This window comes from Magnolia sinica, chromosome 12 (genome assembly GCF_029962835.1).
Source record: "Magnolia sinica isolate HGM2019 chromosome 12, MsV1, whole genome shotgun sequence".
Classification (NCBI taxonomy): Eukaryota; Viridiplantae; Streptophyta; class Magnoliopsida; order Magnoliales; family Magnoliaceae; genus Magnolia; species Magnolia sinica.
Genome location: NC_080584.1, coordinates 63,273,192 through 63,345,280, shown reverse-complemented (window position 1 = coordinate 63,345,280; position 72,089 = coordinate 63,273,192). Strand labels below are relative to the sequence as shown.

The 72,089-nt window shown below is 40.0% G+C and overlaps 3 protein-coding genes across 5 annotated transcripts; all 3 read right to left on the bottom strand.

Moving 5' to 3' along the window:
* Nucleotides 1–9,799: 9,799 nt before the first annotated feature.
* LOC131220151 (uncharacterized) lies at nt 9,800–12,562 on the bottom strand. Its single transcript, XM_058215120.1, has 5 exons — nt 12,103–12,562; nt 11,750–12,056; nt 11,430–11,525; nt 10,749–11,188; nt 9,800–9,918 (listed from the first exon to the last, which is right to left on the bottom strand). The coding sequence occupies exons 1-5, from the start codon at nt 12,560–12,562 to the stop codon at nt 9,800–9,802; spliced, it is 1,422 nt and encodes a 473-aa protein (XP_058071103.1).
* Nucleotides 12,563–18,725: 6,163 nt separating this feature from the next.
* On the bottom strand, nt 18,726–23,397 carry LOC131220150 (receptor-like protein 15). Its single transcript, XM_058215118.1, has 3 exons — nt 23,342–23,397; nt 21,792–21,991; nt 18,726–20,101 (listed from the first exon to the last, which is right to left on the bottom strand). Exons 1-3 carry the CDS (start codon nt 23,395–23,397, stop codon nt 18,867–18,869), a joined length of 1,491 nt encoding a protein of 496 aa, XP_058071101.1. The 3' UTR covers nt 18,726–18,866.
* A 1,594-nt stretch (nt 23,398–24,991) lies between these two features.
* LOC131221511 (receptor-like protein 15) lies at nt 24,992–46,046 on the bottom strand. Of its 3 annotated transcripts, XM_058216800.1 has the most exons (5): nt 45,194–46,046; nt 38,744–38,830; nt 38,483–38,551; nt 38,268–38,342; nt 24,992–27,353 (listed from the first exon to the last, which is right to left on the bottom strand). In XM_058216800.1, the coding sequence occupies exons 1-5, from the start codon at nt 45,546–45,548 to the stop codon at nt 25,078–25,080; spliced, it is 2,862 nt and encodes a 953-aa protein (XP_058072783.1). In that variant the 5' UTR covers nt 45,549–46,046; the 3' UTR covers nt 24,992–25,077. The 3 variants fall into 3 exon arrangements, with proteins under 3 accessions (XP_058072783.1, XP_058072782.1, XP_058072786.1); XM_058216799.1 differs by having other exon boundaries at nt 38,483–38,830; nt 45,194–46,044; XM_058216803.1 differs by lacking the exon at nt 45,194–46,046 and adding an exon at nt 44,580–44,693 and having other exon boundaries at nt 38,483–38,830.
* Nucleotides 46,047–72,089: the final 26,043 nt, after the last annotated feature.

Below are 72,089 nucleotides of genomic sequence, written 5' to 3'. Positions count from 1 at the left end.
GTGTGGAGTGTACTAGACCCTGATAATGATCCCAGAGAGGAACCGTACTGATATGTGAACTTATTGAGTAGGAATTGCATATTCATTCATTCATTCATTCACTATCCACTCGGGCTGGTGGTGCGCAACTATTTGTTACGTGTACCTTCGCATGGCCAGGATTTCGGTTGGGCGCGCGACTAACCTGAGATCAAGAGTTTACTACATTGAGTCTGACTATACAAATTAAGTATGAGACTGGTTTGGATAGAAGTCCCTCGTGATGGACCCCATAGCCTGTGATACTACGTACTGTCATCCTGACCTCACACTCCAGCTTGGTCATTTCATTCGCATCGCATATTGCATCCGCAGACATATGACATTTTGAGTTGTTATGTTTTCTGTACTTATATGGCCTAGACGGACTTAACAGGAATTACATATTGCATTGTACCCTCGGCATTTGGTATTTAGCTCTATATGACTCATCATTTACGTAGCTGATCTGTATTGCGTACTCTGATATTGTATAACTTATGGACTTGTCAGTATTTTCGCTTACTCTGTTATTGTATAATTCATGATCTTGCCAATATTTCTGATATTGTATTGCATTGAATACTTGGCACTTATCTTGTGCATACACTTTCACCACCCTCTAAGATTTCTATAAGCTTATGCACGATAGATGCGTGTAGGTGGCGTTAGGTCACAGTAGTGTTGAGCTTGGAACATGCGGCGGTTTTCAAGAGCTTTGATTATATATATATATATATATATATATATATATATATATATATATATATAATATTTCCCTTTTAGCACTATATTTAAATGTTTATAGTAGTGGATATATGATGATGATGTTGCCTTCGTGATTTGGGTAAACTTGTGGTTATGCTTCTTACGAGATAAATGTACGTTGGAAAATCCTCCTTGTAGGATCTCAGGATCGGAACCTGGCATTTGGGCACTGGGAGCCGAGAATGGGGTACTACGAAGACTGTCGGCACCGGATTCGACGATCGGGATTCCTGTGAATCCGATTTCTGAGTTTAGAGCGTGACAAAGACTGTCTTTTGGACACTAAAGGATGAGCAGAAAGGGACAAAGATACTTGTATAGTTTGCTCTAATAGAATTTTTACCATTACGGAAAAAGGCTTTTATTTGGGCAAGCTCTTCAGAGGTGAATTGGGGAGTCTGTTCTGTTGGTATCTTGATTTTATCCTGATGTATCTCGGCACTGATTTGATGTGCAACAGGTTTTCTGCTTCGATTTGGTGGTTGAACATCTTTGCCATGGAGCTTGTGACCAATCTGGAATCCATTCAAGTAGTAACAACAATCCACAGTGTGAGTTGTGCCCTCACAATAAGAACATAACAGAGATTTTCTAGTGCCTTGTGACTTGGAATGAGAGGATGACCACTGTCTGTGTTGTCGTTGAGCATCAGATTGTGATTCCTTAGAGTTGTCATAGGTTTTGATACTCATAGCATGAATGAGATCAGTACCCTTGGCTTCAGTAAGTCCTTGCTACTTTTCTTCTTCACATAGAAGTGAATATGCCTTTTTGGCAGTTGGTAGAGGGTACATTAACATGATTTGCCCTTGCACAACAAAGTACGTCTCATTCAATTCCATAAGGAATTGTCCCAGCCGAATCCTTTCTTCTTTTTCTTTTAGATCTTTTTGTCTTCCACAAGTACATGTGATTGAAGGACTACAAGTAGTTAGCTTATCCCACAACATTTTCATCTTTGTATAGTAAGAAAAAATTGATTCTTAATTTTGTTTCGATTCAACAATAGTTCGTTGAGTTTGATAATGATGAGAAAAATCACCTTGAGAGAATCGTTCTTGAAGATCTGTCCAAATCTCTGAAAGCGTTTCAGTATAGAGTACGCTATTTGTAAGCTCCTGACTTAGAGAGTTAAATATCCAGGAAAGCACCATATCACTACAGCGCTGCCATAAAGCGTATTTTGGATCTTTTTCATCTGGGGTGGAAATTGTTCCTTTGATGAACCCCAGTTTGTTTTTAGCACTGAGACTTACCAGCATAGATCTCTTCCACATATATAGCATAATTGGTTCCATCTACGACTTTTGGAACAAGAATCATGCCAGGATGATCAAAAGGATGGAGAAAAAAAGGATCTACGAAATCAATCGCAGACGTAAACATAGCGTGATCAAAGTAGGCGAAAATGATTTACAAAGGCAACAAGATCATTGGCTCTCTGATACCATGAGAAAAATAAGTTTACAGAAAAATCTGTATTTTTGTCTGTGTGTATTTGTCAGTCAAAATGGACTGCTATATATAAGCTTACAAGAGTAAATTAAGATCCTAAATTGCAAAAAAATAAAATAAAGATCTAACTAATTCCCGTAATTGAAGGGATTATAAATCTCCTAAATATATACATGAAAGAATATCCCTTAATTTAAGCTAACGTAATCTCAGCACCTTTTGTCCGAACCACATATCCATGTCATGGCGCAGATGATTTCTTAAACATGGGCCATGGTTTGGTGAGTCAAACCATGACTTGATGAGGGGAATTGGCCCAAAATCTTTAAAATTATAAGATAATATACTTTCAATCAATGGTTCACATGTAGATGGTCAAGAGATGATCCATTTTTTTAATCAATCAAATTTAGTTGATGTGCTCTCACATATTAATTGAAAGGAAAATAGCTCAATGATTTTAAGTACTGAAGTATTCCCACATGGGAGATGTTTGAAGTGCCTGTTTTCCATGGTGTTTCTGTATCTAAAGCGTAATTTATTTATTTATTATTTTTTAATACACATACGCACACACCACCACACATGCCGTAGTGGGATTTCACCACCTATGGGTACTCGAACACTTAACCCGGTGTTGAAACTCCCGAGAGTCTATCACTGGAGTAAGAGAAAGGACCCTATCTAAAGCATAATTGTTATGTCCTTGTGCCACAGGCATGCACACTGATTCATCTATCCTTAATAACGTATGAGTAGGATAATCTCTAGCTAATGGAGATGGGTGAGCTCATGTGCCTTTCTCTGCAAGCAAGAAGGATTATCCTAAAAATCCCCAAAATGAGCCAATCCTACCACTCGAGGGCCTGGAAAAGTTGGTATATTCTGCAGAAAAAATGACAAAGATAGTAAGGATGGGCTGGGTCATCTAATCTAGGAGGCTGGCTGGCTTCATTCAGTCCATCATCCATTTTATGCCTTGACAAATTCATTCTGTTTATCAATCCATCTTCCAATTTGTTCAAAGGTTGCTAACATGAATTTGGAAAGTGGGTCATGAATGATGGGACCCAGCGGAAGGGTTGGTGGCTAATGATGGGACCCACCAATAAACAGCCAAGCACTGATGGACCTAAAACTTAGTATATGTGAAATCCATTCCATCAACCAGGTATATATGGAAAATTAGCCTAGCTATTAAAAACTCGTACCATTGGCCACAGTCGTAGGAACAATGTAAACCTACTCTCAGACCAATAAGTTCACATGGTGTACTGGCTTGATGAGTTTTGTATCTTCTCTTCATCATGGTAAGTTACACCTGATTAATAGGTTTGGTGAAAATACACACTCGGGTGGCCCCACACACAACCCTATGGTTGGCATCGCATCCTCATTGTTCCATGTGGTGTGTTTGGGAAACGGATTGGCTACTCCCCCCCGCAGCCAGCCAATGACTGGTGGTTGGTGCTCTGTGAGCCCCACCATGATTTATGTGTTTCATCCATGCTGTCCATATAATCTTCCAGATCATTTTACAGCATGAGACCAAAAATGAGGTATATACCAATCTCAAGTGGACCACATTACAGTAAACAGTGTTGAATGAGTGTAGACCATTAAAAATATTTTGGGGGCCATACAAGTTTTGGATCAAGCTGATTTTTGTTTTTTCCCTTCATCTGGGCCTGTAATCGACAGATTGGATGTCAAATAAACAGCACATTGGGCCTTGGAAGGATTTTAATGGTGGATATCTAGTCACTATTGTTTTCATGTGGTATGGTCCACCTGAGATTTATATCCCTCTCATTTTTAGCATTAAGCCCAAAAATGATCTGTAAAAATGGATGAACAGAATGGATGAAACACATACATCATGGTGGGGCCCGCAGAGCACTGACCATCAGCCACCGGGCTGGTGGCAGGGGGAGCGGCCAATCCGTTTCCGTATGTGTGACCCATACAAGTAGTGGATCTAATTATTAATTTTGGCCTGGGTTTAACTGAGGATAGAACCTGATATACAGTGGATTTCACAAATTCAACCTAATGGGCCCCACGGACATGGGTGTTTTAGTCAGTACCCCGCGACAACTGGAGTCAACATCAAGGACTGTACCTCCCACCTTAGACTAGAGTGTTTTTTGCGGACGCGGTTTGGCTAACGACGCTGCTGCCACTGGGCAGGTGGCTTAGTGGTCGGTGCTCTGTGGCCCCATTATTATCTATGTGTTTTATCCACACCTACCATCCATTTTTATACATCATTTTAATACGTTGTAGTATAAATAAGGCAGATCAAAATCTCAGGTGGACCACACCATGGGAAAACAGTAGCGATTGTATGTCTACCATTAAAAACCTCCTAGGCCCACTATAATATTTATCTGACATCCAACCTATATATTAGGTCATACAGATCTGGATGAAGGCAAAAAAACAAATATCGGCTTGATTCAAAACTTTTGTAGCTCCTAGAAGTTTTCAATGGTGATAGTTCAATCAATACTGTGTAGCCCACTTGAGATTTTGATCTACCTCATTTTTTGGTTCATGCCATAAAATTGTCTGGGTGAATGGATGAGACATATCGATCATGTTGGAGCCCACAGCGCACCAACCACTAGCCATTGGCCAGTGGCAGGGTGAGTAGCCAATCCGTTTCCGTTTTATGCACGGCAGCAGATTAAGACCGACCTTCATGATGCATTACATATCCACGCCGTCCATCCTTTTCTACAACCCAGTTTAGTAGACAATCCAAAAGATTATGCATATACGAATCTCAGGTAGACCACACAACAGGAAACAGTGGCGATTTAGTTCCTCACTATTAAAATTTCTAAAGCTAAGGTTTTCATAATGTTTATTTGCAATATAACCTGTTGATAATGTCAAGAAAATCTGATGAAAGTAAAATACAAAGATTAACTTGATCCAAAACTTTTCTAGCCCTCAAAAAGTTTTCAATGGTCGTTCATCACTGTTTCTAGTAGTATGGTCTACCTGAGATTTGTATCTTTTTAAGGTTGGGATCACTCCTAAAATGAAATGCAACAACGTATTCATGCCGTAGATATACAATAAATACATCCAGGTGGCCCCCAAACGGTTAGGATAACACCTACTTTAGAGTTGCCCGGGTAACAGCTAATCTGCTCCTTTATAAAATGGGGCAATATAAAGGATTCCAGTCACTCTGCGGCAAATGAAATCAACGTCAATGACGGGATGCCCCACCAGCCTTTCATAAGGGCGCGGATTAGATTCTACTCCCAATTTTACTTGGATCACACCACACGAAGCTGCGGTGCTAACGATATCCACCCTTGAAATCTTTTTTGGATCCACTCGTATTTATTATTTTCCATCCGACCTGTTGATGTGGTCCTATACCTGTTGATATGGTCCTCGAGCTCAGAGTTGTACGAACGGTTCAAAGGAGATCAAAGTTACATGGGCCCAAATATGATGTATTTATTATATTCCCACTGTTCATCAATTTTTTGAGATCATTTTAATGATTTTCACCATTAAACATTTGTAGGGCCTACCATAACATTTATTTTCCATCTAATCTATTTATAAGAGAAAAAAAGACAAGGATGAAGAGGAAAAACAAATATCATATTGATCTTAAACTTATGTGACCCCAAAAGGGTCTCAATGGTGGAAATTCAATTCCCCACTGCTTTTTGCAGTGTGGTCCACTTGATTTTTAAATGTCTTATTTTTAGGCTCAAGCCTTATGAAGAGCTTGCCAAATGGATGGACAGTTTAGATATAACACATACCTCATGATGGGACCCATGAAATTTGCTGAGGTCAACACACCAGCTAGATCGCTGATGTGTGGTACACCAGCCAATCCGCTTCCATCCCGATGGGGGTTTCTTGTTAGGTTAGCCTAGCTCTCATCATGGCCCACTGCAAAGATACTGTCGGCCAACTCACTATTCATTTTCTCCGTACGAGTGTGATCCACCTAATAAGCCCCAACAACGTAATTTTTAGACCAAAACATGTTCACAGTGGATTCATTTTATCTTTCCCATCCTTTCATTTCACTCTATATTCTCTGTCCTTTTGATGAAAATTGCATTAGAACTTTCCAAAAGGTTAATGATTTATAATTATAAATTGTGTTCAATCACGGATTGTAAAATGGCCGGATCAACAATCCTCTCTCTCCCTCTCTCTCTCTCTATGCTGACAAGGGTACGTAGGAGCAGACCACCTGTAATGTATTGCAATATGGGAAATTAGTTAAAGCTACAAAGAATAAATAGCAGGGATTACCTATTTTTGTATAACAGTATACCGTTGAGATGAGGCAAGGGTGCAAAAACAAGATCACAGGTGCATGGGTCATGTTTCAACCCCACAGATTTATCAAATCCTCGTGTTACAACAAAACACTCCAAGAAAAATAGTCACCGGCTTGAGTGGGTCTAGCATAGTATTAATGTAAAATCTACCCCAACCATCAGGTGAGACACCCCATGTTAGACTCAGGGCCAAAAAATAAGACCCTTCCATGTTTAAGTGGACCACACAATTGACAAGAGTATACATGAAAGCCTTACACTCAAAAAGTACTAAAAAAAAATAGATGGACGCAAGATTTTGATCTGCTTGAATGTTGGTTTCCTAAAAAGAGCTGAGAAAAATAGATGAATGACGTGGATATACAATACATGCATCAACATGGGCCACACGGTCAGGGCCGCACCATATAAGTGACGGTAGGGCGCACTTCATCCGCTTCCTCGAGGTGTCAGTATTCTCGGATTTGCAGCGGTATCATATTCACGTGTAAAAATAAGTGGGCTAAATATGATGTATTTGTTATATCCACACTGTCCATCTATGCTGGCAGATCATTTTATAGCATGGTGCCAAAAATAAGGCAGGTCTATGGCTCAAGTGGACCACATCACATAAAGTAGTGAAGATTGAAAACCTGCCACTGGAAACTTGTTGGGGGCATAGAAGGCTTGGATCAAGCTGATATTTGTGTTTTTCTTTTTTAATGAACAGTTTGGATGGCAAATAAACATAATGATGGGCCTTAGGAAGTTTTTAATTGTGGGTGGTCAATGTCCACTGTTTCCCGTGGTGTGGTGGATATGTAGTAGATACATTCAGGTAGGCCCCACAATCAGGAAAATACTGCTTACGGTCCACTCCCGACTGTTCTCCCGCATGTTCAACTTTTCTCCAAACTAGAGGGAAGCCACCCTTACTTTCTGAAAGGGCCCACCATGATGTATGCGTGGTATCCAGTTGGTCCAATAGATTCATAATCACATGTTAGGCCAGGAGCCAAAATTTTAGGTTGATATTTAATTCAAGTGGGCATACCAATGAAAATAGTTGGGAGAGAGGCTCACCCTTCATTTTTATAGGGCCCAATGTGATAATCATGTGGAATCCACTCCAACCATTGGATATCACACTAAATTAATATTGTCCTGAGATCCAAAACTAGGGCCAATACAGGATTTAAGTGAGTCACACCGAGGGAAACATTATGGAGGGTGACCTTTCTACGCACACTATTTCTTGAGTCTATCATGGGTTGACTTACTTGATGGTTGGTTGAATTTCACATTAATAAAACAGTGGGGCCATCCAAGCTGGCTGAAACTTCCATTTGTCCTAATCCAACTAGATCCCTGTGACTGTGAGTATTTCTCGTGCGCTTATATATATATATATATATATATATATATATATATATATATATATATATATATATATATATATATATATATATATTACACACGAGAAATGGTACTATGCTTCCAGCTATGCAATGCAATGTTACCGTGAGGTCCAGTCTTGTTGCATGAAGGATTTGTAACGTGTAAAAGTAGCGAATAAGGTGGTGTCCTTGGGGTGTGTTGAGGTTAAGGTCTGTGGCCGTACAATTATGTATGTGTTATATCCAAACTGTCCATTCATTTGGGTAGATCATTTTAGGGCATGAGCTAAAAAATGAGACAAAGAAAATTTTCAACTGGACCACACCAAAGAAAGTAGTGGAGAGTAATTGCTATCATTGAAAACTTCTTATAGCTCTCAGAAGTTTTGGATCCAGCTGATATTTTTTTCCCTTCCATCCAAGGCTGTATGACCTTATGAAATGGTTGGATTGCACAAAAAAGAGCATCAAGGTAGGCTCTGGAAAGGTTTTAACATTGGATGTCATCCGCACTACTCTATGTGGTGTGGTCTAAGTGAGCTTTCGATCTGACTAATTTTTAAGTTCATCAACTAAAATGATCTCACCAAATGGATAGACGGTGTGGATATAATACATACATCAGGATGGGCCCACAAAACTTACTGGCTGGAACACAGTCGAAGTTAGTGGTGTTGTGCACACCACACAATCCGCTTCCAGGAAGAAGATACAGAAGGTGGAGTGGATTCTTTGTGGGTGTTACCCTTCCCATGGGGCCCACCTTGATGAATTTTGGTATATCCATGCCGTCCATCCATCTTTCTAGCTCATTTTAGAATGTCATCCCAAAAATTAAGCAATCCAAAACTTACGTGGACTACACATAAGAAAAAAAAAAAGGTGATTGAACTCCTACCATTAAAAGCTTCATATGGCCCACTGTAATGTTTATTTATCATCCAACCTATTGATAATGTCAAAAAGACTTAGTTGGAGGGAAGTTCATATGGCCCACTGTAATGTTTATTTATCATCCAACCTATTGATAATGTCAAAAAGACTTAGTTGGAGGGAAACGGTGAAGAATGAACGTCCCGACCATCCAAATTGTTGGTCCCGTTTTGGATTGATTATATACTAAAATGACACTTATATAGCATTTTTAGCCATCCAATCCATTTTTAGCCATCCAATTAATGGACATGGAATTAGAAGACGGGATTGTTTTGGATATAGTTCAATTTTGGGCCAAGTCTCAACATAATAATACAGTGGATTTCTCACAACCATCACTATGAGTAAACATAGACTTGGCAGTGTGTTTATGTCACTAAGTTTTGTGAGCCCAACATGATGTAAGTGTTATATCCATGCCGCCCATCCATTTTTCAAGATCATTTTCGGGCATGATCCCAAAAATGAGGCAGATCCAAAGCTCAAGTGAACCATAACATAGAAAACGTTGAGGATTTAATGCCTATCACTATTGAGAACTTTTTAGGGGCTTAGAAGTTTTGGATCAACATCATATTTGTTTTGTATAACCTTCATCTACCTTCATCTAGGTCTGTTTGACTTTGTGAACAGTGACAAAAGGTATTTGAGGTGGTGACCATGTTATGGTCCATCTACATAAGGAGATATTACCGCCTGGGACCTACAATAAGGTTTTTTTTCCTTTCTAGAAATGGGGACCATGCCCATGAATCTTTGATAGATATAAAGAGGGATGTACACATTGGATTTTCGGGTGGGCTCCACAAGACAAAAGGGCCTCACCTATCATATCTCCTAACTGACATAAAAGAGAGGAGGAAAACAAAAGACCGAGAAAAGAAAAGGGGAGGAGACAATGAAGGCCAGCCCCTATCCTGCAAAGAAGCTGTAGAAAGACACATTCGCAAAAAAGTCCTGCCTCACCCGATAACCCCTCAGCCCTGCCAACTCCCAAAGAGGCTTAGGCCAGCACCCAACCTGCAGAGAACCTGCAGCAGACACCCTCATATGTCCTTGCCTCAGCCCAAAAAACCCCCCACAGACTCGCCAAACTCCCAGTGAAATTTGAGAGCCTCCAAACGAGGATAAAGAAGACGAAAAGAAAAAAAAAAATAAAATAGAGTTGCAATAACAGAGAAAATAGCTAGAAACCGAAGGAGAAAAACGACCACTTCAGTGGGTGGACTGCCTGATGGATCCAATCCCAACCATGTCCAGGAAAATTAGCACTCGAATCCTGCTAAGGAGGTCAAAGATGTTGCTGAAATATGTAAGGGACAGGCTAGCACTTCCCTGACAGGTGAGACCATCCGCTGGGCCATTGCCTTCTCTCAGAATATGGTGGACACTAACCTGGCAGTCAGCCTTCAACAACTCTATTCTGGCCAGCCAATACCTCCATTTCCAATTATCCTGGGATTTGCCATTCAGAATATTCACTATGATTTGAGAGTCTCGACAAACCATCCCAAACCGCCCTAAGCTATATATGCAATATTATTAGAGCTGACCCCGTAGCTAGCTGAGAAAGCAAATAGGAATTCACCTTTATCACCTCTACAAATGCCACCTCCCCCAGATAGACCCGGATTACCTAAAGCCGACCCATCAACATTTAGGTTACACCATCCTGCTTCTGGGGAGAACCATTTCTTGAGGCAAGGTTTAGGACATGAAGGAGTCGGGGCGTTTATACCCAGGGCCGAGAAAGTGAGATCCCTGAGCATGGATCCCATTCTTGGATGAGGCAGATCTTTGCTCAAGTAATGTAACCACCAAGAAATTTGGAAAATAGTCTTAGCTGGATGGGTCGGGGTACCTTCAAACCTAGCTTCGTTTCTGCTCTTCCATATATCCAACATAATGATACTCAGAAGCAGCCCTTGCAATGTTGCAGTGCACCCGCTAGCCTGATGGGCCTGCCACCAACCCAGCAGTGTTCCTTCCATGGATAGCGTTGTACCAAAGATTGCGCCAAATCTCGGCCAGACTGCTGATGCGAGCTTACCATAGAGGAACAGGTGGGGCAGCGTCTCCTTTGAAGGACAATGGGTCTGCGAATCATTGCAGCAGACACACATGGAGGCGAGAGAAATACCTCTGGACTGGATGTTATAGTCAATGGGGATTGCATTGTGTAGCAATTTCCAGACAAAGGTAGAAATCTTAGGAGGCAACTTGGCGTGCCAGACCCAGTTTACCTTGCTCCGTCTTTGCCCTTCCGCTCTACATAAAACCCATGCTGATTTTACTAAGAATCTGCCAGAAGGTTCCAAGGGCCAGAAGCAGGTGTCAGGGACAGGGGAAGTGCAAAACCCGCCTTCGAAAATGAAATATATCACTTCTTGGGGGAGGAAGGAAAAGACCGCAGATGGGGTGGATGGACCCCTTTGCCCAAGAAAATCACGCACACAGTTGTTTTAGAGGGGACGTGGGATAGGCCTGGTCGCCTTCAACACCAGAGGGCTAAGACCAGACTAGTTATCCGTCCAGATGTTACAGTTTCCCTGTCCCACAAGCCACTGAATGGCGTTGTCCAGGAAAGGGAACAAGGACCTGATGCTCTTCCACATTGGAGATGGATTGGGAGATGCCGCTGAATTCATATCAGCTGGCTCAAGGTCCCGGGCATATTTTTCTTTCATTGGCTTCACCCATTGGCTATCTTCATATCTGTATTTGACCCCCCGGGCTAGCTTAAGGCGTAGGGCCTTCATAACTTCCGTGAGGTCTCTTATATCCAGACCACCTTTGCTCTTGGGCTAGGAAATTTTCTTCCAACTTATCCAGGGGAGATTCTTTTTTCTGTCAACCCAACACCAGAAGAAGCTTGCAAAACTTGTCTGAATCTCTGCAATAACTTGCAACAGGATCTTGGATGCGGCTAAGGTGTGGACCGGGATGCTACCGAAGACGTGGTGAATCAAGATAGTTCTCCCTGCTTGAGAGAGGCATCGTGCCTTCCACCCATTGATGCGCGCATCAATCTTGTTCTGGAGGTCCTTAAAATATGCTTTCTTAATCCTGCAAGTAGACATAGGAATGCCTAGATAGGTGGCCCCCATGCAGGACTTGCAAATTTCCAAGGAGGTCTCGATTGCTCTGATCCTGCAGCTGGTCAGTTTATCTGAACGAATAAAAAAAAGAACTTTTAGCACAATTAATGAGCTGACCTGATGCCGCTTGGAAGGAGGATAGGAACTGCTTTGCGGATTTGATTGATGCTGAGCCACCGTTAAGGAACAAGAGACTATCATCGACATAGAGCAGGTGAGAGATGAGGGGGCAGCCGATTTTGAGTTTGAAGGGAAGGCACAATCCCCTTTCCATAATCAGTCTGAAACCTCTGCTAAAGGCCTCTATTGCCAGGATGAATAGACTAGGAGAAAGCGGGTCTCCCTGGCGAAGGCCTCTATAAGACTTAAAATATCCGATTGTTTCGCCATTTAAGAGAACGGAGAACCAGCTATTTGACCAGCACTTTTCTGCTAGAGCCACCCAGTTGGCGCTAAAATCGAAGTTGCCAAGAACATGCTTAAGAAATCTCCATTCCACCCTGTCATACGCCTTCTCCAAGTCTAATTTCAACACAATGTTCCCTCCCCGAACCTTCCTGTTTAAATCCCTAAACATCTCCTACGCCAGCGCGATGTGTTCAGCGATTGGTCTGTCCTTGATGAAGGCACCCTGCTCAGGAGAAATCAGTTTCGGCAGTAGAAGATTCAACCTGACAGCTATGATCTTGGGAAATATTTAGTAGACACAATTGCAGAGGCTAATCGGACGAAAATCTGAAAAACAGGTCGGGGCAGCTCTCTTTGGGATTAAACAGATGAGGGACGATGAGAAAGCACGGGGCATTTCGCCCCCGTGAAATAGGTGGACTGCAGACCTACAATAAGTTTTTTTGTAAAAACTCTGTTCATTTCATATTCAAGAAGCTTTACAGGCTGATATACAAAATTTCGAGCACCCCCAACCACACCTGGGGGCACCTATCGTAAGAAGAAGAAGAAGAAAACCAAAAAACCCCAAACTTTAGGATCCAAACAGGGCCACACAGGCCACCCAACAATTATCCCCAAACTGCCCCCAAACCAACTTTATCAAGGAAGAGGAGACCCCTCACAATGCATGGAAGACCCTCCCGGGCATGAAATAGGGCCGAATTCTGATTGGCGCTACCCATCTTGGCCATAGCATCCGCCGGCCCATTACCTTTTCTGAAGATGTGCTCAAACTTCACCTGACCTTGGAGACAGATGGCCTTAATCCTACCCAACCAATACTTCCACTTCCAGCCTGGACTAGTCGATCCTGAGAGGAATTCCACCACCAATAGAGAGTCTTTTTTTTTTTTGAAAGAGAAGATTTCATTTCAAACTAGAAGCTGTACATCTTACAGACCTACAATAAGTTGAAGAAGAAGAAGAAGATTGGACTGGTACCAATCCTCTAAAAGATCAACGATAACACTTATGTTGTTGATCTTCCAGATGACATGGAGATCTTGCATACTTTCAATGTTACACACCTAACCGAGTATCATGAATTGAAGCAGAATGAGAACTTAATGTCGAGTTCTTTTGAAGTGGAGGGGAATAATGTAGAGTGGGTCACAAACACTTTCTTGGCAAAGATAGATTAGAAAAGGCCCGATCGGAGGTGGAAGTGATTAGGACCGTCAGAACCCTAAAACAGGCCTATCTTGAAACTAGAATGAGTTATTCGACTATAATATATGATTTTGGGGTAGGAGAAGCTACTTTGACCAACCAACCGTGCTATACCGGGTTGCCCATGCCGGATTTTCATATACCTTATATAATATATAGAGGAGATCAAAATATTCCTCTTAAGAATAGCTCTTAAATCCATAAGAAGAGATAAAAAGTAATATTATTAATGAAAATTCTACTTCAAAAGCCCTTCCATTTACCTTATATAAGCTTATGTCATAAAATTGATACTTTACTAAAATAGTAAAATATAGTGAAAATAGCGATTGATTTGTAAATTGACTCAAACACTTTTCTTTCTCAGGCCATGACACTTACAAAATTGCATCTTTGCGACAATTCTATTTGTCAGATCCATAGAATTTAAAACCTGTGCTGGTACTTCGACTTTAAAGTTGCTTGGTCTACTCTATAAAATTCTTTATACAATGCATGTCCAAGATTATTCTAACAAAATAGGTCTGATCAATGAAACTTGAGCCATCCATTTTGTAGGGTCCATCATCAACTAGTTATGCTTCTAAAAAATCATTTCAACTACAGGATCATAGTCATTCCGTCTGAAGTTTTAGAAAATACATAGTTATATATAAGAAGTCCATCTTTGCGATGCATATGATCATCTTCTTTTACTGTGGTTAATCCATATTGGTTGATGAAGTGAGAACTAAATTTAATGGGCAGACGAGATCAATTGATTGGGTGGTTTGTTTTTGTCCACGTACCGAGGGCTACAGTACCTTATAGTGTTCCTCGTTGCTTCTTGCATGTACCCCAAGCTTTATAATAGCTTCATGGCTGAATTTTCAAACATGGCCGACCTCCGTCTCTTTCAACAGGAAAGAAGGGTCTGCTCATCAGTGTTCTTGTGGGGTCCTGGTTTGGTGATCCAAACCGTTGATTTGATCAACTATTTTTGTCAGATACCAACCTTTTGATCAATGGTTTTTTTTTTTTTTGGGTTAGCTTGTTAGTACACACCCATGTCAGTACACACTCTCGATGTTAGCCACCCCCGCTAGGGATCAATACCAAGACCTCAAGTGTTGAAACGAGGCATCTCCACTCAGTCTGCCAGTTGAGCTATGGATCAATGGTTCATAAAACTAGGGATAAAAAGATGTTTAACATTCAAAGTAACATAACTGAACGATCAAGACTTAAGTATTCCAATATGGAAGATTGATTAGGTGTACCCCTTCCATGTTGAGGCCCATTTCTCACTAATCCAGAACTTACGGGCCCTACCATGAATAAAGGATTAAGGCAAAACTACCACTGGTGAAAAAATTCTAGCTCTTTCCACAGGGTGCCCGAAAAGCAATAAATTGTTAACAAGAAATATAAAAGGGCCTTGATCGAATTTCCGTGGGAAAGATGCCAAAGAGTTGTTGAAGTCAGGATCTTCTAATCTTAAAGATTTTGTGGAGTCTTCAATTCATGCTGTGGCCTATTAAATCGACTGTCTTGATCACTCAGCATGCCTCCGCTTGTCCAAGTTCAAGTAGGGAATAAATATTCTATGGCCAGGGTAAAAACTAAAAAGATGTTGAAAGTCCACTCACCACGTGGGCATCAAACGTGTATTGAATTTGGACCATGGGAAGTGTTCTGACCTTTTCCCACGTAAACATTAGCAAGACTACATGTTACAGCCTCATCGTGTATATGCAATGGCCAAACAAGGAAGAATGTTTCTGTTTTACTTTTGGTCGGTTCCAAATGTGGTGGGGACTGCCTAATGACTAACTTGGACTTCACATGGTGCATGCTGCAGAGCACCTGAAGAGGATCCGGATTCCCTTAAGAAATATTCAGATCAGACATGGCATGTGTGGTTGGGCAATTTGACGAATGATTCTGATCTCACACTAGCAAGCATCTGTGGGAAGCCACGCCATGGGTTGAAATAAACAAAGAAGCGATGGAAACATGGGTTGAAATAAAAGCCACGCCATGCATAAACATGATTATTATTGTCTTACAATAAGAGTTACAGGGAGAAACTGATCTGACTTGAAGGTTATGCACGTGGCCGGGTGAAAACCTTCCGAAGTTTGTCTAAAGCAAAATAGTAGCGGTCTAAAGCAAAATAATAGCATGAATAGATACATGCATCAACGAAATAGAAGTATAGACCTCTCCAATAGCGGTTGATGTAGAGGAGTGCTATGAAAAGCAAGAAAGACATAGTACATGACACCGGAAAGCATGCATAGAAGATTATGTCATGTCCATTATCCTCGTCGCCTGACGTTGTTGGCATTGAAGGTGGTAGCGGAGAAGTGAAGCAACTCTTCAGTGGTGGTCCACAGAGTAGGGGATTGTCTTCGTAGCTGGTTTCTCCAAAGGTGCCAAACTGCCCCTTCATCATGTCCGGTAAGATGCCGGATAGGTTATTGTGAGAGACGTTGAATGCAGATAAGAAGTTAAGCTCAGTTAGTTGAGGGGGATTCTCCCCGCTCAATCTATTGTGAGAAAGGTCGAAGCTCTCAATCTGTTTTAGATTTGAGAAGGTTTCTAGAATTGGTCCACTCAATTGATTGTGGGACAAGTTCAATGCATGAGTAGCGGTTAGATATCCAATTTCAGGTGGGATTTCACTAGTTAACTGGTTCCATGACAGATATACACTGGACATCAAGTAAAGAACGTCACCCTTGTAAGTTTCAGACCTCTTCTTTGTTATGAACTCCACCTCTTCCTCAGCTTTTGTCAAACGTACAATTATATAAGGCACACCAACTTTAATACGGTATCCAGGCAGCTCCATGCCTGTACCGATACTGTCAAACAGTGGAGAGACAACAAAAGTTGAGAAGTCAGTTACTCTTGCCCTCCCGAATGTCATTTTACCAAAGCACGGCGGTATTGGACCAGAAAGATTATTCTGTGAAAGATTTAATATGCTGATGTTCTTTAGTTGACGCCAGTGTTCGAAATATCGGTATCACACAATGTATCGCACCCTTGGGATACAGATACGTATCGGTTATCGCACGGGATATATCGTTTGTATTGCATAGTTTATCGCACTTTTTGGGAAACATGGGGAAACATTGGGAAAATGGTTGAATTTTTTAATGAACTCTGGGGATTGTTAAAAAAGCCCTTAATATACACTTTTAAATCATAAAGTTTCAAAAAAGAAGTGTACATAATAAATTTCCTTTGTATAAGGTCCCAAGCTGTGCACTGTCCGATTGAACTAAGACAACTATATTCAGTATCAACCCCGTTCATCCGTTTTTCCATATCATTTCAGGACATTATCTAAAAAATAAAACAAATCCAATAATTAGGTAGACCATACCATAGGAAACAATGGTGATTGACCATTAGTGGGCCACAAAAGTTTTGGTTCAGGCTAATAAAAGTTTTTTCTCTTCATTCAAACCATAAATTTATCTGGTAAAATGGATGGACGGAGTGGATAAAATACATGAATTATAGTTGGCCCACAAAGTTTACAAAGTACATTGCTCACTAGGGGATCCACTTCCCACCACACTGGGGGTGGGGTGTTGCTACCAAGGTCCTTCGCTCAAAACCTATGTGGGGTCCACTATGATGTTTGTAAGAAATCTACCTCGTCCATTCATTTTTTGAGATCATTTTAGCACTTGAGAGCAAAAATGAGCAGAATCCAAGACTAAAGTGGGCCGCACTAAAGGAAAAGGTGGGTAGGAAAATTCCTACTGTTGAAACCTCCCTGGGTCATAGGGCCCACGATAATGTTTATTTTCTATCCAATCTGTTAATTAGGTCACACAGACTTGACCTGAATGAAGAGGAAAAATAAATATCATATTGATCCAAAACTTCCGTGACCCTCAAAAGGGTTTCAATGATAAACGTTCAATCTACCACTGCTGTTTGCAGTGTGGTCCAGTTGATCTTTGGATCTATCTTATTTTTCGGCTCAAGCCTTACAAAGAGCTCGCCAAATGGACGAACGGCCTGGATATAACACATACCTCATGCTGGGACCCACAGAACTTGGTGACGTCAACACAGTTCGGTGGTGCGTCGTGCGCGCGTACTCGATTACAATAAAAAAAAGGGCGGGATTAGCTGAGTAGCGAGACTTGCTACTGAATTGACGTCACCAAGTTCCATGGGCCCCACCATGATGTATGTTTTGTATCCACACCGTCCATTAATTTGGAGAGAACATTTTATGCCATTAGCCTAAGAATGACTAAGATTCAAAGCTCCAATGGACCCCACCACAGAAAGCAGTAGAGAGAGTGACGCCCACCATTAAAAACTTCTGAGGGCCACAAAAGTTTTCGATTAAGCTGATATATTTTTTCCCCTTTTATAATGCCTTTTTTAACTTATTAACGGGTCAGATCTCAAATAAACATCACGGTGGACCTTAGGAAGGTCTCAACGGTGTATGTCACTTTCTCCACTGTTTTCTGTAGTGGGGTCCATTACAGAATTTTATCTCTCTCGTTATTTGACTCATGTCCTAAAATGATATCTCTAAATGGATGGACCGTGTGGATATAACACATTTATCATGGTGGGACCCACGTAACTTGGTGACATCACTTTAGTAGCGATCTCGCTACTCAACCTGTCAGTAGCTAATCCGCGTCCGAGAAAAAAGGCTTGAACAACCTTTGGTTTTCAAACAGAGAGGGTTACGGAAACCAGAACCCTAAAATATCTCCCAAATCTCATCGGATGTCTTCGGATTTCTCTCCAAAATCGGAGATGTTATTTGCGGTAACCTAGGAATGGCGCTTCAATTCGAATGGCCCACCAAATGGAAGCTTCCGATCATGGCGATCTCTTCTACAGGTACCGAAATCCACCCTCTATTTTTTTTCCCGATTTTTTCGGATGATGACGTCGATGTCCGACAATAATGGAGAGGAAATCGCGTGATATCGTCAAAATATCGTGCGATATCGACGATATATCGGCCGATATCTGGATTTTGAGTTTTTTGGTTATCTTCTGGGGGTTATCGTGATTGTATCGTCTCGCAGGGGTGCGATAACGATAATATCAGCCAATAGTATCGATATTTCGAACACTGGTTGACGCAACTGCGTGGGAATGTGACCTTGCAAATTATTTCCTCTGAGGAGAAGAACCCTTAAATTAGGAAATGCTCCAATCCAATTTGGAATATTACCAGAGATGTTGTTGTGGCTGACATCCAATGTAACAAGGGAGGAAATTTAGGATAAAGCATTTGGCATCAATCCTGTAAGCTCATTTCCTTCCAAATGTAAGAATTTCAGAGATAGATTGAAGCATGAAGGTATGGAACCAAAAATTCTATTTTGGGAAAGGTCCAAAAGCGAAAGACTAGATAGGATGCAATACTCGGCTGGAATAGGACCTTCTAAATAATTTTTTGGCATGGAAAGCCACATTAACTCAGAAAAGTTACCAATCTGTGCAGGAAGACAACCTGATATGTTGTTTTTACCAACATCCAATAACTGTATATGAGGGCTTTTGAATATACCAGCTGAGATCCTCCCGGTGAATTGATTGCCATCCAAATACAGATACTGTAACCAAGTCAAGTTCAAACAAGTCGGAAACACTGGGCCTTGTAATCTATTGTTTGATAGCTTCAAAATTTCTAATCTGATGCAACCCATGGCCAACTGCTCTGGTATTTCTTCTGAGAAATTGTTTCTCGACAAATCTAAAGTAAACAATTCTCTCATGTTACCCATTGACAGAGGAAAGGTACCATGAAGAGCGTTTGCAGACATGTTTAAGTATAATAAATTTGGAAGGCAGAAACCGATGTTTTCAGGAAGTTGTCCGTAGATGTGGTTGCTGGAGATGTCCAGATAATATGCATTGAGGTTGTTAGAATGAGGTGGCAGATGGAATGGGCCAGCTAAGGAGTTGCTTCCTAGGTCAAGCATTTGTAGTCTTTCATTCTTCTCTAACAACCAAGATGGAAACTTTCCCTTGATGTTGTTGTGGGAAAGTTCCAATGCTATCAAGTCATATTGGGTGGAAAGGAAGCTGGGAATGGTACCAGTGAGCTTGTTGATGTTGCAGTTTGATAAGAGGAGGGCTTTCAACTGGAATTTAGGAGTCCAAGGTGTGGATTCAGTTTCAATCTCTAACTGATTGGGGTAAGTTATAACCTCGCGCTCAGGATAGGGATAGTTAGCCTTCAGTACTGAAAGTTCCACAACCTCGAGCTTGGAAAGATTAGCAAATGAGCTAAATGAGAGAGACCCCTCAAAGCGGTTGGAGGAGAGAGAAAGGAACCGGATCATCGTGAGGCTAGAGATGAGAGATGAGGAGATTTGCCCACTGAGTCTATTATAGGAGAGATCAAGTAGTTGGAGGGATGACAAGTTGCTGAGACATGGAGGAAGGCTCCCTTCCAATTCATTTCCTTGAACATCCAGTTCTTGGAGATTCTCAAGATTGTAAAAAGCTGCAAAAATGAAAATGTAATTAACTTGTCACTACAAAATTCAATTGGTCATAGGAGAAATAATCTTGTGCTCTCGATATTGTAATAAGTGTTATAGTGTTCTAATTAAGTACTATGAGTAAGAGCTTGTAGTCCAATTGATCGATCTAAGTTGCCGGTTACATCAATGGAATCTAGCCCATGGAAAAAATTGCACGAATTAGATGATCCGATCAATTTGTAAGTTGACATTCTGTTTTATAGCCATCCATTTCCCCACCCATGGATGAAAGTGATGCTTTAAAACAACAAATGCCTTATGACCAAACCTATGAATGAGATGGCTCACTTGCAACATGGATGGGCTAGAACATCTGAATAGTGTGGTTTTTTTTCATGGTTGCCATGTATTTTGGATCCTCTAGATCGATTAGTTGGACAGTAATTCTAATCATTTTGTTTTACTATAATAAGAAAGCAATATAGATCCATCTGTGAAAACAAGGCACTCTAAATGCTTTGCACCATAGGCCCCGATTGTTTAGTGATACAGACGATTTTATTTCAATAATCTATATTTACAGACAAATGGGCTTGTAGTGCATGTATATGGGGCGGTAAACATTTCACGCCATGGACCTACGGTTTAATGATCCAGTCAATGATCTGATCTACTTACCATCTGATCATGCATGTGGGTCCCACAGTGCACATGGGGCCGTATGAATTTAAATGCATGTGTGGCCCATTATACACTGTGCGAGTGATCCAAAACATTGAACATTTGATCATGGTGGGAATTTCTGGTGGTGTGGCCCACTTGAGTTTTGGATCTGCCTAATTTTGCCCTCATGTCCAAAGATCAGCTGGCCAGATATAATGGCCCACAGTTTTGTCACACGGACGGTGTCATATGAAGTAGGAAAAGGAGTTTCATATTTCTTCGAATTTGGAGGTCAAACCAGAATCTTACGGGGACTTCCAAGATTTATATGGAACCTCTACTTCATTGATCAGGTTATTGTTGATACTGGGACCTCAGGCCAAAATATCAGCCAGATGCACAACTTGGGTGGGCCATTCCACATGGAACAATGGGGATGGGATGACAACCATAAGTTTGTGTACGGGTCAGTATCTTTAATCAAACAGCTTAATAGGTGTAACTCACCAAACCTATGGTCATCACCGAACCTCAAACAAACGTGATGACAGTCCAATGATCCCCTACTACCGCAGATGAAAGAGTATGGAAATGGTAAAGATCCTGTAATTCACAAACTGTCATCACGTTTGTTTGAGGTTCGCCCTGCAAACAACACATTTGCAAACCCTAGCCCTAACACTCCACTATTCCAGACTATTGCAATTGGATTCGATTGTGCATCCAAACTCACTCTCAAATCTCCCCTCAGCGCTTAAATGGCATGCAATTCCAACAAAATAATAATAATAATAATAAGAACATCCAAGAAGAAAAGGGTGATCGCTAGATCGGAATGGATTCAAGTGATTCGCATCTCAAAAGACGCCATCTCCCCTCAGCGCTTAAAATTTCATGCAATTCCAACAAAAGACATAACAAGAACATCGAAAGAAGAAAGGGCCATCGCAAGATCCGAATGGATTCGAGCGATTCGCATCTCAAAACACACCATTTTCAATTAAATGGAAAAGATAAACTACGAAAATAGAAACTGAAATCACTTACCGTTTTCTTCTCTTGAATCCTTCCAAACGATTCCTCCATCCAAAAGACTCAGTTCTCCGTTTGACTTTTCCGCAATTCCCAAAAACGCGAATGACTTTGCTTCTGTTTGCTCAAGAAATCGGTTCCGTCGATCTTCTGGAGAGAGAAATGGAGAAAAACGGATTCTTATAGGGATATTGAAACAGGAGCGCTTCTCAAATCTTCCAGATGTTTACATGAAAAGAAATCCCCCAAAACCCTAGTTTTTCCGAGATCTAACATGAAAATGTGTAGAAATGTGTAGACCTGAGCGTATACAAAAGCGATCTAGGGTTTCGTACCTGTTCTTGGGATGGGATCTGAATTGAGAGAGAGGATTGAAGTGAGAAAATGGAGGAGACAGCAAATGGCCTAGCCGGGAATGAAATTTCCAGATGTGGGGTCCAAATAGTTGTTTATATGTCATCTAATCCAAAAATCAGGTGCGCCACCATTCCGATGAAGAGAAAAACCTAAAATAAATAAATTTAGGTAGGTCACAAAAAATGAAATATAGATTTTAGGCGTGGCTGTACATTGTTCTCAGTGATATGCCCCACCTGAGATCTTGATAGGGTCAGTTCTTTGAATGCACGGTGATCATGATGAGAGTCGCTAGATCCACGGTTTGGATTCCACATACACATTATGGGTGGGCCGGGTTGGAATATATGATATTAACCGTTTGATTCTCAGGCATGTGATCATGCCCCATCTTTTAATAATCAACGTTCAATTTTCATACATTCGAGCTGTGTGGGGCCCACCTTTTTGGTTTGCTTGATCACTGCGTTGCTAGGGGTTACGGTTTTCTACCCTGGGAGGTCTACGTGGCATCCCTCATTTAGGGTGGGACCCTTCGGATTCAAGGGTTTGTATGTTCTGTTGTGCCCCGCTGGAATGAATTGACATCCCATAACATTATTAATTTGCTAGGCTCATTCGGATGCACGGACCGAATATTATTTATAAGTAGACGGCAGAAAATTAAAATATTCCACTGTCCATATCAAATGGTTTTAAGTAGACGGCTGAAAATTAAAATATCCCACTGTCCATATTAAATGGTTTAGATGGTAGGCTTTTTACCTCATTCCCATGCAACTGAGCCTCAATTCCTATGCAACTGAGACTAAAAGCTAAACTTTTAGCCTTTGTTTTTACGCTACTGGAACTAAAAGATAGGCTTTTCACCTCACTTCATATGCAACTAAGGTAAAAAGTAGGCTTCATATCTTTTTGCCTTGATTTCTTTACAACCGAGGCAAAAAAACACATTTAGCCTCTATTATTATAATTGGAGCTAAAAAATTGTGGCTAAAAGTATATTTTCTTATAGTGCTGACTGCTGACTGCCAACAAACATTTCGATGGGCTTGAAAAATAATACCTGCGATAGTTTAGAAATATTTGGGATTGAGCATCCTAACCATTGATTTGGGCGCTCTCGTTTAAATAATACCATTGGATAATTTTTTATTTTTTAACTGCCCAATATGTGTAAAAATATTTTTCCAAATAGTGATTCTGACAATATGGAGCATTCCCTATTCTCCCTATCAAATGAAACGGTTTTGATCACAGCCATGTGTTTCATATGTACAACAATGAAACGATTCTACATATTCAGTTTCTTGGGCTGACACTTTATCATCTCCCTAATAAAATATAACAAGGAGATTCACCGTCTGGCACCTGCCCCTGCATTTAATTACCCCTCCACTATTTTTGACTAGAATTATTTACACACTTGCTTTGCGCTATGCAGCCCACAAGATTGACCTACTTGATGAGTAGACTCGTGACAGTGCCCTTTTATGCCATGTCGAGTTCGAGTTGAGTCAGATTGCCTGAGCCCTCCACTCAAGCCCAATCAGACTAGGGTTCGGGTCTAGGATTTCTAGCCCAAGCCCAACCCAACCAAATTTGTTGGGTTGGGCGGGCCTGTCAGGCTCAGGTTGAGTTCGGCCCAAGTTGCACCCCTAGTCCCCATGACTAGTTTGGCTTGGCCTATGACCACTTGCACATGCCAAATGTAAAAACAAGCTGGAAATTATAAGTGATTTCAGTCTGAGTTAAAATAATAATAATAATAATTAATTAATTAATTCCCATTCTAAGTAAATAACTAAATCATGGATCTAATCTCACCCATGTACATTATGTGCATGACCCAAAAGGCCAAAATCTCATTTCAAGAGGGTTTGGTGAGCTCTTCCAAGGGGCTTTTGCTTCTATCTCACACATTCATATCATCAAACGACTGGAAAGAATTCACATTTAAGTGCCATCATTAAAACATACATGTATAATATAATATGTAATATATACAATATAATATGTATAATGTATTAGAGATATATATGGGCATGGCATGGGCATGGCTAGTGGTAGCCCAAGGTCAGCCCAAAATTTTTTGGGCTTTTATATATTGGCCCAAGTCCATCCCATGGGCCAAAAGGCATACGCACACCTGGGCCAAAAACCTGCCCAACCCAAAAGCCCATGGGACAACAAACATTTGGACAGTGGTGAACGGTACACCTGTGGGGCCATGCATTGGAAATTGGCGGTATGTACACGTGGGAACACGTGTTCTCTATAAAACTAGCCCTTTCGCTCTCTCACATACATGCCGTTCATACATTTTGTCAGCTCATTTAAGGGCATGAGGCTAAAAATGATGCAATTTAGAATATCAGTTGGACCACATGGCTGAACACCCACCTTTAAAAAGTATGCACTTGTCAAATTTTCTGAAAGGAATTCTTACCTTAAAAGGGTCGCTTACCTTTCGTGATGAAAATAATAAACTGGAGATCCGTTGTTGAGGCTCTAATACCACTGATAGTATGTGGAAGTGTGAGCCCTCAAGATTTGATGGTCTATACGATATGGAACCTTCACAAAGCCGAAGATAAATGGCTTAGATCTAGCAGTCCGCCTATCCACTACTAGAGCAGATGGGTCTAATCACCCCTCTATTTTATGGTATAGATGGCCCCGGAACATTTCCGAATTCCCTTAAGAAATATTCAGATCATACATGGCATGTGTGGTTAGGCAATTTGATGAATGATTCTGACTTCACACTAGCTAGCATCTGTGGGAGTCTCCCCTTGTGTGCAACTGCATACTTCAATTCACTTCACGACCAAACAAAGAAGCGATGGAAACATGGGTTGAAATAAAAGTCACGCCATGCATAAACATGATTATTATTGTCTTACAATAAGAGTTACAGGGAGAAACTGATCTGACTTGAAGGTTATGCACGTGGCCGGGTGAAAACCTTCCGAAGGTTGTCTAAAGCAAAATAGTAGCTATCTAAAGCAAAATAATAGCACGAATCAATACATGCATCAACAAAATAGAAGTATAGACCTCTCCAATAGCAGTTGATGTAGAGAAGTGCTATGAAAAGCAAGAACGACATAGTACATGACACCGAAAAGCATGCATAGAAGATTATGTCATTTCCATCATCCTTGTCACCTGCCATTGTTGGCATTGAAGGTGGTAGCGGAGAAGTGGAGAAGCAACTCTTCAGTGGTGGTCCACAGAGTAGGGGATTGCCTTCGTAGCTGGTTTCTCCAAAGGTGCTAAACTGCCCCTTCATCATGTCCGGTAAGACACCGGATAAGTTATTGTATGCCACTGTGAATGTAGATAAGGTGTAGAGCTCAGTTAGTTGAGGAGGAATCTCCCCACTCAATCTATTGTGAGAAAGGTCCAAGCTCTCAATCTGTTTTAGATTTGAGAAGGTTTCTGGAATTGGTCCACTCAATTGATTGTGGGACAAGTTCAATGCATGAGTAGCGGTTAGATATCCAATTTCAGGTGGGATTTCACCTGTTAACTGGTTCCATGACAGATCTACACCGGACATCAAGTAAAGAACATCGCCCTTGTAAGTTTCAGACCTCTTCTTTGTTATGAACTCCACTTCTTCCTCAGATTTTGTCATACGTCCACGTATAAAAGGCACGCTAACTTCAATACGGTATCCAGGCAGCTCAATGTCTAGACCGGCAGTGGCAGACCATGGATAGAAAACAAAAGTAGAGAAGTCAGTTATTCTTGCCCTCCCGAATGTCATATTACCAAAGCAAGGTGGTATTGGACCAGAGAGATTATTGTGTGAAATATCTAATATGCTGACGTTCTTCAGTTGACACAACTGCATGGGAATGTGACCTTGCAAATTATTTCCTCCGAGGAGAAGAAACCTTAAATTTTGAAGTGTACCAATCCAATTTGGAATATTACGAGAGAAGTAGTTGTCGCTGACATCCAATGTAACAAGGGAGGAAATTTTGGATAAAGCAGTTGGCAGCAATCCTGTAAGCTCATTTCCTTGCAAATGTAAGAATTTCAGAGATAGATCGAAGCATGAAGGTATGGGACCAAAAATTCCATTTTGGGAAAGGTCCAAAAAGGAAAGAAGAGAGAGTTTGCAATACTCAGTTGGAATAGGACCTTCCAAATAGTTTCCGGGCATGGAAAGCCACTTCAACTCAGAAAAGTTCCCAATCTGTGCTGGAAGACGACCTGATATGTTGTTTTTACCAACATCCAAAATCCATAGATGCGTGCTTTTGAATAGACCAGCTGAGATCCTCCCGGTGAATCCATTGCCATCCAAATACAGATACTGTAACTGAGTCAAGTTCGAATGAGTTGGTAACACTGGGCCTTGTAATCTATTGTTTGATAGCTTCAAAGTTTCCAATGAGATGCAACCCATGGCCAACTGCTCTGGTATTTCTCCTGAAAAATTGTTTCTCGACAAATCTAAAGAAAACAATTCACTCATGTTACCCATCGACAGAGGAATGCTACCATGAAGAGCATTTATAGACATGTTTAAGTATCTTAAATTTGGAAGGCAGAGACCGATATTTTCAGGAAGTTGTCCGGAGATGTGGTTGCTGGAGACGTCCAGAAATAATGCGGTCAGGTTGTTAGAATGAGGTGGCAGATGGAATGAGCCAGCTAAGGAGTTGCTTCCAACGTCTAGCATTTTAAGTCTTTTATTATTCTCTAACAACCAAGATGGGAAGTTTCCCTTCATGTTGTTGTGGGAAAGGTCCAATGATATCAAGTCATATTGGGTGGAAAGGAAGCTGGGAATGGTACCAGTGAGCTTGTTGATGTTGCAGTTTGATAGGTGGAGGACTTCCAACTGGAATTTTGGAACCCAAGGTGTGGATTCAGTTTCAACCTCTAACTGATTGGGATAAGTTATAACATCGCCATCAACATGTGTACCGTTCAGTACCGAAAGTTCCACAACCTCGAGCTTGGAAAGATTAGCAAATGAGCTAAATGATAGAGACCCCTCAAAGCGGTTGTAAGAGAGAGAAAGGAACCGGATCATTGTGAGGCTAGAGATGAGAGATGAGGAGATTTGCCCACTGAGTCTATTCTCGGAGAGATCAAGTAGTTGGAGGGATGACAAGTTGCTGAGACATGGAGGAAGGCTCCCTTCCAATTCATTTCTTCGAAGATCCAGTTCTTGGAGATTCTCCAGATTGCACAAATCTACAAAAATGAAAATGTAATTAACTTATCACTACAAAATTTAGTTGGTCATAAGAGAAATGATCCTGTGCTCTGAATGTAATAAGAGTTATAGTGTTCTAATTAAGTACTATGGGTAAGAGCTTGTAGTCCAATTGATCGATCTAAGTTGCGGGTTACATCAATGGAATCTTTCATGGGCTACCAAGGAAAAAATTGCACGAATTAGATGATCCGATCAATTTGTAAGATGACCTTCTATTTTATAGCCATCCATTTCCACACCCATGGATGAAAGTGATGCTTTAAAACAACAAGTGTCTCATGACCAAACCTATGAATGAAATGGCTCACTTGCAACATGGATGGGTGTGGTTTTTTTTCATGGTTGCCATGTATTTTGGATCCTCTGGATCGATTAGTTGGATAGTAATTCTAATCATTTAGTTTTACTATAATAACAAAGCAATATAGATCCATCTATGAAAACAAGGCACTGTAAATGCTCCGCACCATAAGCCCCGTTGATTAGTGATCCAGACGATTTTATTTCAATCATCCATATTTAGAGACAAATGGGCTGGTAGTGCATGTATATGGGGCTGTAAACATTTCACGCCATGGACCTACGGTTTAATGATCCAGTCAATGATCTGATCTACTTACCATCTGATCATGCATGTGGGTCCCACAGTGCACATGGCGCCATAGGAATTTAAATGCATGTGTGGCCCATTGTACACTGTGCGACTGATCCAAAACATTGAACATTTGAACATGGTGGGAATTTCTGGTGGTGTGGCCCACTTAAGTTTTGGATCTGCCTAATTTTGCCCTCATGTCCTAAGATCAGCTGGCAAGATATAATGGCCCACAGTTTTGTCACACGGACGGTGTCATATGAAGTAGGAAAAGGAGTTTCGTATTTCTTCGAATTTGGAGGTCAAACCAGAATCTTACGGGGACTTTCAAGATTTATATGGAAACTCTACTTCATTGATCAGGTTATCATTGATGCTAGGACCTCACGCCAAAATATCAGCCAGATGCACAACTTTGGTGGGCCATTCCACATGGAACAATGGGGATGGGCCATTCCACAGGACCTCAGGCCAAAACTCTACTTCATACATTTGTGTATGGGTCAGTATCTTTAATCAAACACCTTAATAGGTGTAACTCACCGGGAAGAAGACACAAAATTCTCTGTGATTCAAAACTCAAGCAGGCATGCAACATCGTCTGTACTTCATAGGTTATAGGAGAAACGGTACATTAACAAATTTTTTTTTTAGGCCTAAAAGAGTTTTGTTTGGAAAAATCTTTTATATACATATGAAAGTTGATTGGCTAGTGTACCACACACCACCGACCTGGTTGGTGTGGGTACGTGTCGTGCGAAGATGAGCGGCGACGGTCCTTAAGCTCTGAGTTTATTTTCCATCTAATCTGTTCATAAGGTCACACAAACCTGGATGAAGAGGGAAAACAAATATCATATTGATCCAAAACTTTCGTAACCCTAGAAGGGTTTAGCTAGTAGATGTTCAATCCCCCACTTATTTTTGTACTGTGGTCTTGATGCAAGGATGAACGTGATGAGGTCGATCACCGTCTTCCTCAAGGATAAGTAGTCCGAACCCATGGAGCTTCTATGGACACCTCGTGGAGACTTCTCGAATCCACGAGGAAAGAAAGCAAGAAAATAGAAATAAATTCTAATAAATTCAAATTTTGATTAATTGTTTTAAATAAACGAGTTCACAACCTTTTAAATAGGGATACGAAGCAATGACAGAGAAATCAGAAGCAAACTATAACTAAAACTCCTTAAAATTCATAACTTAATATAAATAGTATATTTACTTCGATAGTAAGTGTCGTATGTTGCTTAACCACATTATTCTCCTAATTATTCTAAGCATTTTTATAGTTGGACACAACTCCTAAAGCCTAACGGATGAAGAGTTATAATCAAATTCAAACTTACTATAAATAGTAGAAACGGAAATAAACATGAAATTTGACAGTCGATTTGATGGACTCTCACAAATTAGGCGTGGGCATCCAACATAGCCGAGTTGGTTGGCTAAAGTAGCTCGTCCTACCCCAAAATCATATTTGGTACGTCGAGTAACTCATTTCGATTTGTGAGATATGTCTGTTTTAAGGTTCTGGCGGTCTTGATGACTTCTGCCTTTGATTGGGCCTTCCCTGATCCATCTTGGACATGAAAGTGTCCGCGACCCGCTCTACAATAGGTCCACTTGATCTTTGGATATCTCATATTTTTCCGATAAAGCCTTATGATGAGCTCACGAAATGGACTGACGGTTTAGCTATAACACATACATGCTGAGACCCACAGAACTTGTTGACGTCACACAGCAGCCAGATAGGTGGCGTGTGGTACACCAGCCAATCCTCTTCCTTTATATTTAAAGCATGGTCGCCCACACAGAGCTTGTTGTTTTTTTCCCTGAGCGAAGCAGGGGTTACCAACGATTCCAACTGGACACAACTTGTCTCTGAGCCTTCGTAACACAGAGGTAGAAGAATCTCTTTTAACCCCTACTGAGGCCCACCACCATGTTCTTGCTATATCCAAACCGTCCATCCATTTGGTGGGCTCGTCTTAAGGCTTGAGTAGAAAAATAAGACAGATCTAAAGATCAAGTAGACCACAATGCAAAAAACAGTGGGGTTGAATGTCTACCATTGAAATAGAGGATTTGATCCAAACCGTACCCAACCCGATTCGACTCGGTTTCCCTGACCGAGTCGGACTTGGTTCAGGTCAGGCCAGCAGTATGACGAATCGGATCGAGCCATAACTCGGCCCGGATCGAATCAAGCTCCGACGGAGCATTGAAAGTTTGGTACTGAGTCGAGTTGGACCAATCCGGTCGAACTTGATGCCCACCTCTAGTTTTATCCATGCATGCCATCCATTTTGGCAGTTCGTTTTAGGGCATGAGCCCAAAAATGAGATAGATCTAAATCTCAAGTGGACCACATCAGCTCCAAACAGTGGTGATTGAACTCCCACAGTAAAAAACTTCCTCGGGCGACTAATGTTTATTCGATTGCCATCTAACAGGTCACATAAACCTTGACGAAGGAAAGCACAGATATCAGCTTGATTCCAAGCTTCCATGGCACCCCAAGAAGATTTCAACGGTAAGAGTTCAATCCTCCACTTTTTCTGTGGAACGGTCCACTTGAGCTTTGGATCTACATCATAAACTCACGTCCTAAAATGAGCTAGAAAAGTGGATGGACAGAGTGGATAGAACACGTACATTATGGTGGGCCCACAGTGCTTTGACCCTAGTTAGCTGGCTGTTGACCCGCGTATTCGTTTTGGTGATGCAAGGACATTGCGGGACCCTTCTTGGGGGTAAGGACATTGTGAGACCCACTACAGTATATGTGACTTTATTATCACCATCCATCCATTTCGTCTAACTTAATTTGGGCATCAATCTCAAAATTTGAAGGATACCCAGGTCCCAGTGGACCAAACCACTAAAAAACTGAAAAAGTTTTGGATGAAGTTGATATTTACGTTTTACCTTCATCCATGTCTCTGGGACTAATAAACATCACGGTGGGCCCTTGGAAGGTTTCAATGGTGGGCATCACTATCCCCTTGATTTCTATGATGTGGTCCACTTGAACTTTGGATCTACTTGGCTTTAGGGTTCATTACCCAAAAAGATCTTGCAAATTAGATTGATGGCATGGATATAACACATGTATCATGGTGGGCCCACAGAAGTGCCACGTCAATAGGTCGGTTTCTACCAATGAGAGAAATGCCCGGCACACCTAAATCCATAGCTCAACTGGCAGATCGAGTGGAGATACCTGGTTTCAACACTTGAGGTCTTGCCATCGTTCCCTAGTGGGGGTGGCTAACGTGGAGTGTGTGTTCTGACATGGGTGTGTACTAACTGAAAAAAGAAAACAAAAAAGAACAACAAAAAAAAAAAAAAAACAAAAAAGAGAAATGCGCGGCAGGGAATGAAGAAATACCTATATCCCCAAAATGTATGTAAATACCTAAGCAGTTTTATTTTTAAAATTTTCGAAAAAATAGTACCTCATTGGTATTCTATTTACATCCCAGCACCTTTTTAATTAAATTTTCATTAAGTTACTTCATTAATCATGTTATTAAAGATTTTGTATCAGGTAGCCTGAGCTCCCTGGTCTTCCTCTAGTTTAAAGCTGTGTGGGGTCTATAAAGATTTTCATAACAAATCTACTCCGTCCATCAATTTTTCAAGAGCACGAAAGAACAAGAATCTGAAAATCAGTGAGATCCAAATTTTATATGGACCGCACCATCTGAAAAAGTAGGAATTGGATGTCGCCAATGGAAAGTTCGTGAGGGCCACAGAAGTTTTGTATCAGGATGATATTTGTGCCTACAATTTTTCTGAGTAATAATAACCCTATGAACCGTTTGGATAACTAATAAACTCATGCTCGGCTCTAAGAAGGTTTCAACAGCCTTCATTTACCTTCCCATCCTTTAATGTGATGTGGTCTACATGAATTTTCGATCTGCCCCCATCTTTAGACTCCTGTACTTGTAAGTGATCTTAAAAAATGGTAGGGAATTTCTGCGGCCCCACATCATTTCCGTACCACATAAACTTCTCACAGGCATTCCTCATGGGAAAAAGATACCAAAGCTGTACCTTCAACTGGATTGCATAAGGTGGTCTGTGGGCTCTACCATATCGTATGTGTTTAATCCACATTATCTATGCATTTTTACAGATCATTTTCTGGCAAAAACCGAGGTAGATCAAAATCTTAATTGTACCACACCACAAATAGTGGCCATGAACGCCTACCATTAAAAACTTCTTATGGAATATAAAAGTTTTGGATAAAGCTGATATTTGTCTTTTGCCTTCATCCAGGTCATTGTAACATAATCAACATGTTGTATGGGAAATAAACATTATCATGGGCTTTAAGGTGGGCACTAGAAAGTTTTAAGTGGTGGCCATTGAATCATACTGTTTTCAATGGCGCGGCCCATCTGAGATTTGGATCCGCCTCATTTCTGGGCTCATGCCCTAAAATGATTTAGAAAAATGGATGGACTTTGTTGATACATCATGTATCTCCCATAGGACATCTGCAAAGATTTTTTCCTTTTTAAGAATATTTTTTTTAATAACACCTACTTACAAGTAGGTACTCATTTAATTCTTATGAAGCAATCTCATTGATTGGTGACCATTTTTATCATTTTAGGGAAAAATATTCTTTCAACTAACTTTAGAGAAAAGAGAAGGTATCAGTTTGACAATAACTTAACTAACGAGGTAGCATAGTGAAAACTTGATTAAAAAAATGTATTAAGATGTAAATGTCATGTTAATGAGATACTATTATATAAAAGGAAGATACTATTTTATAAAATTCCTTTTATTTTTTTTACTGAGTGACTTCATGAGAAATGGCATGGACCAATAACAAGAGGCAACACCATAACCGACCGAGCCTTCAACACAAACAATGAGCACTTCCATGCACTTTTTTTCATAGTCAAACCTGAGCTTTATAAACCTTATATTAAAAGGTTAGACCTTTAGTTGAAAATAACAAAAAGATATGTTCTTATTTAAAATTCCATGAAGCAGCAGCCTCTAGATGAAAAGGCAGGCTTAGCTGATCTTACTCCCATAGTTCGGGCGGGCTTTTCCTAGACAAGCTTGGTCTAGGATACATCAGAGAACGCTAGTCCGTTTCTATCTTTTTTTGCTGTCTTTTTATTTTCTTTTCCCTTCTGGGTTTGTTTCTCCTGTTTTGTTCACAGACCCTGCCGTACTTGTAAATTTCCTTACTCTATCATATATGAAATGTCCTTACACACACACACACACACGGAAACGTTCACCTGCGAACAAGTTCGTACGTACTACATACGAACTTTTTAAAGAACTCATCATATCGGATGAGTCTTGAAAATCTGAACGGTCCACATGAAGCAGAACCTCAAGAAACCGCTTGGTACAAATTTTTACTTTGACCCAAAACTTCGGTGGGCCTTGAAAAATGCAAACAGTTTCTTCCCTTGATTTGAATTTTTCTTTCCTATGGCCCACCAGAATCTTAGATCAGGGTGAAAATTTACCTCCTAAGGTTTCATAGGATTCCGCATCTTATGAACCGTTCGGATTCGACACCTATGACACGTGTGTAAAGGTGCACACGTGCATAGGTGCGTGGGTGAGCATGCCTCTCTCTCTCTCTCTCTCTCTCTCTCTCTATATATATATATAATGCCTTTAGATGAAAAGCATTGAAAAGAAAATTGTATTTTTCGGAAAACTTAGTTTTCAAGAAAGTGTGGGAAAAGAAATATTATTTCTATGTTTGCGTATCAACAACATTTCTCAAAAGAATTGAAGTTTGTTTTCGAATCATATATTTGGCAAAATAAAATTCTTTTTAGAAATTATTTTAGTATCATGTGGTGCCTATCTGTCCAGACATAGGATGTATGGAATTAACAATTAATATTTCCTTTGTAATATGGAAATATTCCTTTAAGGGGAATCTAATGAACGGGTTAAATGGAATATACTAGACAAACCTATGTTCATCTTGTCCCCAAGGTTTTTTGTTGTCTGGCCCACCTAGGTTGTGTATTGAGCTTATTTTTTGCCTAACACTATGGGACAATCCAAATGGATGGAGTGGATTTGACATAGAGAATATGGTGGCCCAATGTGAAACTCAGTTAAAGAAAGTCATCTCGCCCCTTAGAAATTGCATGTTTACATTGAACTGATTAGCTTAAATTAAGCTAATTAGACTGTAGAAGCCATTGTCCCAAACTCACAGTGCAAAAGTCAGATTCTTTGTATAATCCTAACCTTCCATTCGTGGATGCTTACTAAAATGAGATCATTGAATATTTTTCATTTTTAATTAGCTCAAGTGGTAGATTGAGTCAATATACCGTTTCAACACTGAGGTCTTGGTATCGATTACCTAGTGGGGGTGGCTAACCGTGGAGTGTGTACTGACAGTGGATGTTACTAACAAGCTAACTGGAAAAAAGAAATTTATTTAATAGATTTTCATCATTCCATTAGGAAGATTATATAATAAGAGTAATATTAGGTTCATAACACATCTCAACTGAAACCAATAATTGTGCAATTTGTTTTAAATTAGTACATTTCTTGCATGTAAACTCTAAATGCATGTGCATAGTCTAATACACTCTGCTAGAGTACCAAATCTTTCTTCCACGCATGCGTATTGCCTATTGATAGTTCCACTGGGAGCATGATCTACAGCCATTGTACTATGGCTCCCCCCATGATGCATGTGTTTTATCCACCTCATCCATCCATTTTGCTAGGTCATTTAATGTTATGAGCCCAAAATGATGCATGTTTAAATCTCAAGTAGACCACACCATAGGAAATAGTGGTGATTGAACGCCCACCATTACATACTTCTTGGGACCCACAAGAGTTTTGGATCAAGCTGATCATATTCGTGTTTTCCCTTCATTGAATGTCCTATTTACTGATTCTTATGGCACTGCTGATGCATCAAAACTGGGGCCTAGTATGACATCTCAATGACATTCACTCCTCGAATCTATTTTGCTAGTTGATCTTAGGAAATGAGGAAAAAATTATCCCTTCGAATTTGAGGGGCTACAGTAATGTTTATTTTCCATCCAAACATGTCACACCAAACTTAGATGAAGTGAAAACACAAATATTAGCTTGATGGAAAACTTTAATGGTCCACAAGAAGTTTTTAAAATGATCACTCGTGTTGTTGTGTGTTACCTAGTGTGGTTTCCTTGACTGTGCATGGGACGGACCTTACTGTATGTTTTGTACATGAATGCCCTCCTTGGAATTTTTCAGCTCATTTTAAGACAGTATCAAAAAAATAAATAAATAAAAATCAAGCAGATCCAAATCTCAAGTGAACTACACCGCAGGTAAGAGTGGTTATTGAACACTCACCAATAAAAATTCTAACAGCCAACTGTCATGTTTATTAGACGTATGGCCTGTTGGCAACGTCACACAGACTGGACGAAAGGAATACACAAATATCATCTTGCTCCGAAATTTCATGGCCTACAAGAAGTTTTTAATGGTCAATGAAAACTATTTCCCATGTTGTAGTCCATTTGAGATTTGGATCTGCTTTAGTTTTGCAATCATGCTCTAAAAGCTCTAAAATGAGTTATAAAACTGATGGATGGCATGAATATATATATCAAAGTGGGCTAACGCACTTCGGTGTTTTACCCGGGTAACACCCAATCGGCTTCCCAGCGTAACACCTGTCCTTGACAAGGATAAAATGGCCATTTTGAGGAGGCTTCTTAATTCCTTCCCATTTCCGTAGCGTTTTCTTAAGTCAGTTAAAACTGATTTTTGACCGGCTGTTGGAAAGAAAATTTAACAAAGTTAACACTGATTTTTGACCGGCTGTTGGAAAGAAAAATAGCAAAATAATATCTCATGAATGTAATATTTACATTTGAGTACCCTTTTTAAATTAAATTTTTATTAAGATACCTCATCAATCAAGTTGTTGTCAAACCGGTACCTTATGTTGGTGATTGCAGCTTTCTTAAAATAACAAAAATGCCCACCAAGTAATGAGGTTGCTTAATAAGAATTAAATAAGTATCTAGATGTAAACATGTGTTATTATAAATATTATAAATAAAAAAAAAGGAAAAAATAAAAAATAAAAAATCACTGTACCCGATTGCCTGGTAACATAGGCTTGGTCACTTGTCCATTTTCTGTGGGATTCACCATGATCTATTCATATAGTTCATTCATTTTTCTGGATCATTTTATGGCATGATCCCAAAAATAAGGTAGATGCAAATCTCAAGTGGACCATAGAAAGCAGTAGTGATTAAAGGACGACCATTAAAAACTTCCTAGGGACTAGCTTAATGCCCACCATAATGTTTATTTTCCAGATACATGTTGATTAGGTTACACAGACAAAAGAAGGGAAAAAATAAGAAAGATACAAGATTGATTCAAAACTGTTTTAGCTCACAAGAAGTTTTTACCGGTGAGCATCTATTTGTCTCCTGTGGCGTGGTCCAACTAAATCTTAGATCTGCCTCATATTTAGGATCATGTCTTAAAATTATCTAAAAATCGATAGATGGTGTGGATTAAACACATACATCATAATGGGTCCCACAAAGCACCATATACACTTCATGTTAAAGGCACTGCTTCCGTTTCTTTGCCCGACATGGATGGCCTGTTAACGTAGCACAAGAAGGTCATGCGGTTGGAAATGATACGGAGCCTATAGAGATTCCCATCACAAATCCACTCCATCCATCAGTTTTGCAGGACAACAATAGCAGAGGATTTTAAAAATTAGCATATCAAGAATTCATATGGGGCACACCCCATGATGAATGCATTGTATATTGGTGTGGTCTATTATGATGTATGCATTATATATTTGTGTGGTCCATTCATTTTGCCAACTCCATTTAGGCCATGAACCCAAAAATTAAGCAGATCCAAATCTAAAACATCAGAGTCGGCCCCACCTAACAAACCAGCCTAAGAACTTTCGGCTAAAGGAAATCCGCGCACCCCGCGCCCCCTGTGATAGGATGGGGATTTTCCGCGAAAGGCTTTGGCAGGAAGTTCCTGGGATGCAAGGTGGGGTCCACTTTGATGTTCATGAGAAATCTAATCCGTCCATCCAGTTTTAGAGCTCATTTTAAGACACGTGAGCAAAAATTAGGAGGATCCAAACCTCAAACTGGCCATACAAGATGAAACAGTGGGGAAAGGAATTCCTACTGTTGAAACCTTCTTAAGCTCCGCCTTGATTTTTATATGCCATCCAAACCCTTTATAAGGTCATTTTTACTATGATGAAGTGAAAACACTTAAAACTTAGACTGATACGAAACTTTTGTGGCTATATAAGTATTTTCAACGGTGAAAACTAAATTCCTATTTTTTCATCTCTTGTGGCCCATTTGAGTTTTGGATCCACCTTATTTTTTCTCACATGTCCTAAAATAAGATTGAAAACGGATGTACAAGTTGGATTTCTCACAAACCTCGCAGTAAGCCTCACCCCGGAATCCTTGCTCTGGTAACTTCCTGCAAAAGCTTTCACAGGCAATCCGCCGCCCCTCTGAAAAAGGTTACGAGGCAAGGTATATCCGAGCACGCCAGCGAGGGCACAGCTGTCCTTTGACAGAGATGAGTGTTGGCCAATCCTTGTTCCAGAGAGCCTGTGCAACCTAAACCTCTGTACGGCCCACCATGTTGTCCATCTCACATCCACTCCGCCCATCAATTTCGCAATGTCTGATTACGAGTGATTCCAAAAATGTTGCAGATCCAAAATTCAAGTGAGCCACATTTTCTGAGGCTCATGATGATCCTCATATTCCATCGTTCATAGGGTAACTCCCATTAGGATGTAGGAAAAGCAAAAATATCATTCCGATCCAAAACTTCTATTGCCCCAAGGAAGTTAACAGTGGGTGTTAAATCCCCAGCGTTTCTTGTGGCATCTCTCACTTTTGGGCTCACATCATTTTGGGTTACACAGGAACTTGTAAGAAGGTTGCACGCACCTCGTGTCCTGCTTTAACACGTCTTCATTGAGGATAACGAGAGCAAAAATCATCGCTAGGAGGGTAAATTATTATCAAAATCCTCCGGAGAAAGGTACAATCATCATTTTCAAAGTTAAAGATTATTATCACACAAAGACGTAATATATTTTCTTACTAGCGGTGGCAATAATTATGTCATGAAAAGCATAGCAGAATGAGAATTTTCAAATGCCATTTTGAGGTGCATGTGAAAGACACTCAAATCCAGCATCTATTAGAAAAGATCCAAGTGCTCTTACCTTGCAGAAATAGGGAACCATTGAGTTGATTATATCCCAAATCCAAAACCTCTAGTTTGCTCAAGTTGGCCAATTCTATCAAGATTTAAACAATATTAAAAAATAACATTAGAGTAGGAATTTGGAGAAGGCATGACCATTAAATAAAGTTCAAAATATTATCTAAACTAATATTATCAATTTTGGTTTAATTTCTTTACAGTTAATCAACTTACCTTTTGAGGGCAAGCATCCTTCCAAATTATTCCCACTTAGATCAAGGCTCTTGAGGGAGGAGAGTGCGCCTAAATATGGTAGAATGCTTCTATTTAACTGATTCAAACTTAGGCCTAGCTGCTCTAGGTTGCCCAATCTGGACAACATTTCAAAACTTGTATATGAAATTATAGGAGGTGAATACTCCACTTCAATACCTCTGTCTAGAAGTCCAAAGTAATTCCCGCTCAGAGACAGACTCTTAAGCGACGAGAGTGCACCCAAATATGGTAGGATACTTTCATCGAATGAGTTATAGCTCAGGTCAAGGTGCTCTAGCTTGCTCAATTTCGACCATCTTTTGAAACCTGCGCGCATAGGATGACGTACTGTGTTTATGGCCTCTGCTTAGAATAGAGGAAAATCCTAACCATTCTTAATCTTACATGAAAAATAAAATAAAATTATTTCCTCAAATACAGCATGCATGGCCAAGGGTAAACACTTACGAGGGGCCTTTCGTCCCAACATATTGCTTTAGACCTTGTGCTCAGGATGAAACAGATTGAGTTGTAAAGGTTAAAAATGTTCCCCTGTATATTTGTGGGAGAAGGCCTCAAATCACAACAACTCTGTTTTTCGGTTTTTCCAATCATCATCGTTATCAACTCAATTAAATCGTTGACTTGTTTTCTCAAGTCCACCTTGAAATTGTCCGAATTACAATCCAGGACTCATTGGTTAAGAAAGCCAACGGGTTTTCAATTTGGCCATTTCCACCTCATTTGACTAATAATTCCAGTTCAATAATAAGTGCTCCAAATGCGATCTTAGAGTTGCATACATACCTTGCCATCTCCACCTGAATTCAAAATGGCACTGTTGAGTGTGTTTGGATGCACTATCAAATTGAATTTCCTTTATTAAATTTGAACTCCATTTTTGCATACATTCATTTTTGCAACTTAATTCAATTGCCTTTCTGATGGCAGCCTTCATTTCAACAAGAAAGATAGTTAAGACCCATCAAGGTATAAATAAAATAAAATGACCGAAGGAGCAGATGTAGCTGCAGATCTGTGTGCTGTCTACCATGTTTTAATTATATGGAACGTCTACCCCTTGATCAAGTTATCCTTTTCCTACTAGGATGACAGGCCAAAAAAAAAAAGGCCAGATCAAAAACTATGGTGGGCCATCCCAAATGGAACAATGGGGATGGGATGACAACCATACGTTTGTGTATGAGGCTACCATGGTAGGCATCTTTAATCAAACACATTAATTAGGTGTGACTCAGATGAAAAGAAGATATGAAATTCTTCATAATTCAAAACTCAGGTGGGCAACACCTCATGAACTTAGAGGTTTTAGGAGAAATTTTATATTGTAATCATGTTTGAGACCTATAGGAGTTCTGTTTAGAAAATCTTTGATATGCACTGAGAAAACAAGTGGCATCATTTGATGGACAGCAAGGATTTTAAATATAAAACATGGTATGGGCCACTTAGAGCTTGTTGTTTCTTGCATTGTGTGAAACAGTGTTATCCATAATTCCAGTTGGACATCGCTCATCTCTCGGGGCATGGTTGGCATGTTTTATCTAATTTAATAAGAGATTTTCAATAAGAGCATTCTAATAAATCTCTTTTTACTAGCTCTTCTTGTAAAATAAGTTCTGTTGAGGTCAAAATCTGGACCACCCTCCACTCAATGTAGCGAGCCTTCAATGAACCCTGGTCCTGCACAAAAGAGAGCAAAGGAGACCTTGGCTAAGCCGGGGGACCCTCCAATGCCTAAGTCAGGATAGGAAATTTGGATCTAAATCGAGTGTAGAGAGAGGGTGCGAGATATTGCGTATCTATAGAAATGGGGTTCACTGGTATTTATACCTATGGGTTGAACGATCCACGTCCGTTAATCTTGGCATGATTCACTCAATCAACAAGATATTATGATCATGGAGATATTATCCACAATCTTTGGATCGCGCGGCGTATCGTATCTTAATGGCACGTATCTTTGAGCGAGATCGTCGGTCACGTCCGCATCTAGGTTGATCTCTAGACTCGGCGTGCGAAGTACCACCACGAGTTCGTCCTCAGCCTCAGCATGCGATACATCCATGCCCGGACTCGGCCTCTACCTTTGTGTACGACACATACATGCCCTGACTCGGCATCGGCCTCGGCATACGGAACATTTGTACTCTGACTCGGCCTCGGATCGTACAGACGTGAAGCCGAGTACTAATAGTCGGAGCCCGTCGATAGATTACTGAGGTCAGAGTTCGCTGATCAAAGTTGAGAATGAAGATCAAGACTTGACTCAACCATTCTCCTTCGGACGATGACGAGGGTTCGGGTCGACTAATCAGGATTGTAGTTCCAAGTTATGACATAGGAGTTGGCCCCTATCATTGTATTCTCCTTCCGAAGCCTCGTTATCTGATTTGTGTAGCTCAGGCTGACCCCGATTGTTCTTGTATAGATTTTCTCATAACAGAAGTCCCCTACTCTCTTGGTCCGAGTCAAGACTTGGAGAGTAAATACTTGGGGAAATGAAAGAACGTCTCCCCTCCCTTACTCATGATGGAGATTGGGATGATCGAGGAGTAATTAATGCGATCCGTATGCCTCAGATTTCGCGTGTGTGCAATGACTGCAACCCTTCGGTTTCTATCCTCTTAGCGAAGGACGCGTGGCCACGGTTACGATTCGCAGACGGTGGGGCGAAGGAAACAGCGCCACGTGTATGCGGAGGGGTGAGGAGGCGCCTGCATCATTAATGACATTAAATGTTGAGAAGACCTCGATTTTGAAGCATGGGTTTGGATGTATAACGCCTTCCATGTGTCCCCTTGGTACCAATGTCGAGCCGCATCGGTTTCAGGAACGGTCGCTTGCAATGATGGCACTGAGTGATGAGGCAGTTATATAAACCCTTCTCATCCTCGCTCTCACACTTCTCGCGTTCTCATTTTCTCTATTCCTTCCTTCCGAATCGCCTTCTGTCGGAAATCGCCCTTCGTTAGAAATCACATTGGTTGCTGCAATATTACGAGTTTTCCAAAGATTTCAAGTTTCCCGAGTTCACATTTTTTTTCTTGGAGAAGGGGAGCCCTCTACGATCAATCACATTGGTCACGTCACTATACAATTGTTAAGTTGTCTCATAATGATTTTTTAAAAATCATGTTGTTCATGAATTTCTTAATATCAACCGCTTTCACATGGTACATAAACCTCTCCGCTAACTCAATCCAAGCCTAGATTGATATGAAAGAGATGTTTCACATGCAATTCCATCGAACTGAGCTTGTGGTATCAGCCATAACTGACTTATTTAGGCTGTGACAACTGCCTGGCGAGATGATCAAGCAGTTCATCGCCTGTTTCAAGTGTGCCAGAAATTGTTGTCTAGTTATTCTCTCTAAGGTTAAGTTTTTGGGCTTGTCTAAGACGGCATGGGTTTCGAGTTTGGAAAGCAACCCGAAGGCATGTACATTGAACATTTGTTCGAGTTGTTAACTACGGCGATCCAATACGAGCACATCCTCCAAAAGAAAAGGCAACAAATGAGCACATCCAAGGGCACATCTTATCATGACCCGAACTATTAGTTGGCTATAGTGGAAAGGGTCCTCATATGGTCGAATGAAGACCACGATGCCTGTTACAAGGCAATCATGGCCAAGATAGTTGGCACACGACAATGTGAGTGCTCTCCCTCGAAAAAGGTCGAGAAAAAGGTCTCACCCTGTATTACCTCGAGGAACGGTTACTCTAAATTAAACTCCAAGGCATTATACTTTTGATATCTCTATTTCTTAGGAGATGATAGGTATTCTATTGGAAGCCAAGTTCATCAAACTTCCGGACCACCAAAAGATTCCATCAACCACGGAACTCAAACAAGAGATATATGAAGAGTAAAATGGTACTAAGATTCATTTTACTAAGAATTGTAACATGCTCGGGAATATAGTGCATGAGAACATGAACAAAGATCTCTTGAATTTCTCAAAAAAGGAGGAGGTGATGGGAATTGATTGAGATTCCCTTCTCAGGGCAGCCAACGACAACATGGTCCAACTTGAGATTATAACGACCTAAGGAAAAGCATGCGGAAATGGTACATCATCCAACGGCCTTGGTCAGCCAACATCCAATCAGTCAACCACCCGTGGTGCAAGTTGAGATACAATCGGTCATTACCAAGGTACCGATAGTCCGACATAGTCCATAATAACCAAACTGAACACAAGCTAAGGGCTCACCCCTAGCCTCCAAAGGAAAGATTCATTTCAAAGGAAATAATCATCAAAGACCGGTTAGCTAAAACTAAGGATAAATTAAGGAAACTTACCAATGGTCAACCAAGACCCAAAAAGTTCAAATATTGTTAAACCTTCCTAGAAGCTATTCTTCAAGACTAAAACGCCACCAATACATGGTCCGGTTGTGGCCTTACAACCGTTCGAGCAACAATCAAAGCAACATAGTACAAGGTAATCTTCGACAAAGCAGTCCGTTAGAGAGAACAACAAGAAATATGCCTGGAGGAGTAGCAAATCAGTCATGGTAGCCCAGGGGTCCTGATTTAGATCCACTAAGTTGCCTCATCTGGACAACAATCCAAAACTTGTGTCTGGAACTCCTAATGAATTTGTGTTTAGAGACAAACTCTTAAGAGATGAAAGGGCATCCAAATATGGTAGAATGCTTCTATTGAAGCGGTTATAGCTCAGATCAAAGTGCTCTAGCTTGCTTAATCTTGAGTATCTTTCGAAACCTGCTTATTGGTGACATCCTGTGTTTAGGACCTGCTTAGAACATGGGAATAATCCTAACCATTATTAATCTTTCGTTAGAAATAAAATAAAAATATTTACTCAAAAACATAACATGCCCAAGAGGAAACACTTAAGAGGGCCCTTTGTTTCCAACAGGCTTTCTTCCCTTAGATCTTGTGTTCAGCATGAAACAGATGGCAGTGCCATAGTGAATTAAGATACAAAGGTAAAAAGAATGTTTTCCTATATTTACGTGGGAGACGGCCTCAGATCCCAATAACTCTGTTTTTTTTTTTTTTTTCGCTGTATCATTGAAGCCTTAATAGTAATTAAATGTGCCTGCTTGTTTTTCTCAAGTCCAACTTGAAATCGACAGAATTACAATTTAGAAGTCAGCCTGTCGAGTGCGTTTGGATGCACTATCAAATTGAATTTCAAAACTTCTGTGGGTTCCACCATGATGTATGTATCTTATCCACGCTGTCCATTCATGTTGCAAGCTCATTTTAGGGAATGAGACCAAAAAATGAAACAGATCCAAAGCTCAAGTGGGCCACACCACCATGGAAACCTTCCTAGTGCCCACTCAAGATGTTTATTTTCCATCCGACCTGTTCATAAAGTCACATAAACCTGGATGAAGGCAAAACAGAAAAATCTGCTTTATCCAAAACTTCTGTAGCTCACAGGAAGTTTTCAACAGTAGGAATTCAATCTCCACTGTTTCCTGTGGTGTGCTCCACTTGAGCTTTGGATCTGCTTCACTTCTGTGATGATGATCTAAAATGACCCCGAAAAATGGATGGACTGCATGAATGGTTGGCACTGGAGGATCACTACAGAATCTGAGTCCTCTCACGTCCTTCCTCTCTCTTCAATCAATTTAGGTTAAAGCCGAAGGTGGCTTCTTTTGACTGATCTCGGACAACAAAAGCCCTTTAAAAACATAATAATAATAATAATAAGAAGAAAGCACTGAAAACTACCTTTGTTTTTCGCCGCAATTGAGCTTATAATATGGCAGAAGATGTAATATTATTATCTGCTACTACTGATGGCAAGAATCAACAAGCATCTCAAAATGTGAAATTTCAAATGCCATTTTGATATGCATGTGAAGGACTCCTATCAGTAAGATCTATATGCTTTTATATAGAAGGTATAGTGAGCAATTCAGTCTCTTATATTTCAAATCTGGAACTTCCAGATTGCATGTTTGGAAGTGTGACTGAGGCATGGCCAATGAATCCATTTCAAAATATTGTTTTAAACTGATGTTATTAATCTCGGTTTAATTTCTTTACAATTGATCAACTTACCTTCCGAGGGGAAGTGTCCTTCAATATTATTGGAGCTTAGATCATGGATCCTGAGGGATGAGAGTGAACCCAAATAGAGAAAAATGCTTTCATTGAAGGAGTTAAAACTGAGGTCAAGGTGCTCTTAGAATCGGAAAAATCCCATATGGGTGACGTCCTGTATTTAGATCCTGATTAGAATGGGAAAAATCCCAACCATTCTTAATCTTTCATTAGAAAAATAAATAAATTTCCTCAAATGCATCATGCCGAAGAGGAAACACCAGGGGCCTTTATTTCCAACACACTGCGTTAGATCTTTTGTTCAGCATGAAACAGATGGTGATGCTGGAGTGAATTAAATTGCAATGGTTAAAAATGTTTCCCCTATATTTATGTAGGAGAAGACCTCAAATCCCAACAACTCTGGTTTTTTTTTTTTTTTCAAGTCATCCCCGTTGTCATTGAAGCCCTGTTTTTTGAGGTCCAAATTGAAATTGACAGAATTACAGTTCAGAAACGAGAAATCACTTCATACCTTGACATATTTGCAATTCAATTTATTAGGACATCTGAAGGCAGCCCTGTTTTAAATCATCAAGGAAGAATGTTAAGATTGTAGAAGATAAAGGTACCTTCATCATCAACCCAACCCGTGAGGTAATTCCCGAACAAATCGAGGCTCTGCAGTTCTCCAAAGGATAGAAGTAAGTCGGCATTTAGATACCATTCTCCCAACTCGTATTCCCTTGTCCAACCGAGAGAAATTTCAGTCACTCGGCTTGTCCCATTGTTGCACTTGACTCTTTCCCAACTACAACAGTCAGTCCCATCCTCCCATGTAGGAAGAGAAGACCCATTCGGATAATTGATGGAAGCTTTGATCTCCAAGAGAGAAGTCCTCTCCTTGTCCAAGCACCCAAGACACCCATGACTATGGTACTGAACAAAAACCAAAGCCCACAACCACATAACCAATGCCCAATCCATGGAAATTGTATTAGTTTTCTCCTCTGTATTCCAGCAGGCGAATGTTCTTCAATTTATAAGTGTAAAAGTTCTGAGGTTGGTCAGGGTCGAGGGACGCGTGGGAGAGGTGATGTGTGTGGCTGGTTGGGTTGGGTTTCAAGTGATGGTGGCCCACTATAATATTTATTTTATCTATACCGTCTATCCATTTTGGTTTATTATTTCAGTGCATGAGGTAAAAAACAGAGTAGATCCAAATCTCAAGTGGACCGCACCATAGGAAAACAGAGGTGATTGAACGCCCACCATTAGAAACTTCCTAGCTGCCACTGTAATGCTTATTTTGCATCCAAATGATCGATTAATGAAGAGAAAACACAAATACCAACTTGATCCAGAACTTTGTGGCCCACAAGAAGTTTTTAATTTCAGGCGTTTAATCACCACTTATCCCTGTGGTGTGGTCCACCTAAGATTTGGATATTCCTAATTTTTAGGTTGATAACTAAAATGAACTGGCAAATTGCATGGACGGCAGAGATAGCACACATACATCATGTGGATCCCACAAAGCACAGTCCAGCATTGTTAACATGCAATCCGTGTCCGTTTGGAAGACGCATTTGAGAATTTCGGTGGGAGGAGAGTGGCGTGGCTAATCCATGGCTCAACTGCTCTGATTGGTACACGATCGCGTGAGAGTGATGGTTATCTCTCTTTATGTATTTGTTGAATATCCCGTCATTCCATCTGTCTTTTCATCTCATTTTAGGACGTCCCAACCTTAAGAAGATACAAACTCAGGTACCACACCACTGAAAACTGTGACGAGTAACCACTACAAACTTTTTGTGAGCCACAAAAGCCTCCGATCAAGCTGATCTTTATATTTTCCCTCCGATCAAGCCAGGCCTTCTTGACATTATCAAGAGGTTGGATGGTCCTTTGATACTTTTAATGGTGAGGCACTCACTGTTTCCTGTGGTGTGGTCCACCTGAGATTTTGATCTGCCAAACTAAAATGAGCCCTTGAAACGGATGGATGGCATGAATATACAAAACTGATCATCATGTCCAATCGTAAGTGTGATGTTGGCGTGAAACATGGTACGGTGCCACAACACAGTGGCAGCGTTGACGGTAGATAAGTTATCCTTCAGAAGTGATGAAGACTTTTGAACCGTTCATGTCATACACACACTGTCCAGGTCCATTGTTCACCTGGAACATAGCAGGAAAATGAGCGATGCTCTGATACTCTAGAATAGCATGATAGATGATACACAGGTATGTAAAAAAAACTCAAAAGCGGCTTCAGTCGCATGGAAATATATAATCCAAAATAAACTGTACATAATATGCTTGCCAGTTTAGATGAATCGTCAACCAAAAGTTTTTTTTTTCGGTTAACCGGGCTATTAGATTGATATATATTTAGTGAATGATTAAAAATTTTATATATATATATATATATATATATATATATATATATATATATATATATATATATATATATATATATGTTCTTATTTCCAAAAACAAGTGTCAACGAATCAGAGGTTAGCATTGTTTGACCCATCTGAGTATCTTCTTTAGCCATTGGAATTTGATTCTTTTTAATAACTTGGGATTCTCTGAGTCGGGGGATGCCTAAAACATATCTCACATTGAATCTTTTAACCTTTGATAATACAAGGGTGTGGCAATGGAGCAAAAGAGCTACATTCCAAAGAGTTGAAATAGTCTAAATTGAGATATTTTTCTTGCCTATCTACTATATAATGTGAGACTGATTGGATTTGAATTATTGGAACGACTCATAAACCCAGGTCAAAGCCCCAGTAGATACAGCAAACCTATTATTCTACCACCCAATGAGAACTTAACAATGTGCATTTAGCTCATTCTTCATACATGTGGAAGGTCTCTCCATACAGAGAGGCAGAAATACAAATATAGAACATTTAGTGAGATTTGATTTTCTATATGGTGGGATATGCAACTGTCAAATCCTTTCAACTAAAAATCATACATGCGCAGAGCTCGAGTGTGCCATGGATTATGAAAACCAATGGATGCCTAAAAGTTCACTTTCTATATTATGGATGACCTGCTTAAGTATTGAAAAAGGAGATTTAATTTTTATTTCTAACTAGATAGAAAGCTCAAATCTCTCGTTTCCGTTTGACGTTAGAACGTGTCCATGTATGTGTATTATGGGACTCAACTTGCTGTTTCAATGAACTTTTGAAATTCCTTGGCTTCCTCTTCCTTTGAAATGGGAAAAGGTAAGAGTTTATTTTGACTTCATTATTACATAATGATCGAACCTATTTTTCCACTCTCTAGGGCCAACGTACTCAGATAATCTAACAATTTAACCATTTATACTCTCTTACTTAAACAAGCAAGTCATTTTACCGTAATCATGAATTAATGATGATCACTGTCTTTGATTTTTCGAATTGATTTAAAGACACTGATTTTTCTATTGTTCTAAATTTATCTTCAAATGGTCCTATTAAGCCTTATTTAATACAACTTTCTTATGGTGGCCCTTTATGCACAGAGTCCGAAATACGTAGCAATCAGCGTATTGGCCATAAGGGACGACAACATACGTGCTTTATGCAAGAGTTTGATTGCCAAACTCGATTAGATTCTTGTATAGAACCTAAATTAAGCCCTTGTGTAAGCTACTAAATAGGTGTGTATGTGTAGGTTCTTGAGCAGGACCGATGTTCATGGCTAGCCTATAGAAAACTATGTAAATCTCCGATGGAGCCGGTCTTTGTGTATGATTGTAAAGTTTAAAAGTAAAATTGATTTAAAACCTTCAAGATAGTAAATATTGATACAATCTAAGAGATAATGCATCGATCCATTGGAAGTAGAGTAGGAAAACTGAACTACTATACATGCTTGTGTTTAGGATTGTATTTGAGCATTTTTTTTTAATTATTATTATCATACTTATGCAATGAATGTTTAATTTATATATATATATATATATATATATATATACATGATTATATGAATGGTATAAGTTGATATGTAGCACATTCCACACATACATGTACACAATCATACTTATAGACTAGTTGCTTACTTGTCATATCTATGGTAGTCTATATGATTGGACCATCTATTGGCTTGGAAGCCTTAGATTTAATTGTCTTAGTTTAATTTTTATATTAGTTTAAATTAAGAATTGTGTTTTAAAATGTATAATTTTTAATTGGTCCTAACCACCCCAATCTAGGACATAGCCATCATTCCTTAGCTTCGCCAAGCTTTCGTGCATAGCTCATGGGAATACCACGTGCAATTACCCCGATCAAATAGTCATTGCCCTGATCGATGAATACATGATAATTCCTTTAGACAAAGCAAAAGTATAAGAAGAGGAAACATCTCAACCAACTAAAGTTTCTTCTGATTGAGCTACAACGGTGGACCTTCTTTCTTCTTTACCCCCTTCGGCTGATATTTCTCATTCCTTATCTCCTTTCTTTGCGGAGTTGCTTCCCATAGAAGATATTTTATCCTCCATTGATTGAGTCTTCCGATCTAACATCCTTATAGCCGAATCCCCTACACATTCATCAAAGATTTAGTAGTTGTATGAGTAATTGTAAGCTCTTATTCACTCTGGTGTTGCTGATATCATCACGTCAGAATCGATCATGAGACTTAACTTTCTTATTCTTTGATACCAAACTCTAACTCGATAAGATAAGTCCCCGTTGACTAAACTACTGGTACTCCCTGAATTTTTTAGCTTGATCCATGGGCATTAAGATAAGTAATTGCAGTAAACTTCAATTTGAGCATTCAATGGTCTACATCAGAATGATTGAAATCGTAACTATCAGTAAACAAATTAGTATTGTATACAGGGATCTGAAGGAGTCAGACGTAACCTTAATAGATCTGAAGGCTTAAATCTCTACCTTTGAGGATAAACTGAGATTATTGAAGGAAGAAGAGAAATCTCTGACTGAGTGTAGACATAATTAGAATAAAACATCGAGACATTTATATGTAAGAGCACAATCCAGTGATGTTGAGAACTCTACAAGTTCGGCACGAAGAAATCAATAACGATCTCCAACAAACTAAGAGAATCTACCCTAGACGGTACCTGCAATACTCATAGACTCTTCTGAACATCGTCAATTTTCATATCATCATTTATCAGACTCGGTCGTGTGAGAGCAACGAACGAAAGAGGGAAGCTGAATACAAAGCCCACATGATCAGCCCCACATCAACCAAGTCCTACATTTTCTCCACTGAGTTTTAAAAAGCGGAGAGTCCTGAAAGGCTCAAAGGCAAATAAAAAACTCATCAGAGAACGTGCTGCTAAAGAATTTGATGAGATGAAAGTAGTTTATGCCTAATTCACACTCAAGCCTAGCCATTTTCTTTAGTTTTTTAAAATAAAGATATAATCGGCCTATCAAACATATTTTACTTATCCTCGGCCTTATAATATAATAATTATATTTATGCTTATTTTTGTTGTTCAACCGATTTAGGTCTTTATATATCCTTTGTAATTAGTCTAACCATCATTTGGCCTGATATTTTCATATATTTTAGATATGAAGATGACATGCTTTTAAAAATCTACCATTTATTGGATTTTTTGACATCCTTACTCCCGAGAGGTAATATCACTTTTCAAACCATATTGTCTTCACCAAAATCTTTCCTTTCATCTTATTGTCGTATACTCAATTAACTCTAGCCTTATTCGTCATGATGGAATTTAAGGCCCTTACATGAATTTCTTCTAAGTCCTTGAGTCTAACCAACATAGCCTTTGTAAACTCGATCGTGGTTAAGTTAGCCTGATAGGCTACCCATAATGATGGCACAATCACTTCCAATGATAACAAAACATTATGCCTGTAAACTGATCTAAATGGACTATCCATGTGCTTTGAAACGAGTTGCAATAAGCCTAAAAAGCTTTTAAAAACTTAATATGCCATTGCTAGCATAAAATATTGAATGAAATACTAAGTTTATATTCTTGATGACCTTATTGCTAGCATTGACATTAGCATTGGCCTGAGCATAATAAGGTGTTGAATGCATCAACTTAATTTTATCCTGATTAGCCATCACCTGGATATGCTTGGAAGAAAATGCTGCTTCTCGGTCTAGAGTAATTGATTCAGGAATTTCTAACAAATAAATCATATGAGTATTAATGAACTCAATAATTTCTTAATGATTTGTTTTCAATATGGGTTTTTCTTCTATACATTTGATGAAGAAATCAGTCGTCACAATAATAAAGTTATGCCCCATAGATGATGGAGGATAAATTTTTCCTATCAAATCAATAACTCATCTTCAAAATTGCAAAGGTTTGACAATATGATGCAATTCAATCATAAACACATGTTATATCGGTTTACATTTTTGACATGCTTTACATCCTTTAATTAACATATTGGTTACAATTAGCAAACATGTTCAGCAAAAAATATCTATAGCATCAAAGTCCGAGCTTCATTTTTTTTCCAACCCAATGTGCTCCACACATTCCTTCATGCACTTCATCCATAGTCAACATAGACTCATTTTTGTTTGAACATCACAACAACACTTCATTGATCCATTTTCGATATAGCTCCTCATCAATCAACACATAGTTTACAACCATTCATCTACTGTCTCGACCAACTTTCATTTGAGAAGACCGAAGATATTCTATGATTGGAGCTCTCCAATTGTTATCGTTCACTTTGACCTGACAAATCTTGTCGGTTATTTTCCTCTTAAAAACTAAGGGTAATGGCTTCCTCCAAATGGTCACCATTCTCTCTTCAAATCCTTAGACGATTTGAAGGCCTAACGCTATCATATTATTTCATTTGCATTTATATTGCTCCCTTGAGTTATATGTTTTAACTTAACCTTAACAACCGTGTCGCAAAAAGATGATACGAGTGTATAGTCGTACTATAATTATATGAACCGATTAATGGGTTTATCAATCACTCATAACAAAACCTTTTTTGCTCCTAAATCGATCAACATTTCTAGACCAATTATCAAGGCTTCGTATTCAGTTTGATTATTAGTGCAATCGAACTCAAGCCGGAATGCAAATTCTTATTTTATATGAGCTAGATCGATCGAACCAATCCCTACACCTAATCCTTTATTAGTCTTTGAACCGTTAAATATCAATCTCCAAGATGATCAATAAGCCACATATAAGTTTAAGGCCCACAAAAGGAAATCGGCTTTCCATGTCTGAAGGATAATTAGCTAGGATATCTACTATGGTATGTTCTTTCAAAGTCCTTTGTGTTACATATACTAAATTGAACTTAGATAATACATTAATCCATTTGCCAATTTGGCTATTTAGAATTAATCGATTTAATAAATACTTTATTAAATCAGTTACTGTAATCACATTAATTATCTCGGCCAACAAATAATGATTTAATTTTGTAATCGCGAAGTATAATAATAAATATAACTTTTCTATAATAGAATACTATCTCTCGGTATCTAATAATGTTCAACTAAGATAATAGACCGTGCTCTTTTTGGTCATTGTTGTCTTGTGTTAATAAAGCTCCAATCAATTTTACAGAAGCTGGAATATACAAGTTAAGTGGTCGACCATTTACCGGCAGCATCGACACTAATAGCTTATATAAATAATTTTTAATAATATTGAAAGCCAACTGATATTTTAATTCCCATATGAATTCATATTCTTATTTTAGCTTTAAGAATGAAGAAAATACATTAGCTTTTCCAACACAGTTGTTGCATAAAATTAACCTTGCCAAAAAACTTTTATAACTCAGTTTTGGTTCTTAGCGGTCGAGCTTCTATTATATCTTGAACCTTATGCTGATATGTTTCGATTCCTCTCAATTGTACCATAAAATTACTGGTCGATACACCGAAAACATATTTAAGAGGGTTCATTTTCAATTTATAAATCCTTCTTCTTTTAAATGACTTTCGTAAGTGATTAAGATGTTCGATCAAATTGACTGATTTAACCATCACATCATTGATATTGATTTTCATGAATCAACCAATCATATCATAAAAAATGGCATTCTCTTTCATGAGTAGATAGTGCATTTTTTAGTCCAAATGGAATTACAACCCAATAAAATATACTGAAAGGACCAGGAGATTTAAAAGCAGTTTTTGGGACATCTCCTATATAATGTTTATTTTATTATATCGGAATAGTTGTCCATAAAGGATACCATTCAATATCCAACAGATTGATTGATCAGTTGATTAGACATATGCATGGAACTCGTCCTTTGGTATAACTCGATTTAAATTTTGAAAATTAATACACACTCTAAGCTTATAGTTTTTTTTTTTTTTAATAACAAACATTATGTTCGAAATTTATTTGTCATATTTGATAGGTTTAATGAAACCTACTTTTAAAAGTCGCTCGATTTCTTCCTTTATCTTTTGAGTCACTTCGATCTTCATCTACCTATGCAGTTGTTTATGTGACCGATAATCTTATTTCATAGGTAACATGTTTTTAACTAGATTTTTGTCTAATCGAAGCAATTCATGATAGTCCCAAGCAAAGCAATCACCGAACTCTTTAAGTTAATAAGTTCAGCTTGTATTTAGGAATCCAATAATCTATTGATAAAAATTAGCTTAGGGTGTTGTTTCATCCCCAAATTTTCCTATATTAGAAAATCTTGACTTGAGCATGATCATCTTCTAATTTCTTTAGGGCTAGTTTCAAATCCTTTATTTCAATACTATCTTCACCTATTTGGTCGGCCCGTATTACTATCTCAGTCATATCAATGTAACATTTATTATCATGATCTCATAAACTCTTTTTTAGCTGTTATACTCGAGCCATGAGTTCAGCCTTGACTGACGATTAACCCATCATTGGATTTCTTCAATCGTACATCTTGTAGTCACACGAAAGGGAATTATTGTCTTCGGTGACTCTTCGTTCAATCGAAGCATGACAATAATATCATGTATGACATTATCAGGATTGAGTTTGGCATTAATTCCAGTTGGTTTATCATTTTTATCTCGTCTTGTAAACTATGTTGGTACGATATCATTTTTATAAGAATAAGCCTCGGTTGCATTACACATTGATAAGAACAATTTATTATCAGTAAAAATCAATTCTACTATCTAGATTCTAAAATATCACAAACTGATATAGTGATGATAGAATACATGATAACGAATGAATCTAATTTCGTCCAAGTAAAGCATTGTGATTTAATGAATTGTCAACCACAAAGAATGCGGCCAACACTTTCTTAGTTATCACCATTAATTTGACCAGTAAAATGCCCTGCATTTACGTTACTCCTCCAGCAAAATTACTCATCATGACCTCGATATGGATAAGGTCATTTTGTCTTTCATAATTTAGTCACCATTTTGCTCAGAGAATGTTAACAACAACATTTTTTACTAGAACCCAAGTTGTTGGACACCTTTCCAGGTGAATGAAAATATATAATGGTTTCAAATGTTGAGTCATCATGAAAGTCGACCTTTCAATAATTATTTTTTCAAAAGGGGACTTGTATTCGATCGTCACAATCGACACCTTTTTGGCTTCCTCCTCGAAATCAAAGGATCCAGGTAATTATGGTGAGATTATGACAATGGAAGTAAAACTATGGTGAGGTCTATCTAACCCCTTTTCATGCTGACTTCTATCACTCAAAGGATCAAAAGTTATACTCAAAGTAAAACTTACTATTTATAGTAAAAATAAAAATAAATTAGACTTTCAATGAACAATCCGACGGAATCTCGCAAATATGGCATATGAAACTGTACACGACAGGGTTGGTTGGCTAAAGTAGCTTCTCCTGCTCGAAAATCATATATGATATGTTGAGAAACTCATCCTAGTTTGCGTTATGACTGTTTTAAGGTTTTGACAGTCTGGATTGTTTCCACCTTTCAATCTGGCCCTCTCCATCTTTGCCATTAAAGTATTTGCGACCCTCTCTACATCAGGCAGGGTGTGGGCCTCTTTTGTATTCTTTGGATGGCGTGCCCATTGGAAAGAAATAAGTCTTTTTGGTTGTTTTTCCAAAAAAAAAAAAAAGAAAAAAAAACATTTAAATTCTTCTTTGTTTCTAAAGAAACTCCAATAGCATGGTGCTCCAACTTGACTTGTATTATTATAAAGCACAATCCATCCATAATAAGATGCACAATTTGGGTGGTCTTATAAGATACAGTTGTATAACGGTACCTATTGGAGACATGTTTAGGGTTGGATTTATAAATATCTAACAGGTCTCTCACATCTCCTATATATTCCTATCATCTTCATTAAAATAAACACGATAGAACTTCCATGATGTTGTTCCTTGTGGATAACGTTTTGGTTATTAATTTAACTGTATCAAAGAATGTAGTTAAGTTTTCCAGTTTTGGAATTATGAATATATCTATTATTTGCTCAATTACAAGTCATCCAAGTTGGCACCAATAATGAGCTCCCACTTCTCTGTTTCTTTTTTTTTTTTCTTTCTTTTTTTTCTTTTTTTTTTCTTGTTCTTTTAAAAAGTAGATTAATACCACTATGCGGCACTTGAAATATATATATATATATATATATATATATATATATATATATATATATATATATATATATATATATATATATATATATATATTCTTTACTAATTGCTTTCATTTATATATTGCAAGAACACAATTTCTTTCCAACTACAGAAAGATCATAGTAAAAAACCTGCAGCCATCAATCCACTGGGTTTCTCTAGATTTTGCCAATGTAGAGAAAACGAATCATTGGTGTATTTATAGCAATCGATCATTTCAGACTTCGTCAAAGTCCATTGAACATAAAGTTGATGGCTCATGCAACTAAGAGTTTCATGTAAGGTGGGGAATGGAAGGGCACGGATAAAAGTGGTTATCTCTTTCATGAAATAAGAGCTTGAGCATCTTCCTTCCACTAGGCTTCCACTAAAGTCCATTGACGATAAGGTTAGTATCATGTAGTGGTTGGCCTTTTGTAACTAAGGGTCTTCATGTGTCCACCAGATTGACTGCGTAGACTAACCAAGATCTGTATTAGGTGGCCAAGACAAACCTCAACCATCTCTTTCATAAGATAATGAAGGGAAAAACTTCAATACTCTTGCAGAATGTGAAGCATGATTAGCAGGCACTTATAAATTACTTAGAAATTCTATGGTTAACATATAACTAATACAAATTAATCTGTCTAAATTTTGTATTATAATTTAGATGTAACATGAGCCACAGAAAATAAAAATAAAAATACATGAATAACAAAACATATTTATCTAATTATTTAACTACCAGATTAGTGGATAATTTACTTGACTGATCATATTTCAGTTCAAGTGTAGACGAATCAGAGGATAAATTTGCGCAACCAATCCAGCTGTTAGATTATAAGTAGGAAAGAATGGATTACACAGTTTGGACGGCTTAAGTCGAGTAAATGTATTGCACATATACCATTTGGAAGTGCCTGCGTATCAAGCCTCCTATGCAGCCGGAGTATCAACTAACACCCGCGGTTTAAAAAAATGCCCAGAGTTGCTGAGTATCTTCCACATTCTCCAGGTCTACAAAACGAGGATCTACTGACCTGACCGTCAGGCCTGCTTTGATGTAAGTGCCATACATCCATGCCATCCATCTGTTTTGACAACTCATTTTAGGGTATTACCCTCAAAAGTAAGTAGATCCAAATCTCACGGGGACCAACCACAGGAAACAGTGGTGATTGACCATTAAATACTTCTTCACTTGAAATTGTTTATTTTGACATTACCATACAACATCAGCCCTTGTGGGTCCAAAGTGATGTGTACCAGGTATCGAATCCATCGGTCAACCACAGGAACCATAACCATATCAAGATCTTCCATCATATCGAGTAGTATAAAATAATAATAATAATAATAATAATTAATTAATTAAAAAAATAAAATAAAATTCTAGCAAACTCAACTTCAAATCATGAACAACGTCGTCCGAATGAATAATAATTAGTTCCGTCCGTCTGAATTATAAGTTCAGCTGTTTAGATTTAAATATCTATTCCAAATGTATAAAGCATGGTATGAGTAAGCACTAACAGATCTACAGTTCAAACCATTCTATCGTCGTTCCTGCACGCAATAGCAAGCAACAAATTTAAGAATTTCAGACAAAGATACCCTCAATCCGGGTGAAGTTAAACCTGTAAGGGCGCGTCTAGGGTTGGCTGGATCCGAACCAGCAATGTGATGCCCACCTGGATGTATTTATTTTATATTTATACTGTCCATCCATTTTGCCAACTCATCTATAGCATGAGCCCAAAAATTAAAGCAGATTAAAATCTAAGATAAAACACTCTACAGGAAACAATGCTGAATGACTATTAAAACCTTTCATGGGCCACAAAAATTTTGGATCAAGCTGACATTTCTGGTTTCTCTTCATCCAGGTCTATGTGAACTTATCAACAGGTTGGATGGAAATAAACATACTAATGAGCCTAGGAAGGTATCAAACGGTGGGTTCACCATTTGATAAGGTGATTACATGAATGATGGAGGGAAAAACTAAATATCTGCTTTATACGAGCCTTTGGTGGGTTTCAAGAAAATTTCAATTGTATGCATCCCATCCTGCTATTCCATGTGGTGTGGCCCACTTAAGTTTTGGCTGGCCCACAGAATCATTGGTATATTTATAGCAATCCAACATGTCTGACTTCATCAAAGTCCATTAAACATAAAGTCAGCATCAACCAATGGGATCCCTCATGCAGCTAAGGGCTTTCATGGATGGGCGCATCAATTTCACTGCATCAATTTAGTAAGCCACGTGTAAGGTGGCTAATGAAACGTATAAAAGCGTCTATCCCTTCTATGAAATAAAAGCTTGAGCATCTTCCATCCTGGCCTTCCACTAAAGTCCATTGACGATAAGGTTAGCATCATGCTGTGGCAGGCGTTTTGTAACTAAAGGGTCTTCATGGGTCCACCAGTTGACTGAGTCGACCAACCAAGACGTGTATTAGGTGGCCATTTAATTAGTATGTTTATTTCCTTGATGGATCATATATCAGATTAGTGGACATTTAATTTACTTGAAGGATCATATATCAGTTCAAGTGTAGACGAATTAGAGGATAAAATTGTGCAACCAATCCGGCTGTTAGATTATTATAAGTTGGAAAGAATGGATTACATAGTTCAGACGGCTTAAGTTGAGTAAATGTACTGCAGATATACCATTTGGAAGTACCTGCGTATCAAGCCTCATATGCAGCCGGAGTATCAACTAACAACCCCAGTTTAAATTTTACAAATAAAAAATAAAAACAAGAATTTTCCATATGTATACTTGCCTTTTGGGCTATGGACCTAAAACCCACTGCTTTGAAATTATTTCCCGAACTTGCCGATGGTTTTCACCGCAGGCATTGCACCACCCGCTGTCAATTAAGTACGGTAATAGATTTTTATTTTTTCATATTACCGAAACTGTCCTCCCATTGCCGCACTCGGCAATCTCCCCTCCTAAATACACGATCTCGTGCCAACCTAACTCTAACCACACGTGGATCCCATCGTGATGTTCGTGACAAATCCACCCAGTTCATCTGTTTCTACATATCATTTTATGACCTCTGCCCAAAAATAAGATAGATCCAAAGCTCAACGTGTGGCCCAAGATAGACCTAATATGTTTCAACGGTAAGAGTTTAATCCCACTCTATCCTATTGCGTGGCCCACTGGATATTGGTATTGGTTTCACTTTTGGGCCCATGCTATAAAATGAGGTGAAAAAACAGATGGACAGGGTGTAAATGTTTCAACAGTGGGCGTTCAATCCCCACTGTTTCATGTTGGTTGTCTCACTTGAGATTTGAATAAGCCTCTTTTTTTGGGTCCATGCCCTAAAATGAGACGAAAAATCCGGTGAACGGAATGGATTTATCAGAAACATAATTTTGGGCCTCACTTACGGTCAACTAAATCTCACTCTTGACTTGAATTTTCTAGACATATTGATGGACGTGGATTGTCATGCTAATCTAAGCTCGACCATACATGGGGCCCACCTTGATGTTGGTTAGAAATCAACCCCATCCATCTGCTTTTCTAGCACCAAAAAAATGAGCCACATCCATAGTTCAAAGTGGCTCCTTAATGGCCACATTATGTTTCAACAATTAGTATTCAATCCCATGTTTTCCATCGTATGGGCCACTTAAGTCTTGGAGCTGCGTCATTTTCTGCCAATGTCTTAAAACGATCCAGAAATACAAATGGACAGGGTAGATTTGTCGCAAACAATCTGTGACCCGCAAATGTTTCAACAGTAGGAATTCAATCCTCACTTTTTTCTGTTCGTTTGGCCACTTGAGTTCTAAATCGACCTCATTTTTTGGTGCGAGTCCTAGATGTTATCCAAAATCCAATGGATAAACCTAAATGGATTTTTCACAAACATCACAGTGGGCCCCACCTAATGCCGGATAACCCTCCCTATCTGGACTTACTATGCCCAAAACTTCTCTCGAAAACTTTCTTGACGCTTGATTGACGTGCCGACCTAACATTATGATCGTGGGTGGTGCTCGACCGGTCGAGTGGGGCTCGACTCAATATCCAGTGACCATCTAATGTATTTTCTTCGAGGTGCTCGACTAGTTGAGGGAGGTGCTCGACCGGTCGAGTGGGCCGCTCAACCGGTCGAGGACCCTGCTCGACCAGTCGAGGTTACGCAAAGTCGTTCTGCGATTTTGTGCGGATTGCGGATTTTTGAGGCCCTTTCGCAAGGGGTGCGAAAGGGAGTTTCCTAAACTATAAATAGGGGTGCCTAAGGCTTTTCTAAATAATACAAGATGGTTTCCTAAAGCTTTATAAGGGTTTGCTAAAGGGTTTAGGGTTATCAAAGGTGAGAGAGTGAGAAGAGAGAGAGGAAGCTTGTGAAAGGGAGTCGACGTCTCAGCGCTTCTACGTCCTCGTAATCGGTGAGATCTCTCTGGTTTTTCTTTTATTCTCTTATTGTTTATCCACTCCTGCGTGAGTGAAGAAGGTTGTAATGTTCTACTTCATAGTAGATTGTTAATCTGGATAAGGTCCCGTGATTTTTTACCTCTTTGAGGGTTTTCCACGTAAAAATCTCTTGTGTGGTGTGGTTTATGCTTTGATTTATTTCATTGTTTTATTATCCCATAATTCTGGTTTGTTTTGGGAGTCTAGATCCTAAGGTTTTGTGCAAGGCCCCCAACAAAGTGGTATTAGAGCTAAGTTCATTTTACGGAGTGGGATCGGTTCTGAATTATAGAAGGTGGCTCATCAAGGATGATCAGCCTCAATGGTTCTAACTAGACCATATGAAAGGCTAAGATAGAGGACCTCCCTTATTGCAATGACTTGTATTCTCCAATTCAAGGCATATTAGCAAAGTCAAAGGATATGACAGATGATGATTACAAGAAGTTGGACCGGAAGGTAGTGAGATTTATTAGACAATGGCTGGATGATTCTGTGTTCCACTATGTGTCTATGGAGACCTCAACCGCTAGCCTATGACTAAAATTGGAAGGGTTGTATGAGAGGAAGACAGCCGATAATAAAATCTTCCTAATAAGACGACTTGTGAATCTCAAGTTCAAAGTTGGTGGTTCTGCGGCCGAGCACATGAATGAGGTCAGCAATATAGTGAACCAGCTCTCTGCTATGAGGATGGTCCTGGATGATGAATTGTAGGCTTTACTATTGTTTAGTTCATTGCCTGACAGGTGGGAGACATTGGTGGTGTCTCTAAGTAACTCCGCGCCAGACGGAAAGATATTCATGAAACAGGTAACTAGTTGTCTCTTCAATGAGGAGATAAGGAAGAAGTCTCAGGGGTTTACTCAGCAAGATGCCCTTGTGACACAGGAATGGGGGGAGGAAAGAACAGGAAGGGCGGGAAGGCCCGAGATAAATCAAGAGGCAACTCAAGTAACAGGAAAGATGTTAAATGCTAGAACTGTGGTAAGAAGAGCCACTAGAAGCATGAATGTTGTAAGAATAAGAACGATAAGAAAGGAAAAGGAAAGGAGAAAGAAGATGAATCAGATTCCACTGCGGTCGCTTCAGATGGCGACGTTGTAGTTATTCTTTCAGTAGATCATGATATTTGTCTCACGGCTACGAGTCAGGACACCGACTGGGTAATTAACTCGGGTGCTTCTTTTCATGCGACTCCACGTAGGGACTTCTTCACAAGCTACAAGTCAGGTGACTATGGGACCGTGAAGATAAAAAATTCTGGCATATCGAAGATCGTAGGGGTTGGTGATATTTGTGTGAAGACCGATGTGTGCTGAACATTGGTTCTTAGAGATGTGAGGTATATCCTAAACCTTCACCTCAACTCGATGTCGACGGGAAGGCTGAATGATGATGGTTATGAAAGCCGGTTTGCTAGTGGATGCTGGAAGCTCATCAAAGGTTCGTTGATCACAGCTAGAGGGAAGAAATGTTGCACCATTTACAAGGTAAGTGTCAGTATGTGCAAGGGTGGGTTGAACACAGCGAAAGATTCAGTTATTGACATGTGGCACAGGCGTTTAGGCCATATGTGTGAAAAAGGGCTTCAGCTACTAGCGAGGAAGCGGCTCCTTCCAGATGTGAAAGGTATACCTCTCAAAACCTATATTGATTGTTATCAATGAAACAATATAGAGTTTCATTCGTTAAATCTGCTTCCAATGTTAATAAAGTGTATGTATTAGATTTGGTTTATTCTGATGTTTGTGGTCCTATGAGGATAAAAACCTTGGGTGGGGCATTGTATTTTGTCACTTTTATAGATGATGCATCTAAGAGGGTTTGGGTTTATGCTTTGAAATCCAAGGATGAGGTCTTTGGTGTGTTTAAATTGTTTCATGCTATGGTCGAGAGAGAGACAAGTAGATCATTGAAGTGCATCTGCACTGACAATGGTAGTGAATACATTAGTGACTTTCATGAGTATTGTTAGTCCCTGGGTATACAGCATGAACAGACGGTTCATAAAACCCCCTAGCATAATGGTGTAGCTGAGCGAATGAATCGAACCATTATAGAGAGAATTAGATGCATGTTATCCCATGCGAAATTGCTCACGACGTCCTAGGGAGAAGCAATGCACACGGCAGTGTATCTGATAAACAGGTCTACATCAGCCCCGTTAAATAGAGAGGTACCTGAGAAGGTGTGGACTGGACATGATCCATCGTGCAGTCATCTCAGGGTGTTTGGATGCAGGGCATCCGTTCATGTACTAAAGGACGAGAGGTCCAAGCTCGATATGAAGATCAGGCAGTGTGTGTTCTTGAGATACGGTGATGAAAAGTTCGGTTACGGATTGTGGGATCCGACTGAGAGGAAGCTCGTCAGGAGCAGAGATGTAGTATTCTTTGAAGACCAGTGTATAGATTACATTGGTAAGTCAGAAAAAAAAAACCAGCCTAATTCAGGTGAGTTAGAAGACATGGATCCGGTTATTCCTCCCGTGATGCCTGATAATGGGGGAGTACAACAAGGTACAGAGGACGAGGGAGTTCTTTCAGAAGATGGACCAGGGGAGCAGCCCTCACTTGATCCACCTGTTGAGCCATAAGTGAGGAGGTCATTAGGGACAGACAGTCATCCAAGAGGTACTCGCTGCATGATTACATTATGCTGACTGATGGGGGAGAGCCAAAAGATTATTCTGATACCCTAACCGACGAGCATAAGGGGGAGTGGTTAAAAGTTATGTAAGAGGAGATGAAATCTTTGCATAAGAACCACACCAATGATATGGTGAAACTGCCTAAGGGCAAGAAAGCTCTAAGCAACAAGTGAGTGTTCAGAAAGAAGATTAAGTAGAAGAATTTACAAACGAGGTTCAAGGCCAGACTTGTGGTGAAAGAGTTCGGTTAGATGAAAGGTATAAACTTCGAGGAGATATTCTCACCAGTGGTGAAGATGACATCTATACAGGTGTTACTTGAGTTGGTGGCTAGCATAGATTTGGAGATAAAGTAGTTAGATGTTAAAACTATCTTTCTCCATCATGACCTGGAAGAAGAGATCTACATGCACGAAACAAAGGGGTTCGAAGTCAAAGGAAAAGAGCATATGATATGTAGGCTGAGGAAGAGCTTGTATGGGCTGAAACAAGCCCCACGGCAATGGTATAAGAAGTTCGACTCGATTATGTTGAAGCATGGGTATGACAGAACGGAGTCGGACCACTGTGTGTTCACGCGTAAGTTCTCAAATGGTGATTTCTTAGTTCTATTGTTATACATTGATGACATGCTTATCATGGGAAAAGACATCAAGAAGATTGACAGGCTGAAACAGGAGTTGGGCAAGTCGTTCGCGATGAAAGACTTGAACCCAGCTAAGCAGATCGTAGGAATGGAGATAACCCGTGACAAAAGTAGAAGGAAGCTTTGGTTGTCACAAGAGCGGTTCAATATGAATGCAGCGAAGCCGGTCAGTACTCCACTAGATGGTCACTTCAGATTGAGTGACATGCAGTGTCCCAAAACGAAGGCAGAACCCTATGCATCAGCAGTAGGAAGTTTGATGTATGCTATGGTGTGTACACGCCCAGACATAGCATATGTGGTTAGTGTTGTTAGCCAGTATCTTGACAATCCTGACAAAGAGCATTGGGCAGCGATAAAATGGATACTGCAGTATCTAAGAGGCTCATCCAGGTTGAGCATATGCTATGGTGATGAAAAACCTGTGTTAGAGGGTTACACAGATATAAATATGGAAGGTGACATAGACTTCAGGAAGTCTACATCAGGGTTCATGTTCACGTTTATAGGGGGAGCGATATCTTGGTAGAGCAAGCTACAGAAGGTTATAACATTGTTGATGATAGAGGCCGAGTATATTACAGTCACAGAGGCATGTAAAAAGATGCTTTGGATGAAGAGGTTCCTACAGGAACTTAGCTTAAAGCAGGAGCAGCATGTGGTCTAATCCAATAGTTAAAGTGCTATACACTTGAGTAAGAATCCAAGTCAGCACTCCAAAGTCGAAGCACATAGAAATTTGGTATCACTAGATCAGAGATACTTTGGAACAGAAGGTGTTACAGCTTGAGAAGGTTCACACGGACGATAATGGGTTAGACATGATGACCAAGGCTTTGCTCAAGGGCAAGTTTGAGGTTTGTAAAAACCTATCTGACTTGAAGAAGGTGAATCCCTCCTGGGTCGAAAAGGGAAAGTTTTTATGGAATTTTTCTCTCGGGCTCGGTCGGTCGTGTGCCTCGCTTGACCGGTCGTGGGTGGCGCTCGATCGGTCGAGTGGGGCTCGACTCAAAGTCCAGCGACCATCTGATGTATTTTCTCCGGGGTTCTCCACCAGTCGAGGGAGGTGCTTGACTGGTTGAGTGGGCCGCTCGACCGGTCGAGGACCCTACTCGACTAGTCAAGGTTACGCAAATTTGTTCCGTGATTTTGTGCGGATTACGAATTTTTAAGGCCCTTTCGCAAGGGGTACGAAAGAGAGTTTCTTAAACTATAAATTGGGATGCTTATGGCTTTTCTAAATAATACAAGAGGGTTTCCTAGAGCTTTACAAGGGTTTGTTAAAGGGTTTAAGGTTATCAAAGGTGAGAGAGTGAGAGGAGAGAGAGAAAAAGAGAGAGAGAGAGAGGAAGCTTATGGAAGGGAGTCGACGTCTCAACGCTTCTACGTCCTCGTGATCGGTGAGATCTCTGTGGTTTTTCTTTTATTCTCTTATTGTTTATCCACTCCTGCGTGAGTGAAGAAGGTTGTAACGTTCTACTTCATAGCAGATTGTTAATTTAGACGAGGTCCCGTGGTTTTTTACCTCTTTGAGGGTTTTTCACGTAAAAATCTCTTGTGTGGTATGGTTTATGCTTTGATTTATTTCATTGCTTTATTATCCCATAATTCTGGTTTGTTTTGAGAGGCTAGATCATAAGGTTTTGTGCAAGGCCCCCAACAGGCCTGACCCAGATATGCTTCAATTTTGGGCTCATGCCCTAAAATGATATTATAAAACGGATGTATGGCATGGATAAGCCACAGTATTGTGGACCCTAATATCCTCATGCATTTTGTAGGCAAAGACATTCATGGAATTAAACCAACTGGAATTGGGAAGAAAGTGAGGGTAGTGTTGTCATTTGGCAAAGGTGAAAGCATGAAAAGAATTGGACTGTAATATCTGCTCAACAAGGGTAAGAGAGACTTTTTTGTGGGTTGTGGGAAATAGTTTTAAAACAGGATGTTTTCGGTCCATAGCAAAAAAGGCCGCCATATGGAAAAATCTCAAAAAAAGCCCGAGTTTCTAGGTATCTTTCACGTTCTGCAAGTCTACAAAACGGGGATCTACTGACCTGACTGTGGGGCCTACTCTTTTTTTTTTTTTTTTTTTAAATGTAAGTTCTATTATGGGTGAAAATGGAACATGACTTAAAATGAGCTGGAAAAATGGATGAGCGGTGTGGACATACCGTGCATAAATCAAGGTGGGCCCCAACGGTCAGCGTCTCACCAACATGACTGGTCACGGGCCGCAGCCAAGTTGGGCCGGAGGATGTGCTGATATGAGACGTGGTATCAGTCGGGAGAGAGTCACCAATCACCAATTGCAGGCACTAGTCCATGAAAAAAGTTCCTTAAATTTCAAAGATGACAGCCATCCCTTGTTGTTCACGAAGAATCGCAAGGTCGTTTTGAGCAAACTGCATGTTCATTTCATGGTGTAGATGATTTCTTAAACGTGGGCCATGGTTTGGTGAGTCGAACCATGACTTGACGATAGGGCTTCACCCAAAATCTTCAAAATTACAAGATGTTATACTTTCAATCAATGGTTCAATGTAGATGGTCAGAGATGATCCCTTTTTTTTTTTTTGGTTAGCATGTTAGTACACCCACTGTCAGTTCACACTTCACTATTAGCCACCCCCACTAGGGAATCGATACCAAGACCCTCAGTGTTGAAATGAGATATCTTTCACTCAGTCTACCACTTGAGGTATGAGACGGGGTATCGGTCCAGAGAGAGTCACCTGTCATCAATTGCAGGCATTAGTCCATTGAAAAAAGTTCCTTAAATTTCAAAGATGACAGCCATCCCTTGTCGTTCACGAAGAATCGCAAGGTCGTTTTGACCAAAGTGCATGTCCATTTCATGGTGTAGATGATTTCTTAAATGTAGGCCATGGTTTGGTGAGTCGAACCATGACTTGACGATAGGGCTTCACCCAAAATCTTAAAAATTACAAGATGATGTACTTTCAATCAATGGTTCAACATAGATGGTCAAAGATGATCCCTTTTTTTTTTAGCTTGTTAGTACACCCACTGTCAGTTCACACTTCACTGTTAGCCACCCCCACTAGGGAATCGATACCAAGTGCTCAGCGTTGAAACAAGGTATCTTTCACTCAGTCTACCACTTGAGGTATGAGACGGGTATTGGTCCAGAGAGAGTCACCTGTCACCAATTGCAGGCATTAGTCCATGAAAAAAGTTCCTTAAATTTCAAAGATGACAGCCATCCCTTGTCGTTCACAAAGAATCGCAAGGTCGTTTTAACCAAACTGCATGTCCATTTCATGGTGTAGTGATTTCTTAAACATGGGCCATGGTTTGGTGAGTCGAACCATGACTTAACGACAGGGCTTCACCCAAAATCTTCAAAATTACAAGACGCTATACTTTCAATCAATGGTTCAACATAGATGGTCAGAGATGATCCTTTTTTTTTGTTAGCTTGTTAGTACACCCACTGTCGGTTCACACTTCACTATTAGCCACCCCCATTAGGGAATCGATACCAAGACCTCAGTGTTGAAACGAGGTATCTTTCACTCAGTCTACCACTTGAGGTATGAGATGGGTATCGGTCCAGAGAGAGTCACCTATCACCAATTGCGGGCATTAGTCCACGAAAAAAGTTTCTTAAATTTCAAAGATGACAACCATCCCTTGTCGTTCACGAAGAATCGCAAGGTCGTTTTGACCAAACTGCATGTCCATTTCATGGTGTAGATGATTTCTTAAACGTGGGCCATGGTTTGGTGAGTGGAACCATGACTTGACGACAGGGCTTCACCCAAAATCTTCAAAATTACGAGATGTTGTACTTTCAATCAATGGTTTAACGTAGATGGTCAGGAGATGATTCATTTTTTTAATCAATCAAATGCAGTTGGTGTGCTCTCACATATTAGAGGGAAAATAGCTCAATGATTTCAAGTACTGAAGTATTCCCACATGGGAGATATTTATGGTTTTTTTTCTGCATCTAAAGCATAATTGTAGTGTCCTTGAGCCAGGGACATTGACACTGATTCATCTATCCTTAATAACGTATGAGTGGGTTCATCTATAGCCAATGGAGATGGGTGAACTCATGTGCCGTACTCTGCAAGCAAGAAGGATTACCCTAAATGAGCCAATCCCACCTCGGAGGGCGTGGAAAAGTTGGCATATTCTGCGGAAACAATGACAAATATAGTGAGGATGTGGTCACCTAATCTTAGGAGGCTAGCTGGCTTCATTCCGTACATCATCCAATCTATTCCTTGCCAAATTCGTTCTTGTCATCAATCCATATGCCAATTTGTTCAAAGGTTGCTAGCATGAACTTGGAAAGTGGGTCACGAATGATGGGACCCAATAGAAAGGTTGGTGGCTAATGATAGGATCCCCAATAAACAGCCAAGCACTGGAGGACTTACCACTTCGTATATGTGAAATCCATTCCATCAACTAGGTATATATGGAAAATAAGCCTGATTAAAGACTCATACCAAAAAGTTTACATGGTAAGTTACACCTGATTAACAGGTTTGGTGAAAAATACACATCAGGGTGGCCCCACACACAATCCTATGGTTGGCATGGCATTCCCATATTGTTCCATGTGGTATGTATGACCCAGCCGAGCAGTGGATCTAATTAATAATTTTGGCCTGGGGTTTAACTGAGGATAGAACCTGATAGACAGGGATATATTTCACAAATTCAACCTAATGGGCCCAGCAGACTTGGGTGTTTTAGGCCGTCCCCCACGACATATGGAGTCAACATCAAGGACTACATCAAGGACTGTATCTCCCTACGCGGATACAGTTTGGCTAGTGGTCAGTGCTCTGTGGGCCCCATTATGGTCTATGTGTTTTATCCACACTTACCATCCATTTTTACACATCATTTTAATATTCCATTCTATAAATAAGGCAGATCAAAATCTCTGTGGACCACACCATGGGAAAACAGTAGTGATTGAATGTCTACCATTAAAAACTTCCTAGGTCCCACTAGAATGTTTATTTGACATCTAACCTATCGATTATGTCATACAGGTCTGATGAAGGCAAAATAACAAATATCAGCTTGATCCAAAACTTTTGTAGCTCTAAGAAGTTTTTAATGGCGACAGTTCAATCAACACTGCATGGCCCACTTGAGATTTTGATCTAGCTCAGTTTTTGGTTCATGCCATAAAATTGTCAGTAAAAATGGATGGACGGAATGGATGAGACACATCCATCATGTTGAGGCCGACAGAGCACCCACCAGTAGCCATTGGCCGGTAGCAGGGCGAGTCGCCCATCCGTTACCGTTTTATGCACGGCAGCACTGTGGGGCCGACCTTCATGATGCGTTACATATCCACGCCGCCCATCCTTTTCTCCAACCCAGGTTAGTAGACATTCCAAAAAATTATGCATAAAGGAATATCAGGTGGACCACACAGCTGGAAACAATAGCGATTTAGTTCCTTACTATTAAAAATTTCAGAGGCCCCATCGTAGGGTTTTCCTAAATTTGATAATGTCAAGAAAATCTAGATGAAGGGAAAATACAAAGATTAACTTGATCCAAAGATTAACTTGATCCAAAACTTTTACAAAGATTAACTTGATCCAAAACTTTTATAGCCCCAAAAAGTTTTCAACCGGCATTCATTACCGTTTCTAGTGGTATGGTCCACCTGAGATTTATATCTTTTTAAGTTTGGAATCACGTCTTTAAATGTGATGAAACAATAGATACATGCCATGGATATACAATAAATACATCAAGGTGGCCCCACACGGTTACGATAGTACTTTCTTTAGTGTTGCCGAGGTAACAGCTAATCAGCTCCCTTATAAAACGGGGTAATATTAGGGATTCCAGTCACTCTACGGCAACTGAAGTCAACGTCAAATGACGCGATGCCCCACCACGCGCGGATCAGGTACTAGCCTAATTTTATCCATACCGTACATCCATTTTTCTATATCATTTTACACTACTAAACGAAAAATATGGTGTATCCAAGTCTCAATTGAATCACACCACGGGAAGCAGCAGTACTACCTATATCCACCCTTGAAACCTTTTTAGCATCCACCGTATTGTTTATTTTCCATCCAACCTGCTGATATGGTTCCATTCCCATACCTGTTGATATGGTCATCCAGCTCTGAGTTGTCCGAACCGTTTAAAGGAGATTAAAGTTACATGGCCCAAAAACGATGTATTTATTATATCGCCACCGTTCATCCAATTTTTGAGATCATTTTAGAGCATGAGCCAAAAAACGAATCATATCAAAATCTCAACTGGACCCACCACAAATAGCAGCGGGGATAATGATTTTCATGGTTAAAACATTTGTAGGGTCTACCATAATGTTTATTTTTCATCCAATCTGTTCACAAGATCAAAAAGACCGGGATGAAGAGGAAAAATAAATACGATATTGATCCAAAACTTCTGTGACCCCAAAAGGGTTTCAATGGTAGACATTCGATCCCCACTGCTTTTTGCAGTGTGGTCCAGTTGATTTTTAGACCTATCTTATTTTTAGGCTAGCCATACGACGAGCTTACCAAATGGATGGACAGTTTGGATATAACACATACCTTATGAAGGGACCCACAGAATATTTGCTAACGTCAACACACTAGCTAGATTGTGGTACAAGAGCCAATCGGCTTCCGTCCCGTTGGGTGCTTCTTGCTAGGTTAGCCTAGTTCTCCTCGCTGCAAAGATGATGCTGCCGGCCAACTCACTATTTATTTGCTCCGTATAAGTGTGATCCACGTATTAAGCCTCGGCAACCTAATTTCTACACCAAACCATATTCATGGCAGATTCATTTTATCTTTCACATCTGTAAGCCCCGTATCCTAGACCGTACCGTTTCTTAGACTTCCGCGGTCTTCCCGGTCGAATTTCGGCAACCTTCGACCCTTAACTGGTATTTGCGAGCGACCCTGATTCTCATGCCGTCAACCCGAGTCAACTCAACCCAGGACTTGTACCTTAGCGACCGCGTCGTCGCCGCGGTTCCGATGCCGTGACTCGTGCGCCGAGGCGATACCTTAGTTGGGAGATATGGGCCAGCGTTCGGTGCGAAGAAAAAGCCGCACATTATAAAACCCGAGAGAATCTCTACGAGATGTCTCATCAATCAATTAACCAATCAATCCCATCATGTCAAGCACACATCACCTTTCACCCATTCCCAAGCAAGCCCCAAAGTCAAAAAGTTCTTACACAAGCCATACTTGTCTTACACTATTAGCCACAAAAGTTAAAAAAGCCTCTTACACCCATCACCACCACATCCATCACTCCATCACCCATCACTCCCTCTCTCTCTCTCCCTTTACAAGTCTCTCTCTCATTTTCAAACTCTCCCAAAGCAAGAAAAAAATTTCATACGTATGAGCTCTCCAATTCTTCCAAACTACAAGTGTAGCCCACCTTTCCATCCCTAGATCTCCCATCCTAGCCATTCATTTCTCATCTTCCTCCATTAAAGAGAAGCACAAGGAGCTAAGGAAGCCAAGGGAGCAAGAAGATCAAGCGGTGGGTGCTTTGATAGGGTAGTTTTAATATTTTTAAGATGCACCAAGTGAGGCCAACCGATCAATGGTTTGGATCTCACTTTGGACCCTAAGATGTGGCCGATGGCCCACTTGGATCATCATAATCATTCCATGATGGGGCCATTCTCCATGGACCCCATCATGATGTTTATTTTCCTTGCATACTTAGGGTCATCTAGACCGTCTAATTTAGTGGAGAAGGGATCTCCACCGTTGGATTTTGACTTAATGGGCCTATGTGTAATGGGACCCACTTGATGTATGATTTAGTGCAAGGGAGGGCCCATAGTGCCGGGGTCCCTCCATCATGCGTGTCCCACTCTCTCTATCTCTCTCTCTCCCTCTCTATTTCTTTTCTTTATGTGTGATGATAATGAGGTTGTGTGGCCCACTTGAATGGACCCCACCACAAGGTATGTATTCCATCCAAACCATCTACAAGTGGGGCCCACTTTGTGTGTATTGTACCCACACCATACTCCATTTGGTGGCCCACCTAAGCAGGGTCCACCTCCATGCTTGTGACAGACCAAGCCGTCCAGCGTCTCTAGACGCTGGACAAGGGAAAAACGCAAATATCAGCTTGTTCCCAAGCTTTGGGGTGGCCCACTCATGTAGGCCCCACCTTGATGCATATATTCAATCCACGCCGTCCATTCCCCTCTCAACCTCATTTCAGGCGTTGAACCGAAAAATGGTGTCAACTTGAGGTCCTAGCGGGCCATACCGTAGCAAGTGGTGGTTTTCACCATTGAAACCTTCCCTAATACTTTTATACAACGAAATATGCCCAATATTGGGCTTATTTTGCTTGTCTGGGGCCATGGAGGGCCATTGGACGGAGTGGATTGTCTAGATGTGGACCCCACCTGTGAAAACCAAGGAAAGACTCGAAATCAGAAAAAAAAACATGCATCATAGCAACAGGCGCTGCCTGCGCACCAGCGCCCGGGCGGACGGGCGGGCGAACAGCACCCACAGCTCTAGCCGTGGGCCCCACCTTGATGTTTATTTGTCATCTAATCCGTTCATATGGTGGGCCCTAAGGTCAGTGGACCACCCTCCAAATTTCAAGTCCATCCAAGACTCAGGTGGCCCACACTGTATGAAACAGTGGGATTGAACCTCTACCTTTGAAACCCTTTTTGGGTCCATAGAAGTTTTGGATCAGGGTGAAATTTGTTTTTCACCCTTCATCTAGGTCTACTTGACCTTATCAATGGGTTGGATGGGGTATAAACATTATGGTGGGCCCCACGTGGAGCCCACAGTTATATTTGTGTTTTGCTGCCACCGTCCAGGCGGATGGTGGAGCCCACTGTGATGTTTGGGTTGAGCCCACAGTGGGTGTGTTCGTGTGCGTGTGTGTATGGGTGCGTGCGTGTGTGTATATATATGTATATATATGTATATATATATATAATATTATATTATATATAATATTGTATGTATTATATATATATATATATATATATTATATATTATATATTATATAATATACTAGTGGTGGGGGGCCCATCTCAGTTTAATTGTGGCCCATGGTTGAGGCCCACTTTGATATATATGTAAGGCTTATGGGTTGAGGCTCATTTGATGTACATAAGGCCCAAAAGATT

Excerpts from the sequence above, each read along its gene's own strand:
- LOC131221511 (XM_058216799.1), bottom strand. The coding sequence starts at position 45,548 with ATGGATTGGGCATTGGTTATGTGGTTGTGGGCTTTGGTTTTTGTTCAG. Across the intron at positions 38,831-45,193 it reads GGGTTGGGTTGATGATGAAG|GTTTCAAAAGATGGTCGAAA; the intron begins GTACCTTTATCT and ends CTATGCGCGCAG. Across the intron at positions 27,354-38,267 it reads TGGTTCCCTATTTCTGCAAG|ATTTGTGCAATCTGGAGAAT; the intron begins GTAAGAGCACTT and ends TCATTTTTGTAG.
- LOC131220150 (XM_058215118.1), bottom strand. The coding sequence starts at position 23,397 with ATGGCTGTGATCAAAACCGTTTCATTTGATAGGGAGAATAGGGAATGC. Across the intron at positions 21,992-23,341 it reads AATAGGGAATGCTCCATATT|ATTTGAGAAGCGCTCCTGTT; the intron begins GTCAGAATCACT and ends AACATCTGGAAG. Across the intron at positions 20,102-21,791 it reads GGATTCAAGAGAAGAAAACG|CTTTTTACAATCTTGAGAAT; the intron begins GTAAGTGATTTC and ends TCATTTTTGCAG.
- LOC131220151 (XM_058215120.1), bottom strand. The coding sequence starts at position 12,562 with ATGTTTAGGGATTTAAACAGGAAGGTTCGGGGAGGGAACATTGTGTTG. Across the intron at positions 11,526-11,749 it reads AGTTTTGCAAGCTTCTTCTG|CGGCATCTCCCAATCCATCT; the intron begins GTGTTGGGTTGA and ends ATATGAATTCAG. Across the intron at positions 9,919-10,748 it reads AAACGAAGCTAGGTTTGAAG|GTTCTCTGCAGGTTGGGTGC; the intron begins GTACCCCGACCC and ends TGTCTGCTGCAG.